Consider the following 72089-nt stretch of genomic DNA (forward strand, 5'->3'; position numbering starts at 1 on the left):
AGAGTCACTGTCTCATTAATTCTAGAAGTCTGGCTCTGTGTCTCATCTTTTTCCTCCTCCCCGTCTTCCATCCAGTCGGAGCTGTAAAAGATAGAGGACGGGGGAATCGCTGTGCACTCAGGAACCATTGGGTTTGCTTAGCTGGAAAAGGCGAGTAAATTGGGGACAGGCATGACATAAAGAGCAGCCTTCACTGTTTTAATCATAATGCCATTTTGTTCTCTAAAGTGATTATTATTGTTCGAACATCTATTTGAAACAGACCTCGCAGACGGCACATCAATTACTTCAAAGCCCCTGAATTCTCGCCCCCTAGCTAAGCTGATCATGGAACTGGTGATTGAGAACAACTGAGACATGTGGATTACCAGAATGGAGAGAGGAGAGAAAACATTATTGGAAAAGCAGAGGTCAGCTATAAATTGCCTTGCTGGAGTGTTTTTGGATTTTTGGAAGGGAAACAGTGCTTTAGGAAGGTCATCGTCAGTGACGACAGTGTGAAGAATGAGTCCGGGGGAGCCGGTGAATAATGGCACCTGACCAGGATGTGGTTAGAGCAAGAACAGCAAGGAGGGGCTGGCTGTTGCCTTTCATTACCTCCCTGTCCCTTCCCAACATCTGCACGTGAAATGAAACAGGAAGAGTTTGGATTTATATGGGAGACTTATAGTGTGCAGTTGGTGCGTTGTGACTCTTCCACAAATAGTGTTCCTCAAGTGTCTAGCTAACCCCCTAAAATAAGATAACCAGGATCTAGCTCCACGTTCTTCTCTTCCGCTTCCATGGCTGCCTGCACATTTCTTCAGTTGTGAAGTAAGGTAATTAAGTTGGGTAGCCTCCAAGGTCCTGACAGTTTTGACAGCTTGAGGCTCTGCCTTTGAGAAGCCAGAGGTTTTGTGATTTCTTACCCAGTTTAAATATCGAGTGACATCTATACAGTGTGTGGTGATATTACAGGTAATTCCTGAACCTTCATATATTTTACTTATGCTAGAAACTTCCAGATGCTCAACATCAGACTCCATTTTCTCCAGGTGGATTGTGAACACCTTCAAGCCTTTTGCCTGGCCATGCAGTGCTTGGCATCATTTTAATGCCAGCGAAGTCAAGAGGAAGACGATGCTTGTGGCTCGGCTTATTAGGCCAGTCCAGTTACAGGCACAGTGGGGTTGGCTAAACTAAAGCCATGCTTACTGACTGATGGTCAAGTCACACAGCACAGTGTCATTAACTCTGCTCACCTCTCAGCTTTGATACTGATTGCTTTGAAGTGTGTCAGTCTATCCAAAGGCCAAAGCAACAGTCTTGGGAGCAGAATTATACATATCAAGCATCATTAACATATCTGCCCAGAATAAATGTGTGGATGTGGCACAGTGAAAAGGAACTTGTACTAAAGTTGGTGTTCTTAGGAGTTTATCGTTTATTTGCTAGGAATCCTTAAGGAAGTCAGTAACCTCAATTTTCTAATTAATCTTAATGCTATTTGTAAGCATTTGCCATGTAATTGTACTGTTTTAAAAGTTTCTCCATCATTTTAATGTTTTTGTTCATTGGCTCATTAAATCCCTAGAACAGGATCATGGTCAAAAGTTTTTGGAGGCTGGAAACTATGTAATGCAGTCCTCACCACCTCCGTCCTGCACCTTGATTACTAGAGTTAAGTATGGTACTCGGGCTGTGAACAAGCATCCTTCAAGGCCAAAGAGCCCCCTTGCTCCTTCCGAGTAAGGGGGGAAGGGAAGAATTTATTATATTGGTACTTCTGTATCTATCACATTTCAGGAATAGTAAATTGACTTTTACTGTCTTGTGTTGGACAGGTGTTGACAGTGATAGTTCTCTGACCTAACATTGACATCATTTCTACTGAAAGAAAGATCCGTTTTCATTGGTGAGGCCTGAAATTTACGTTGTTGGTATTTGCTCACAACTAAGCAAAAACTAAAATTTTCCCTGCAAGAATTATCTTCTAGTTAAAATAGAGACAAATTATATCCAACGTATAAACACGTATCAGCCAATTCCTGCAATTTGATCTGGTAAGAAGTAGAAAGGGAGGCAAGAAATTCCCACAGAAGATTTTTCTCAAGAAATTACATCCGGCAATCAGAATCAGAATAAGCTTGCCAACTCGAAAGGGAATTGAGGTCATGCGTGTGAGCCGGCAGTTCTGCAGCCCAAACACATACATGGGCTAGTGAGAGCACATATCAGAAGCAAAGTCTTTCCCGTGCTCTATTTACCAGAAAGCCTTTTCAGCAGTTTCTGTAAATCCTTACCTTGTTGCCAACCACTGATCTGAGGTTCAAAAGCAACCAGAGAATAGAGCTATTATTTCTGTGACTTTTCATTAATTCTGGGCCTATGGTGACTGAACATCTTTCTTTCCAAAAACTCGGAGGCATTGTTTGCTGAGCTGCTATGCTAATTTGTACTTTGGAGCAAGGCTTGAGCTAGGGCCCACTGCAGAGATGATGCAAAGGGACTGGGGAGAGGCTATGGCACCCAGATGCTGGAGTTGGAGATGGCTAAGCAGGATTTAACCGTTACTCTGTGTTTCATTGCTCTGAATTCTGATGATATGAAAGTACCACACATGCCTTCTTCATCTTAAATTCAACAGGTCACGTATGAATTCGCTAGCACCCCCACCCCAACTTGATATTCTTTGGGTATTTTATTCCTTGATCTTTCAAAATACTTTTTTTTACTCCTTGAAAGTTCTGTACATTTAAACAAACGTATATTGATCATATCTGCCCACCACCATCTCTCCCTTAAGCTCCCAGCACCCCCACCTCCATTAATCATTCACTAGTCATGTAGAAATCCAAGCTAGAAACCACTCTGTTCCTCTTGATTCTTCTTTTCGTCCGGCATTTATACTCAATGAAATTCTCCTGACCATCCGTTCCACCCCTAAAATGCCTTTAAATCTGCTCGTTCCTCTAACCACTATCCTCATTTTCTCTCTCCTGGATCTTTGTCAGAGCCTAATGGGTCTGCCTGTCTCCAGGGCAACCACTTTCTATTCCACCCACTGATCTGTGCCAGGGTGTGCTTTCTGAATAGCAAATCTGATCTTGTCACTCACACAGTTAAAATCCTCCAGTGGATCCCAGCCACTTACAGCATGGAAATTTAGACTCCTGAGCTCAGCCTACAAAGGCTGCTTTTAATTTGGCTCCCGCGCCTTCCACCTGCAACCCAAGCCACCCTCTCTAAAATTTTCAGTTTGGCATCTTATATGCGCTCTTAAGGCTCCATGTCATTGCATGTGCAGTGGCCACGCCTGAAACAGCTTTCCTAGCCTGCGTCCCCCGAACACCTACTCATTCCTTCTAGATGGAATTCTAGCGACACCTGTTCAGAGCAGCTCAGATTCCTCGTGCCTCCTGTGTGCGTAGTCTCAGGAACAATCTCACATGCAGGCGTGTTTTTGGATGCCTTTCCCCCATCTTTCTTTGAATTCATTTGAGCATTGTCTTTGTGTTCTCAGCCTCCAGCCAAGCGCCTGGCAGAGGAGAGGAACCCACTCCGTGTTTGCTGAATATGAATGAACACCCCGAGGCAGCTGGTTTCAGTGACAGCAGAGCCACTCTGGGCAAGCAACTTAAAGTCCTTTGAGACTTTGTCCTCATTTGCAAAATCAGGGACAAAACCAGACTATCTTCCTGTGCTGTTCTAAGTAGTAGAGAAGACACTGGCGTGCTCTGGGAACTGATGTTCTGGTATAAGAAAGTGTAATTATTGTGACTCATTACACAACATATATTTATTTTTAGGTTTTTTTCCTGTGTGTATGGGTATGTGTATATGTGTTTGTGTAGGTGTGTGCATATGAATGCAAGTGATCTCAGAGGTCAAAAGAGGTCAGCCAGACATGGGTGCAAGAGACCAAACAGGGGTCTACTGGAAAAGTAGCCAGTGCCCTTAATAGCTGAGCCATCATTCCAGTGCCCTCCAACATATTTTAAACCTTATTTACAGATACGCATAACAAGGATACATCACTAAATAGATTTGTAATTTACCTTGCCTCTATTGGGCTCCTGGCAAATTTACCTGGCAAAGTCTGGCCCACTAGTCTTTCCGAGCTGCTTCTGTCCTAGACCAGGCCAAGCTTAGCAGGCTTTATCTCGCTGCACATAAACTTGGTAGTGCCTGCTTCTCTGGTAAATCACACTGGGCCATTTCACATAGTCATCTTTTCTGTATTCGTTTGTTTTATCCTCAAGGACAAAACGAGTCAGATTTCCAGACCAAATTGAGGACAGTGTAGACAGAATATCCACATACTGACCATTCTTCGGACTGCTCTGCTTCTGGTTGAGGAGTGGTCCAACAGGTGCCCCTGGGCTTGTGAATCCTCCTCCAAAGTTTCCCTTGATGGCCATTTGACTTTGCCTGGCGATCTAGAGTGTGGGGGAGATTCCCCAGGTCACTGCCATCTCTGTCATTTACTTCAAAGCTCTTAGTGGGCACAGCATTCTTGGTTTCTCAGCATCAAGTCTGTGAGACTTGGCATAGCATTCTTGCTATTCAGGTGCATATTATCTAGATAAAAACCAGTGTCTTTCTGGGACCTTCCACCCTTCCTCCTTCCTGAGCTGCTGACCTACTCACAATCCTATTACTGGCAATATTTTTAAAGGATGGTTAATATTCCCTGGTGATTTGTCCAGTGTTTTGCCTTGTGCTATACACAACACATACGGCCAGTCACATTTTCCTTGTATAAAATCTTCGAGGAGCTATTATAATACCCATCTTTGAAGAGCAAAAGACACAGCAAGGAGTAGAGAAACACGCCTTGGGTGACGTGTCAAAAGGCTTGAATCTGCTCATGAGCAGGGTGAGATTCTGCCCCTGAAACATTCAGATACTACCGCTCTTCTCCGCATCTGTACCTTTGCCTTCCTCTGAGGCCTTTACCCTTCCTCCACATAGCTGAATCTACATATCTTTGACTCAAGATGAATTTGCCAACTCTCGACTGTGGTAAATCACAATCACAGCCACTGTGTGACCTCCAGCTGTCTCAGTCCTTACGTTTCTCTGGTACCATGCCAGGTTTCCTTCAACCTTTGAAGTGGAGCAGAAAGGCAAAAACTGATGGCTCCTTCTTCTGTATATTCCTACATTCCATCACAGGCTAGCCTCAGCCAAACCAGTTAGGCAAATACGTTAATGATCTTTATTGACATAAAAAGCAAAAGGAATGAATGAGTATAATACTGTTACAGTTCTGCTCTGTCTGAGTCGGGCTCTCAGGTAGCTGAGGTAGGTTTTCAGCTTCTGATAATTGTCCTCCTGCTTTCTCCTCTGGAATTTCAAAACTACCACACTTAGGTTATGGGATTTGAGGGGCTGAACGTGGGGACTTTGTACTTGCTGAAAAAACGCTATATCGGATAAGCTGAATCTGCATCCCTGCTCCCCCCACACACTTTTCCTGCATGAAAACTGAACCAGGGCCTCACACATGCTACGCAAAGCACTCAACCACTGAGCTACATCCTAGTCCAAAATTCTGAACTATCATTTGTCTCATACAGCAATTTTAGTTTGTTAATTTATAGTATATTAAATAAATATCCCAAATCCAACTGTTCATGATAGTCTTATTCATTTTGATTGAATTAAGGCAATGTATTTATTCATAAATGTAGAAAACTAATTTTTGTTTTGTTTTCTGTTTTTTTGAGGCATGTTTTCTCTGTGTACTCCTGCTTGTTCTGGAACTCTCTCTGTAGACCAGGCTGGCCTCAAACTCTGCCTGCCTGTTTTCTGGGTACTGGGATTAAAGGCATGTACCACCACTGCTCAGTGAGAAAACAATTTTGATAGGTAGAAATAGAGCGCAAGTTTGAGACCAGCCAATGACTGCAGAGTGGAAGCTTGTCTCAAAGAAAAAAAACCTAAGCTAGGCAGTGGTGTCACACTCCTTTAATCCCAGCAGAGGCAGGCAGTTTTCTGGGTCTATAGACCAGCCTGGTCTACAGAGCAAGAAGCAGAACATACAGGGCTACACAGAGAAGTCCTGTCTCAAAAACTAAATGAACAGAGTAGGAAAAGAGAGCCTTCTCTAACATCTAGCAAGATAAGTGATGGAACTAGAAAAGAACATACTGAGTGAGGTAACCCAGACCCAGAAAGTCAAATATTTTATGTTTTCTCTCATCTGAGTTTCCTAGCTCCAAATCTTCAGATATAAGTATAGACTCCACCTTTTATCAAGGAAGCTTCTCCGTGCAATTGGTAGGGAGCATCAGTAAATCACAACAGATGAATTTTCAGACCTGTGAAGACCAGCTCCAGTGGATTCACCTGCAATCCAACTCCTGCACCTAAATCTCAGGGATCATTCCCAAAGAGGGGCAGAAAGATTGCAAGAGCCAAAGGAATATCGAGTTTGCCGTGAAACTGTGTCTCCTAGAAACTTCAGACACTGCATCTATGAAGCTTCATGAGCATGGTTGCCTGAACAGGAGCTGAACAAGGAAAACAGCAATAGATATGCTAATAGGAATGGTGAGGAGCTCATAAGGCCTCAACCTATCAAAAAATTACTGGCAACCAAGAAATGCTAAAAGTGGGAAAGATCATCTTCCCCAAGAAGAGCACACCTTTAGGTTATCCAATACCAAATGGCCAAATGGTCAGGCTTGAAATCATAAACATATAAATAACAGTAAATAGAATTAATAGGTTGTATTTATGTATTTAGGAATACACATACCACCACCACCATCTACCATCATCTCTACTACCACCAAAAGAAAAAAGGGACCACGAGTTTGAAAGAAACCAGGGTAGGGAGTTATGGGTGGTATATGGGAAGGGTTGAAGGGAACAAGGAAAAGGGGGAAATAATATAATTATATTACAATCTCAAAAAAAAGATAATTTTCAAAAAAAGTAAAAAAAAACTTTAACCCCCATAAAAACATCTCATTGTGCCCTCTTCTCAGTTAATTAACTTGAAGATTTTGTTACTATTAAGAATAATCATTTTGCTTGTAGTTGCTTTTCACTGCATTTCTGGGAGATAGACAAAAACAGGCAAGTACACACTGATTTTTAAAATAAGATGAACCTCATACTGAGCTTACCATTTATGGCTTTTATTAACATCAAATCTCATGGATCTACTTGAGAAAAATTGAAATTAGACAGATGGGAAAGCAAAGTTAACTGAAATAAAACATTTAACTTGCATGTTCTTAAGCTGAATATGTTTTATTTATGTAAAATAACTTAAAACAGAAACCTTATCCCTTAAACTCCTCAACATGGCACAGAAAACAATAAACAAATGTTCTGTATGAGTCAAAAAGGGTATTGTTCTAAATTATACCCTCTAGATCCATGAAATGAAACCTATACACTTCTGTTTGTGGATGTTGTGCTGCTTTCGGCCAATGGCTAAGCCAGGCTGAAAGATATGTATATGTAGAGATAGGGAGAAACCATGTAGCCGCCACAAGAAGGGAACATCTATTGATCTGATAGAATAACAGAACTCTACATAGCAGTTTTGCTTACTCCTGTTCTAGGGACTCTTTGAGTTTACCTGCACAAAAATTAACAGAGTGGAGGTACAAGGTAGTCTCGTTCCATATGATATGTTCTTGGTAACTCATGTGTTTGAAAACTCCCCAGCTGGTGGTGCTGTTTGAGGAGGTTTTGGAGTCTTGAGAACATGTGGCAAGCAGGAGCAGCTCCCTCTACAAGCCTCTGGATCTCCTCTAGCTCTGTTTCCTGGTCTGCTAGAACCCTACCTGCATGATACTCACACCAGCACAGACTAAGACCTTACACAGACTCAACCACTTCTATCACCGGGTCTCCTCTACCACGGTGAATAGAATCCTCTGAAACTTTGTGCCTAAATAAGTTCCTTTTCTTGCAAGGTGTTTCTGCCAGGTATTTTGTCAGAGGATCAAAAATTAAAACAAAAACTAAATTAACATACAAAAAGAAGTTCTGAATAATAAGAACAAAACATTCAGGTGTTTAGGCATGTGCATGTAATCCCAGCACTCAAAAAGTTAACTCAAGATGATTGTCAGGAGTTCAAGGCCAGTTTTGACTGTGTAACAAGCATTAGGCCACCTACATAGGCCCTGTGTAGGCAGAAGTTTCTGTCCTGCCTGGTCCCACAACCATTCAGTCCCAACAAAACACAGAGGCTTCTATTAATTGTAAACTGGTTGGCATATTAACTCAGGATTATTATTAATTAGCTCTTACAACTTAAATTAACCTATAATTCTTGTCTATGTTAGCCACATGGTTTGGTACCTTTTGTCAGTAAGGCATTCTCATTTTGCTTCCTCTATGTCTGTCTGGTGACTGCAGACTGAGCCTTTTCTCTTTCCAAAATTCTCCTAATCTGGTCACCATGCCTATACCTCCTGCCTGGCTACTGGTCAAATAACATTTTATTAAATCAATACAAGTGACAAATCTTTACAGAATACAAGAGCATTATCCCACAGCAACCCTGCCTTACACACAAAAATAAATAAATAAAACAAAGCAAAAATAGCAACAACTTAAAAGGAGAACTGCCACATCAATAAACATTAACAGAACTTTCAGTCTTTAGAGTACAATGAACTGTATGTTTCTCTTATCTACTAAAGAGAGACAGAGACAGAGAGAGACAGAGACAGAGGAAAAAATAGGGAAACAGGCTAATTTCAGATCTTCACTTCTCCCTCCATTTCTCCAAGTCCAATCCCCCAGGTTCACGCCCACCTCTGTAGCAGACCACCTAGGGTGAGCACCCCTTCCTCTCTGCTCCCACCACTAGATCACACAAATATTCCCCTATTGCCTTCCTTCCAGCACTCTTTATGCCAGTCCCCTACTCCATCAAGCATCCAGCTAAGGAAACAGGTAGCCTAAGTGCAGATAGAGCTCCTTACCTCCAAATCGAATCTCTCAGTCTCATCCCTAACTCTTAGTAAACCACCTGTTGCCACTTCCCCTTCCTCTTTGCCTCCTTTTCTGGCAGATCAACCACATCTTCTACAAACTTTCTCCCCTCTCATCCTGTTATCCCATCCCCCCAACCCCAACAGGAATTTTCCAGGAACCCTTCAGCCAAGCCTGCGAGGGAAGAAAGTAGGCTAACAAAGCAGGGAGGCCAGCTTCAGATCTCCACTCTGCCTCCTATCCTCCATAACCAGGACCTCAGTCTCAGCTCTGTTGCAGACTGCCTGTTGTGACCTCTCACTCCAAGGATCTAAACAGATCCATACTTATCACCCTGCACAAAACTCAACTCCAAATGGATCAAAGACCTCAACATAGAACCAGATGCACTGAATACTATAGGAAAGAAAGTGGAAATGGTTTTGAAATCATTAGAATTGGAAAAGGCTTTCTGAATAGAATGCTGTTAACACAGGCACTAAGACTGATAATTAGTAAATGGGACCTCGTGAAACTGAAAACCTGTTACATGACAAAGGACACCATCATTCAGACAAAGTGGTAGCCTACAGAATGGGAAAAGATATTTACCAACTCCACATCTGATAGAGGGCTGATATGAAAAATATATAAATAACTCCAAAAACTAGATATCAGAACAACAACAAATAATACAATTTTTAAAACGAGGTATAGTTATAAAGAGAGAATTACAAAAAAAAAAAAACCTCAAATGGCTGTGAAACACTTAAATATTCAACAACCTTAGTCATTAGGAAGATGGGTACCAATTTACCTCAAAACCCAGCTATATCACTCTTGGACATATTCCCAAAGTATGGCTCATCTCACCACAGAGACACTTGCTCAGCCATGACTGTTGCTGCTCTATTCATAATAGCCAGGAATTGGAAACAAGCTAAATGTTTCTCAACAGACAATCGCATAAAGAAAATGTGGCACATTTATACAATAGAGTATTACTTCACTGTTAAAAAAAAAAAAGAAAGCATAAAATCCACAGAAAAATGTATGGAAATAGAAAAAAAAAATCCTAAGTGAGGTATTCCAGACCCAGAAAGTCAAATACAATATTTATTTACTTATATGTGGGTATTAGGTATGTCAGTGATTACCAAGGTTCAATACATGGAACTGCAGAGGTTAGGTATCAAAGACAGATCTCCTTAGGAAAGAGAAATAGAATAGACAATTGTGGGTGGATGGGGGTGGAGGGGACTGGGAATGGGAGGGTCAAGTGGAGAGTGTTGTCAGAATTTCTTTTTGGGACCACCAGCTCCCAAATAATGACATGGAGACTTTGTATTGATTATGAGAGCTTGGCCTTAGCTTAGGGTTATTCACAGCTAGCTCTTATAACTTAAATTCATCAATTATATTAACCTATATTCTGTCATGTGGCTCTTTACCTTTCCTCCATAATGTATGTCAGCCTTCCTCTACATCTCTGTCAAAATCTGCCTCTCTTCTCTCTATTTCTGCTCAGAAGTCCCACCTAACCTCTCCTGCTATTGGTCAGACAGCTCTTTATTAAACCAATCAAGTGCCTTAGGCAGGCAAGGTAAAACAGCAACACATCTTTACAGCTTGCTCAAATATCCTCCAATGGGGAGGGATACGAGAGAGGAGGATAAAGAAGTGAATACAGGGCAAATAAAATTAAGGGCCATTTGAGGGCTAGTACGGAAACACATTACAATAGTTGTTTCCTAAAACAAATACATATATGAAGATGATCTAAATGAAATCGCCAAATAATGGGGGAGATAGATCCCCAACTGGCCACCACTTTTTACCAAATGAAGCTTCTAGTATCAAGACTGGGTTACATCCTATTGAGTTATTGGCCAAAGGGGTCCCATGGGAACTCTCAACCCAGGCTGCTGCCAAAACAAAAGGTTGCTCTCAGCAAACTGACAGCAAGGTCCTATTGCTGAAGACAACACCAATACAATTCCTTTGAACATGGAGAGGGTGATCTGGTACTTACACTGAACCTTCACCCCTGTGTTCTAGTATGTTTGTTATGGGAAAGAACTCTCCAGGTTTCCAAAAGAGAAATGTAGGCACGAATCCAGCCAAAACCAAACAAATATTTTGTAACCTTTGTTTTATAATCTGTCAAACCTGCAAAATATGCTAGGGCAATTGTGGCACAAAACTTGTGGGAATGGCCAACCAATGTCTGATTTGACTTAAGTCCCACTTCACGAGATAGAACCCATACCAGATACTGTTTGTGTGACCAACAACCGGAGACTAGATAAGCCATGGACCTAGGATAAAGCAAAATACTACAGTTCTTTAAAAAAAATGTAACAATAATTTTTTTTTTGCTAATAAAAATTCTGCTAATGTGTTGGGGACTGTGGACTCCCAAACCCTGAATTTCCTGTGACCACCCCCTCTGCCTGCTGGAGTAAACAACTTGTTTTTTTATGCTTGATGCTGCTCTGAGCAAACAACTTGTTTTGCAGCTGCTCTGGGCACAAGACCCTCAGGAGTTCCTGATGGCAGGGAAGTGGTTTCTGGTGGGCTTGCAGCTGAGAGTTAGGGCATAGCCATTAATCAAGGAGACCCTATATAAGCTGGCCTAGAACACAATAAAGAGGGAATTCTTGGGGAATTCTTGGAATTACCCATCTCTCTCTCTCTCTCTCTCTCTCTCTCTCTCTCTCTCTCTTTCTCAGTGTGTGTGTGTTTTAATCTCCAGGCCCTTGCCCAACTTGCAAACTGTACTGTAGCGCATAGAACAGGTGTTGTGCTAATGTTCCTAATGATATTCTGCTGTACTGTAGATCAGGGCCTTATTCAGTGGCCATCAGGAGCGTTGCTTCCTGCAGCAGATGGGAACTACTGCAGAGACCCATTGACAGATGTTATGCAGAGAGATAAAAGACCTTGGAACATTCAGCCCTAAATGGGCTGTCTCCCTCAAATCCTGCCCTCCTCTGAAGGGGAGGCAAAAGAATATAAGAACCACAAGGGATGGAGGACATCAAGAAAACAAGATTCTCTAAATATTAGTATCACCATACATATGTATGTACTCATAGATACTGAGGCAGTGTGCACAGGTTTGTACCAGATAGGGACCTAGAGCTGAAAGAAGAAGGGGACACATGTACCCATCCCTAATCCAGAAGCAATCTCCAATTGATAACCACTTGCAAATGAAATTTTAGTTTCCTCCAAAAGAATCTCATTGGGGAAGCAAACTCTTAGAGGCTGCATGCTCAGCAGTAGGTGGCCAATGACAACAAACTCACCGGCATCCCTGGAGTTTCCTTATGTTATAATGTCAGGGACTTTCCATTTCTTTTTTCTTTTTAAAAATTTTATGCTATTCTTTATTTCAGTGTGTGTGTGTGTGTGTGTGTGTGTGTGTGTGTGTGTGTGTGATGTTCTTTCTTTTTACTTTGCAGGAAGAAGGGAGGAGAGGGAGATGCCAAGGGTTGGAGAGCAAGCAGGATGGGCACTGCAGAGACGAGATAATAAAGCCTTGAGGCAGAAAGTAAGTTAATAGAAATGGGTTAATTTAAGTTATAAGAGCTAGTTAGAAATAAGCCTAAGCTATTGGCTGAGCTTTCGTAATAAATACGTTTCCATGTCCTGATTTAGGAGATCACAGGTGGGATAGAGAAAGATTTACTATATTAAATCAAAGCCATTTACATTAACACTGTAAAATGGCTCTTTGGTTTATTTTGCTTGTTTAAGCTTTGAGTTATCTGCCTAAGGACTGTTTCTTGCTTGGGTTATTTGTAATGGCTAACAGTACTACCTGAATATTCAGCAGCAGTGGAGCCCGGAATGCCTTCTTAGGAACCTGGCCAGTGTGCATATCTGAATCTCACATCTGAAACAAGGTACAATATGCTCTTCACCATTACTGTATGTCTCTAAGTGTCTGTGTCATTTGCATTTGTTATAAAATATGATCTGTGACCCGCCTCACAGAATTATTGAGGATTAAGATTTAAACGTGCCCGAGAGCACAGCACACACTGAAGCCTCACTCGTTTAAGTCTGTTTCCCTCTCCCACATTTGCTTATTTTAAAAAATGAGCGAGAAAATGGTGCAGGGAAAACAGAGAGCCCACAGAACAGCATGACCAGATCCTCTTAGAGATAAATGCTATGAACATCTTATGGAATATTTTCTGTACACTTTTAAATTATTAAAACTTTTAAAGATGTGTGGTGTAGGAGGTCCTTCTGTCTATGTGTTGCTTTCATTGGTTAATGAATAAAAAAACTGCCTTCGCCTTTTGATAGGGCAGAACTTAGGTAGTCAGAGAAGACAGAACTGAATTCTGGGAGAAAGAAAGCAGAGACAGAGAGCCACCCTGGAGCTGCCAGGTCAGATATGCTGAATCTTTCCTGGTAAGCCATGACCTCATAGTGACATACAGATTATTAGAAATGGGTTGAACCAAGATGTGAGAGTTAGCCAATAAGAGGTTAGAACTAAAGGACCAGGCAGTGTTTAAATGAATACAGTTACTATGATTATTTCGGGTATAAGCTAGTCTTTGGGCAGCCGAGATAAACAAGGGGCTCTGCTCTCTGTAACAGATGTGCAATATTATAAATGTAGTATTCTCAGATAGTTTTGATTTTTTTATGAAAGGAGATCATGCCATGTATGTTTCATATAATTAATTTAAACAACCATTTGACAAACACTTATTTGTCTCCAAGTTTTCGTTAGTCAGCAGTGAAAAAAATACACACACAAAAAGCAAGCTTGGATTAAAGAGCAGTCATGGCTGTAAATAGGGACAAAAATACTAAACATGGGTAAGGAGTACTAACTGTGTAATTGCTGATACCTCAGCAAGCCCTGTATTTATTGCTCGAACTGCTTTTTCACGTGGGTCTGACTTCCTTTGCTTCAAATGATCTTGGAATTACTTTATTTAACTGGGTTGTTTCTGTGGCCAAGCCATACACCGCTAGGGATAGGAAAACACGGTGATACATATGAAGAATGGGCATCATGAAGGCTGTGACTGTAACCTTAAGAGAACTCGGGATGGGGAGCCTGGAGAGGCCTAGTGTTGAGACAGAAAGGGGCCTACTCTAGTTTATTTTCCTGGTGTAATGAAAGTACCTTTGGATGAGGGAAGGACTGTTAGGTAGGTTAAGAAGTATCAGGGAATCAGGTAGGATCCTTCCTGGACATGGTTAAGCATGAGTTTGTAGGACAGAAATAATGAGTAGCCCCTCAAAAGGAATGGGGTGCTACCTGACCTACAGGAACTCCCCTTTGGGGGAGGGGGTTAAGCCTTTTGTATTAAAAAGTTCCAAACACATGCTGCCTACATTAATATTCTGAAAATGAAAGGGGGAAACGGATGAGTTGCTGCTGTATTTATGAACTCGGGTGACTGAAAAAAGGACATGGATAGTTCCTCACAGCTGCACTGAAGCTCTTGAGCAAACCTCACATAACTGAGAGGCATGGCCCAGAGGAGCTGCCATGTCTGGAGTGGCTTGGTCCTGCTGGCACATTTACTGAGTCCCCAAGGAACTATGCAGAACGTTTGTCCACAGACTACTGTGCCCTCGTGCAAAACTAGCTTTGTTTCTATTCCTGTAAAGAAATATGTTTGGAAAGTGTCTGGTATCTTTTGAAAACTTGCCTCTCTGATGACATGTCTGGTTGACTGACATTTAGGCCACAGTGGCACGAGAAAATGGCCAGCGATTGGTGCAATGGATACACACGCCTACCTGATTCATCCACTGGGCTCAGCTTGGTACCAGTGTTTTTTGTTTCCCATTCATTAAAATTCCTATCAGGGCACAAAATGCTGAACATCACTGAAAACAAAACCAACAATGCAGCCAACCCCCAAAGTTCCCCCCAAAAAAGCTTAGGCGCCAAGGCAGCAAAGTTGTTCGATAAAGAAACAAAGCAAATCATTTATATATTGCTTTTTCTTCCTTCTTAAACGCTTTGTGGGATTTTTAAGCTTGAGATTTTGTGACATCTGTAAAACCATGAGCACTGAGGTTTTGTTTCTTTTATTTCTTCTCTGCTTTTCAAAGAAAAGCTAAACAGTGTAAAGGATAACAGATATTCTTCCAGACTCTTTCTCCGTCGGTCTTTCAGGCTCTTTCTACACATTCAAAAGTAACACAAAAGATTGGTTTTGTGTCAAGTTAAGTATTTTCTTTTTTAAAGTGTTGCTTTTCTCTTGACTAGTTGGAAAAGCATGGAAGGGTTAAAACAGGTATCTCAATAAATACAATGAATCTACGTCAAGCAAATGCTACACGAATATACAAATATTTGGGTCTCTATTTTCAAAATCTGCACATGCAAATTGATTCCAATTTCAGGAAATGCAATTATATCTTAAGGAAAAACCGTGAACTATTCTGAGACAGGGTTGTCATCTGATATATGCTATTGGCTTTTATTTTATTCTTTATTGAATGCATATGGACCCACTGGTTTTACTTTTTCTTGCATTAGGGAAAGAGGTAGAGATTGAATAGGCTGTATACACTGCATTATTTTAAACAGACATTTGCTACAGTAGAGAAAGAATCATTTTCAGTGAGTGTAACAGAGGCTTCTGGTTGTCTCCGCAGGGCTCGTTATCATTTTCTTCTATGATAACAGAGAGTTTGATTTGGGGTTTGGCACAGTGCCACCAGCTCAAGACCATATTTCCCAAACTCCCTTGCAAGGTGTGGCCTTGCAACAAGCTCTACATGTGTGCTCAGCTTCCTAGCACACATGCTTCTCCTCCTTCTTCCTTCCCTCCTTCCCTTAGCTTAGCATGAAGCATGGTGGCGGCCTGTCATCCTGAACTATGTGAATGAATGGGAAAGCATTCTGCTGATGGTAGCACAGAAATGCAGAGGCAATTCATTTCCCAGGTTGACAGGTGATGAATATGCCTTTCTATAACTACCCCAGTTCAGACTTCCATGCAAAAAGAAATGAGAGTTCATCATATCTACGCTTTAGTTACAAAGAACATATATCATGAGAAGACATATCAAAATTCAATTAATAAGTTATTTGGTGCCTAGAAGTGGTCATTGGTAGTGATAATGATTAAATCATGGGTTCTACTTAGGTAATATAAGGTCCAGGTGAAAAACTTTTTGGTACGCTGTGTTATATGTAGGGTAACCATCTGTTACCATGATGTCAGGGCAGGATACATACTTTGATTACTGATTAAGAAATTTCAGGAATGAGTCAGCATATTGTCTTATACTGGTTACTTTTTGGTATTTTAGATGAATCTGCAAAAAGAATGAACTCAAACATTGGTACCTGAATGTGCTTACAGCAAATGTTGGCAAGAATCTACCAATTTCAGTTATGTATGGGCAGTTATTTCCACCCAAATGTGCATACAATGTGCCACATACCATTTTAGTATTTTGTGTACTTAAAAAAAACACAATTCTTAGGCAAAACAATGAAGTAAATACTATTTTAATTGCATTTTACACGAGGAGCAGAAAAGTGAAGAAGTTGTCAGTTGCATAGTGAATACACGGTATGTTTGACTTGAGCTAGACAGTCTGGTTCTAGAGTACATTACTGATGTGGGATCTGTAGGCTGTGAATACCATTGGTTAATAAAGAATCTGTTTTGGCCAGTGGCTTAGCAGAACAGAGCTAGATGGGGAAAACTAAACACAATGCTGGGAGAAAGTAGGTGGAGTCAGTGAGAAGCCATGTGGCCTCGATGGACACAGACACCAGAACTTTACCTGGTAAGCCACAGCCTGTGGTGATACACAGATCAGTGGAGATGGGTTAATTTAAGATATGAGTTAGTAAGAAATATGCTTAAGTTATTGGCCAAACAGTTTTGCAAATAATATGGTTTCTTTGTGATTATTTCAGGGCTGAGCAGCCAGGAACAAACAACCTTTTACAACATGTAATCTTATATTCAAGTAAATAATTATTGATGGAATTACTATAATTGGTCTTATGGAACTACATCCCAGAGTGAAGCAACTGTAAGTAAAAACTGCAAAAGTTCATGGATAATAAATAAGCACATTTCCCAATATCTTCCATCTTAGCAGCCAGTTGTGGTAAAGATGAGAAGGGTGGTGGGGCCCCACTCCAACTGTGCCTGTCAAATTGTTTTGAGAAGGCCCATCTAAAGCAGGAGAGAAGGGAGAACGAGTTCAGAGGCTATAACTAAGAGACTCCAGTTTTAAAACATGTGGTACTACAAGGCTTTTATCTATGGTTACCGATATATAGGATGGCCTAGAAACAAATGCAGTGGAAGCCTTCCAGGTCCTTGAAGAAACTATGTATCTAGCAAACCAAATCCTACTGAATCCCCCAAATAATCCTAATGGTTTTAAGCCATTACAGGCAAAAGAAAGGTTATTTGAGTTAGGCCGAACTGCGCATGGTCTTAATTGCTTCAGAGGCTCTGTGGAGGATAAAAGCAGAGGGATCCCTGGAAGCACACCACAGTAACAGAAGCACTTGCTGTTCACCTAGGGAGTCGCCATTATTCCTGTTCAACCAGATGCAGCTTTCAAGAGAGTGCCACTGTCCAGGGAAGCTATGTTTAGATACCTTATGCTTTGGTGTTTGGGAACAGATAGCTGAAACACAAAGAGTCTTACTCGTAAGATGATGATGATCCAACAACTAAGAGATCTGAGACTCAAGTTTTAGATATTTTGCTCTTGAGGCAAGACAGAGTAGCAGAGGTTTATGAAGAAACATGCAAGCAGGTATTAAAATTGACAGATGGTAACAGACATTGCTAGCAGCCCTAAAATGCCCACTCTCCCTTCCTCCTAACAAAACTGAGATTATGATTTTTTTTTAAAAAAAAGACCTTAGTTTCCAACATAACTCACAGCTAAATATGGACATGTAACTGACCTCTGACTGTTGGAATGTAAACAAGGTTTTATACTGGGTAAAAAATCCATTGCAATTGGCTGAAAAAATAAACTTTTCCATGTCCCTCTTCTGCCCAGTATTCATATGCTGGCCCTGGAACCTGTGAGTGTCACTTTATATGGAACACAAGAACTTCATAGGTGGGATTAAATAAAGCATGTTTAGAAAAAAGATTGTATTGCATTATTCAGAGTGCCTATTCTTGCCTATGTTCTATTTCTTTAATAGAATATCACAATTGGGTAAATTAGAACAACAGAAGTTGATGTGGATTGCAGTTACGAAGATTGGGAATTCCAAGACCATGACACTGTCTAGGTCTTCCATGCAAAACCATTCCATGCTGGAAGACAAAGAAGCACGCAAGCATTCTAGACATATGCCCACTCTCACATCACTGTCTTCCAAGACAATGGATGTGATCCCTTCATAAGGGTGGCGTCTCTGTAACTGAACCATTTCTTAAATCAGTTCCTGGTCTTGGTGTTGTCTCAACGGCATTTAAAATTCACCATGAGTTTGGAGAGGGCATTCAAACCATAGACGACCCTAAATATAACCACATGTGTTCTTATGAGAGGGAGCTCTAGCACAGACAGAAGAGCAAAGCAGACATAGAAAGTGTGTCTGCTAGGTAAGGCAGGCTCATAGGATCAATAGCTATAAGTGTTATAACACTCATTTTCTCCAGAAGCTTTCGGGGAAGGCACTCTTCTTGTCTCAGTCCCAGTGAAACTTACAGCAGGTTTCTGTCTCTTGAAGTAGGGAAAAATAAATCGCTGTTGCTTTAATCCAGTACGTTTGTGGCATTTGTCACAGCAGCTCTAAGGCACAGACTCACGGGAAAGGTAGGAGGAAGGGAAACATGGTTAAGTCTCCAGGTGACTGTGGAGGCGCCTTCACAGCCTTGAACTTCCTTCATCGTGTTTTTCATTGTGAGAACCTGATAAGCTGCTGACTTCTCTCAGGCACAAAAATTTGCAGTTTCTGTTGTAAGTAGCCAAACCTAAGAACAGCCGGGAATTATGTCATTTAACCTCTGTCTCCAAGCCAACATATAACTAAGTCATACAGAACAAATAGATGTCTACCCTAGTAATAAAATTTAGTATCACTTTTTCCATACTGTCATAGGAAGTAGGTAGGTAGGGAACGCTTTTCATCTCGGCTTGGCGCCACTCGCTTGTTTCCATGACTGGAACACCAGATACATAGAAATAATATTTTTATTGCTAAAGGCTTTATAAGTCAGAGAAATGTTTTCAGTGGTGTGAAAGTAAGCACGATACTATTCACTACATCTTTTATGGAAAATAGAAATGCAGAGAGTTCTTGAATACCTTGAAAAGTAATCGAAAATCATTTAGTCTTTGTCTGATACCTTTTTTTTTCTGTTGGTTGAGGATAATCTCATTGCCAATTGTCCATTCTGTTTATTTGTATGGAATTTCCTTTTATTTCAGACCCAAGGTTCACCATCTGGAGAAAGTTACATAACCTCTCTAGGTTTCTGTGTCCTTGTCAGTGAAGCAAGGTTTCTTCCTAATGTCCCCATCAGGGTGAGGAGGTTACATAGCTTGTCTGCCACAGGGTTCAGTCACCTGAAACTAACACTAGCTACAGTCATTCAGATGAGACTGGTGAAAAAGAAAAAAAGAAAAGAAAAGAAAAGAAGCAAGAAATATGAGTTTGTAATTAGCAGATGACAGTTTGAAAAGTCAGGTTTAAATTTTTGCAGGCCCCGGACTGTGATCAGATTCAGGTGAATTTCAACAGCTTAGTCAGAAGGTTCAGAACGACATTTAAATGAGTCAAAGAAGGGGAATGTAGGAGAGAAAACTATGTAACAGATTTTGTTGTTTGGTAGTTATTTTGTTCTAAACATCATGTCTCATTTATGCCATAGACAATAACTCCTATCATACTCTTCTGTGTTATAAGAGGAATATGAAATAAATGACCCATCCAATATCAAATAATTATTTATATCTTAATTATTATAATTACCGTGTAGGTTACATTAAATTCGGTATGCCTTCCATTATATTATATCAACAATATACCATTCTAGCCGATATTCTTCATTCCTGAAGTATTTTTTACCTTTGTATGTAAAGGATATTTGTATCTTTTGGTAAGTTTTCAAAAATATAAAGACAATTGAGAAGCTTCCCTTCAATAGTGTCTGGTTCTCTGTGCTCTAATATCTATCTCCCCTGGGTTTCTGTGTAGATATTTTGGTGCTGACAAGTTGGCTCAGAACATATTGGTAGTGGTCATGCAGGCCTGCCAACTGACCTTAGAGTTTGATCCCTGGAACCCACGTAAAGGTGGAAGGAGGGAACTAACTCCTCGAAGTTGTGTGTTTAGCTTCATATGTGAATAGATATACACAGAAAAGAAGAAAAAAATTCTAAAGGATTTTTGTACATTTACTTTCTCTATGAGTGACATTCTACAGCCACACTGTAGAATAATGTTAATTGCCAAGTAGGCAGCAGATTTTGGTAAGGATAAAAATCACCAGGTAAGTTCTGTGAAGATTAAGAATCATGTATCTTCAGTTTGCCAAAGATGAATATTCCAGAATAAAGAGAAAACTTTTACACAACCCAGGAGAAGAAAATAAAGACATGGTATGTCCTTTCCAGTCACTTTAGACTGTGTAGGAAGAAAATGTAGTCATTGAAGAAGCAGTTGACTTGTCTATTAGAAACGTTGTTATTGAGTTTTCAGCTCTGGTTACTCTGTTTTTGGACCTGAGCAATATCTTTATATCCAAGGAATGGCTTTATTTATTTGATTGCCTAGTGTTCCCAGTGCTGTAAGAAGGTGAAGTGTTACCAATGTAAGGAAGAATCATCTCTAAACAGTAATAATTAGAGATGGAGACTGTGGTAGTTTGATTGAGAATGATCCCCATAGGCTCACATACTTAAATGTTTGGTTGCAAGTAGAAGGCATTTAGGAAGGATTAGAAGGTGTTCCCTTGTTGAAGAAGGTGTCACTGGAGGTGGTCTTCCAAAAGCCCATGCCAGGTCCAGTCAGTTTTTCTTTGCTTTCTGAGCCACAGCCCCAGCACTATGCCTGCCTGATTCCCACAATGACTGTGGACTAATCCTCTGAAACTGTAAGCAAGGCCCTAGTTAAATGTTTTCTTTTGTAAAAGTTGCTTTGGTTGTGGTGTTTCTTCACAGCAATAGAACAGTAAGTAAAAAAGATCCCTGATCTCTACATAGGGTTGTTGAATAGAAATGAGAGTTGGTCATCCCCAAGTGCACAGCCTTGCAGCAGATGGATGAAGTAACAAGAACAGTCTGATGAACTGTTGGATTTACTAGGGGAAGGACATGTCTCAGTTCATGGGTCTCTTCTTATTAACATGTAGTCTCCAATGAGTTAAAAAGATGCCACATGATTTGAAAAAGACAAACAGACTTATTGAAAAGAAAGGGGAAGAGAACTAACGATCTCAGTCTGGGGAGTAGCTTGTATCCATAGCAGGCTGTGTAGTAGATGCTTCTTCTCTGCCTTGGAGCAGGGATATAAACATTGGATTGTTGCTGAGCTGGTGGCAGGTGGTGGTTGTCCTCTGCCAACATGTGTCTTTTTCCTTTGATAATAGTGTTTAGAATTCTTTTTTTTAAATTTATTTATTTATTAAGGATTTCTGCCTCCTCCCCGCAACTGCTTCCCCTTTCCCTCCCCCTCCCCCGGTCAAGTCCCCCTCCCTCATCTGCTCTAAGAGCAATCAGGGTTCCCTGACCTGTGGGAAGCCCAAGGACCGCCCACCTCTATCCAGGTCTCCTGAGGTGAGCATCCAAACTGCCTAGGCTCCCCCAAAGCCAGTACGTGCAGTAGGATCAAAAACCCACTGCGATTGTTCTTGAGTTTTCAGTATTCCTCATTGTCCGCTATGTTCAGCGAGTCCGGATTTATCCCATGCTTTTTCAGACCTAGGCCAGCTGGCCTTGGTGAGTTCCCGATAGAACATCCCCATTGTCTCAGTGTGTGGGTGCACCCCTCGTGGTCCTGAGTTCCTTGCTCGTGCTCCGTCTCCTTCTGCTCCTGATTTGGACCTTGAGATTTCTGTCCGGTGCTCCCATGTGGGTCTCTGTCTCCTTTCATCGCCTGATGAAGGTTAATATTCATGAGGATGCCTATGTGTTTGTCTTTGGATTCACCTTCTTATTTAGCTTCTCTAGGATCTCGAATTATAAGCTCAATGTCCTTTATTTATGGCTAGAAACCAAATATGGGTGAGTACATCCCATGTACCTCTTTTTGGGTCTGGCTTACCTCACTCAGGATAGTGTTTTCTATTTCCATCCATTTGTATGCAAAATTCAAGAAGTCCTTGTTTTTTACTGCTGAGTAATACTCTAATATGTATATATTCCATACTTCATCCATTCTTCCGTTGAAGGGCATCTAGGTTGTTTCCAGGTTCTGGCTATTACAAACAATGCTGCCATGAACATAGTTGAGCATATACTTTTGTTGTATGATAGGGCCTCTCTTGGGTATATTCCCAAGAGTGGTATTGCTGGATCCAGGGGTAGGTTGATCCCGAATTTCCTGAGAAACCGAAACACTGCTTTCCAGAGTGGTTGCACAAGTTTGCATTCCCACCAGCAATGGGTGAGTGTACCCCTTTCTCCACAACCTCTCCAGCAAAGGCTATCATTGGTGTTTTTTATTTTAGCCATTCTGACAGGTGTAAGATGGTATCTTAAAGTGGTCTTGATTTGCATTTCCCTGATCGCTAAGGAAGTTGAGCATGACCTTAAGTGTCTTTTGGCCATTTGAAGTTCTTCTGTTGAGAATTCTCTGTTCAGCTCAATGCCCCATTTTATAATTGGGTTGATTAGCCTTTTACGGTCTAGTTTCTTGATTTCTTTATATATTTTGGAGATCAGACCTTTGTCAGTTGCGGGGTTGGTGAAAATCTTCTCCCAGTAAGTGGGTTGCCTTTTTGTCTTAGTGACAGTGTCCTTTGCTTTACAGAAGCTTCTCAGCCTCAGGAGGTCCCATTTATTCAATGATGCCCTTAGTGTCTGTGCTGCTGGGGTTATACATAGGAAGTGGTCTCCTGTGCCCATGTGCTGTAGAGTACTTCCCACTTTCTCTTCTATCAGGTTCAGTGTGTTCGGACTGATATTGAGGTCTTTAATCCATTTGGATTTGAGTTTTGTGCATGGTGATAGATATGGATCTATTTTCATTCTTCTACAGATTGACATCCAGTTTTGCCAGCACCATTTGTTGAAGATGCTCTCTTTTTTCCATTGTATACTTTTAGCTCCTTTATCGAAGATCAGGTGTTCATAGGTTTGTGGGTTAATGTCAGGGTCTTCTATTCGATTCCATTGGTCGACTTCTCTGTTTTTATGCCAATACCAAGCTGTTTTCAATACTGTAGCTCTGTAATAGAGTTTGAAGTCAGGGATGGTAATGCCTCCAGACAATCCTTTATTGTATAAGATTGTTTTGGCTATCCTGGGTTTTTTGTTTTTCCATATAAAGTTGATTATTGTCTTCTCCAGATCTGTGAAGAATTTTGATGGGATTAGAATTCTTTTTTTTAAAAATATTTATTTATTTATTTATTATGTATACAATATTCTGTCTGTGCAGGCCAGAAGAGGGCACCAGACCCCATTACAGATGGTTGTGAGCCACCATGTGGTTGCTGGGAATTGAACTCAGGACCTTTGGAAGAGCAGGCAATGCTCTTAACCTCTGAGCCATCTTTCCAGCCCGGGATTAGAATTCTTAATGAATACTTGGATAAATGTCCTGGGTTTCTGGGTGCGGACTCAAATCAATAGACTTATGATACTATTGAAAGATAATACCTGCTTCAGTTAATGTAGGTATCTAAGAAAAATGCGACATAATTTTGTACTCATTAAAAAACTTTTTAAAATAAATCCAAACAAAACACATTGGAATTATATTGTTATACTAGATAATGATTTTTAGCCAAGGTCTATTTAACACAATTCAATACTTGTAATGATTTTTAGCCAGATAATTTATACTTAATTAGGCTTGTTTTAACTTCCTCTGCATTGTCTTACATGATTACACCAAGACTTTTTTATTCCAGACTAAAATTATAAAATGCTTTCGGTAATGGAAGTTATGGGATCACAAAAATCAAACATAGTATCTCTGGAAACACAATCATGCAAGCTTTAGTTCAGTGTCAAAATGAGAACGAAAAGTACTTTTAGATGAATTATTTGACATAGATTTTTATACTCCACAAAATTGCCTTTGTCTTTTATATGTGGCAAAATTATATGCATACTAAAGGATCGTTTTACTTTGTGATTTATGTTTGATTTATATATGTATTTAAGTGCATCTGTTTATCAGGGATGTATAAAAAGTACCTGGGTGAAAAAAGTTGCGAGCAAAAGAGGTTTAAGAAGCCCTGGTCGGGAGGACAGCAAAGCAATGATGTTAGTCTTGTAATTGAAGGTGGTGATGATCATCGTCTCATTCTAGTCCCTTTTGCTTTGCAAAGTCTTTGTCATTTACTACTCAAGTCGAGATGTTTTGAGTTGAATATTATGTTATTGGCTTTCCTGTGCTTTGTAGAGTGTATCTCTGCTCTCTACCTTGAGACCAGTCACACTTCCAGTTGTGACCACAGAAAACTGTCCTCAGAGCTTATCAAATGCCTAAGAAGAAGTTGCTGTTTGAGAATTTTTGCTTTTAAAGGCATCAGCTTTTGGAGACCAGAAATATTTGAATGGATGATTTGGACAAAGAACTGGCTAAAAGAGACATAGACCAGGAGTTCTATTTTAAATATGCCTGCTATTTGACACACCAAAAAATGGGGAAGAAATGTGAGGATACATGAACACTCTAGTGTTGGGTGTGTTTTAATGAAAATAGAGCTCTGGCTTTTTATTTTGTTTTAACGAAATAATAGTTTTCTCTTTGAAAGCACAGCTCTCATTTTTTTCTAGGGAAAAGGCATCATTGGCAAATTAATAGGTGGAAATAATGAAGATCAACTGGGTTTCAGAAGCATGTATATTGAAGCTATACATGATTAGCTGTTAACACTGCATTCTTCTACAAATTCTGACATTCCCCAGGGAATGTTAATCAGAGGATGCCGTCTAGAACTAACATGGTATTTTACTGAGCATACACACGAACACCAAATACAAATGTACATGCTCAGTATCAACTCTAACATGGCTCTTAAGGAACAGAAAAGCAGGAAGTTGCAAATAATTCAATTTCTGAGACATCTTGAATCTCTGAACTTTAGGAAAAGGGAGTCAGTTACCTTGTATTTTTCCATGACTGATCTACGATCAGTCAAATGGAAATGTCAGTGGCTGTTGACAGAGCAAGAATAATGAGCATACATTTATGGTCTTCGTCAATAGCCCAGGAGATCAATTGCCCTCTTGACCAAGACCAGCTATTTCCTTCATTGAGTGAACTTTGAGAAAAGAGGTTTCCAACCACAATTTATATCCAGGTGTTGTGCTGGCCTGATTTGACACTTCTCAATCGCCTTTCTCCAGGCAAAGGAAATTTGAAAGTCCACAAAGATCACTAAATTTGCTTTCTTCCAGTTAATGTTTACTAAGCAATGAACTGGCAGATGTGTTCACTCTAGTGGCCAGTAAACAATTGGGAAAGGAGGGGCCAGGTTTTTAGGGTGTTTGTCAGTCAACATTTAACTCTTCCATTTATATACTAGTCACATAAGAAATAACTTAAGCTAGTGGATGTTGAGTCTCTTTTATTTGAACATGATGATCTAACTGTTGTGTCTGTAATGGTTTGTTAATGCGGGGTAACACTTGGTAAAATAAGTGGTTGATTTTTTTTAACTTGACGTTATTTTTTTTCAAATGCTACTGATTGATGTCAGAGCCCCATGGTAGATATTTGAACCTGTGAGTTATTCTGTGTTTAGCAATTGGTCCTCTCATACCAACTAAAATGTTTTATGTACTCAGAATTTATTTTATTTCACTTAATTTTCATAAAAGAATGTAGGTATCTAAATTGAAAAACCAGTAAAATTAAAAATTTCAGGAAATATATATTAAAGAAAATGTTTCATTTACAAATATGATAAAATATTTCCCATTGATACATTGATACAAATGCATTAAAACAAAAGCAGGTTATGAATTTTTGCTTATCAAATTAACAGAGATAAAAATGTTAAGATGTATGATACTGGAGATTGTGTATTACTCACAGAAGAAAGAAATATCATATATTCATTGGGAAATAGTCTAACAATATGAAGAAAGTGTCTTTCAAATTCCCAAGTCTAAGACAGATAATACTAAGTCTGGGAATTTACCCAAAGAAAATCATCTTATATGCAGAAAGATTTTATGTCAAAGTTGTTCATTGTCTTTTTATATAGAATAAAGGGAAAGGAGGAAACAGTGTTGATCAATAAAAATAAAATGTAAATAACTTGTGACCTATCCATTCTAGGAATGTACATGTGGGCTTTAAACATACTAATAATTAGAACAATGAAAATCCTTGTGTTATAATATTTAGTAAGGAAAATATAGAAATTGTATAAATTATGCATCCAATTAGTATAAAATAATGCTTATTAAAAAGTCTGCACTATGGGAAAGTAGTGTCTACTATCTTTTTATTATAAGATGAGTAATTTTAAGTCAAATTTTCTAAAAATTGTACATCTGCCTTTATTCTTCTATACTTAAAACAGACTAGTCTCATTTCTAAAAACGTGCACACTTAGAAGTGGTGAGTCTGGAGCACTAATCTTCATGTGTCTAGCTTTTAGACTAGTAGTGTTTTTCTTTCAAATGTGAAACTTCATCATGTCTATGAAGTTACTTTAGCAACGGATCTTAAGCACAACGCTTCCCCAGTTAACCCAACTTTATCTGTCTTTGATAAAAGTAACCAGCCATTTGGGTTGTGGTCAGCTTGTCTTGTAGCTGATTCTGATATTCACATGCCATTGGTCAGTTTAGTTTCCAGGATGTGCTATATCCAGTCTCATCTGTCACAGTCTAATTCTCCAAAATAATCAGCAAATTAAATTTGCACCACTAGTTTTTGCTTCTTTCCTTACATGCTTCCCAGTGTTCTTGCCTTTCAGGTAGAATTTCAAGAAGTATTCATTTCCGTTTGGTAAACAACAACAACAACAACAAAGGAGCAATAGACCATGAACCTCTGCCCAATGGGATAATAGTGCTAGGTCATCATTATGAGAGGAAGCAGCCATACTGGCACCTAGTTGCCTCCGGTGTCCAGTAATCACACAATCACTGTATTATAAACTTATGTATGCACAGGGACAGGGGTCAGGGGACATCTTGGATAGCAGCAAAAATGGAAGGTAGAAACTATGAAGATGGCTAGTACAGACAGTGAGGATTCATGCTTAGGCTATTTTCAGAAGTGCAAAAGTTAAACTCTTAAAATTCACTGGGTCAATAAACATTTAAATGAAAATCACTAAACAGATTAATGAATTGAATAGATAGTTCTCAAAAAATATAACTGGCCAATAATTTGATAAAAACTGCTTGCCATCCATAGTCATCAGGAAAATGCTAATTAATTTTGGGATTGAATCTCATATCAGTCAGAAGGGCTATCATCAAGGAAACAAATGACAAATGCTAGCAAGGATGTGGGAAAAGAGGAATCCTTATACAAAACTGGTAGAAGTATCAACTGTTGTGGATCCTACATAAGTCAGTATGGAGGTTCCCCCAAAAAATAGATAGATAGATAGATAGATAGATAGATAGATAGATAGATAGATAGATGGATAGTAGAACTACTATATGACCCAACTCTTGCTTGGGAGAAATCCAAAGGACCCTAACGGTACCAAAGAGATATCCACATTTATTTCTGTATATCCATGTTTATTGCTGCATTCTTCACAATAGCTAGGAAATGGGATCAGCATAGATATCCACCAATAGATAAACCATAAGGAAAATGTCAGATGTACGCAACAATGTTTCAGTCATAAAGAAAAATAGAATCATGGCATTTTCAGGAAAATGGATAGAAATAGAAATCACTATGCTAAGAGAAACAAGTCAGACACAAAAACACAAACAAAACTTCTTTCCCCTAATACGTAGAATAAAAATTTAAAAGTGCATGCCTGTTTGTAATGGTGGGAGATACACAAAGGGGACCATAAAAGAGAAGAAAGAAGTCTTAACAGAGTGATCAAGTGGGCAAAGGAAGGGTAATGGAGTTCATGTGGCATGAAAACACAGAAGAGGTGGTGTTTTCAGAGAATAGGGCCAGCACGAAACAGATAGACGGCATTAGGGAAGACAACGAAGGGGGATTAATAAAAATAAGTCATAATGATACATGTGTATTCAAAATGCCAAAACAATTCCATCACTTTTTATGCTAACATAAAATTAATTATAAAAATGCTAAAAACATTTAAATTTTTTTTACTTTTATAAACCTTCTTATTGAAAATTTACAAATAAAACACATGACACACCAAAATTAGCCAGACCCAAAGACTCTACTTCTCAGTGAACTCTCCCATTTCTGAAGTCAGAGAGCTTCACATTAGACTCTGCACTCTCATTTTTACGTGGGTTTTCCGTAGTACTTAACTTCAAAGCTTGTGAAGTATGCTCAATGCCTGGGTTCCCATGTTAAAGACCCTAACTTCTGACATGTCAAATATACTAACTTTGAGACATGCTGAAGAAGAAAAGGAGGATGGGGAAGACAAGGCAAGGGAGGCTTCAAAGTCATATGCAAAACAATTTTATAGAGCGTATTTCAAACCCTTGAAGGTAGCCAGGTGCCTTCTAGCTTTGGGAATAATTATTCTATTCTTAATACTTGAAACTAACTTGTTTTCCATTTATTCCCAGAAACATTAGATTTTTTTTCTCCAATCCCATTAAGAGTTTGGGTTTTCTTCCTTCTCTTTTCTAAAGCAGGACTTGCATGTCTCTGGAAGCTGGGTGCTGCGGCAGCAGATATTCATAGATGTTTCTCTAGCCACAACTCCCATAGGATAGTCTTTGTAGATGAGCTTCTTCTATTTCTTTGACGCGACTTCTTCAAAACACTTCAACTTGTAACTAGTCAGATTCATGTGTTTCTTTGAACAACACCTGTTGCAGGTGCTTGGTCTTGTTCACATGTGTACACACACCACAAACACAGACACAGACACACAGAGATACATAGTACACATACACATAGATACAACACAACACTCACACACACTCTCTCTCTCTATAAGGAAACTCTATCATCTGCCCTGCAATCTAAATTCACAAGCGTGTTCCTTAGTTATAATATAAATCTCTACATGGATTTATTAACTGGCAGTTTGCAGCTGTATCAAATGTCCTTTGATCCACATCCTGAGAATGTCCAGAGAAAGAATCTGTAATTGTCATCCTGGATTTGTAAAAGAGCACGCCTGCCAGCCCATCCGTGTATTTCATTTCCATATTTATGTTCTAGAATTCACTATCTATTCTCCAAATTTTAAACTTACTCTTTCATGCACGGGCAGTGTTCCCAGTAAATTATTTATTATGTTGCCCTCATAGAGTGTTTGCAAAGTATTTTCTTATCTTTACCCCATTTGTCTTATTTTTGTGGCTGGGTGGATTTTACTGATAGATAAGGAAAGCAATGTGATTTAAAGGATGTTAATCGCTTCCTTGCAAAACATCTCCCTTACTAGCATGGTACTAGGCTTGTGTTTGAATTACTCTGTCAAATTCCTGAGCTCTGGTCTATTTCCTTAACTCCTGCTCTAGGTTTTTAGCTCCTGAGGGTTGTCTGATAGCCAGTTCTCGTGCATTTTACTCCAGGTTAGTGCATCTTAAGCTTCATCACCATCACCTGTCCACCTGGTTAAAACAAGGGTTTCTGGGTCATCCCAGGCATCCTGACTCAATAGGTCTTGAATGGGGCCAGAGCATTGACATTCTATTAAGCCCACAGGCTATGAGAATCTGCAGATCTGGAAGTGAGATTCAGCATCAATTATTCACTGTCTTAGTTATTTTTCTATTGCTGTGGCAAAACATTATAACCAAGAAATTATTTTTAAAGCAAACATTTAATTCATCTTACAGTTTCAGAGTGTTTGGAGCCCGTGATAGTAGAGCAAAGGCATGGAGGCAGAAAGAGCAGTGTAGTAATAGGAGCGGCGGGGCTGCATTCCCAGCACCCCAGCCGCCTGCTCGACTAGCTTATGCCCTGAAATAATTACACGGACACTGTATCCTTTTAATCACTGCTTGGCCCATTCTCTTCTAGGCTAATTCTCACATATTAATTTAGACCATTTCTAATCATCTGTGTATAGCACCCCAAGGTGCGCTTACCGGGAAGATTCTAGCCTATGTCCATCCTGGGCCGGAGCTTCATCCCGGGAGCAGGGCATGGCGTCTCTCTCAGGCGTCTGCTCCCAAGAGGAGAGCTGTCGAGACTGACCTCACTTCCTCTTCCTCCCAGCGTTCTGTTCTGTTTACTCCTCCCACCTATCCTCTAACCAATAAAATGGGCCAAGGCAGTTCCTTTATTAGCCAATGACCTTCCTCCATCAGAGCAGAGGGTTTGTATCTTGATCCAAAAGCAGGAAGCAGAGAGCACACTGGGAGTGGCTCAAGTCTTGAAACTTCAAAGTCCACCCCGGTGACATACCGCCCAAAAAAGGCCACACCTTCTAATCCTTCACAAAGAGTTCCAACAACTAGGGACCAAGTATTCAAACATATGAGCCTGAGTAGGCAATTCCTATTTAAATCACCACATTTTGCTGCCTGTCCCCCATAGGCTTGGATCCATGTCATAATGCAAAACGGACTTAGTCCAACCTCAAAGGTCTCCATAGTCTTTGATGGTCTCACCACTCTTTCAAAGCTGTGTGAAAATGTGTTAATCTATGGCTATATGTGTTCCTTATACATTTTCCTTTGGCACTTTTCCTTGTCTTTGTTTATCCTAATCTTGATTTTAGGTTATCATGATTATGGTTGATGATGTTTATTTTGGATGCATGTTTGTTTTCTGAGTGTGTATGTGTGTGCATGCGTTTTTGGTGAGTAGGGAAGTGGGGAGGATCTGGAAGGAGTTGGGAAAGGGGAAACTGTAATCAGAATATATGCATATAAAAATCAATTTTCATTAAAAAAGTAAAAAAGTCCAAGTTCAAAATATTTTCTGAAATTCAGTGCACTCTCTAAACTATAACACTTTATAACAATAAAAATCAAATTATTTATTTCCAACATAAAATAATACAGAATACACATTATCATTTCAGAAGGGTGGAACTGGAGCATAATGATGAAATAGTATATCAAAGAAAAATTGGAAGTAAGCAGGGAAAACTATAAATCCTATAGCTCCATGTCTGATGCCCCCCAGTTGGTGGAACTATTCGGAAAGACATAGGAATCGTGACCTTATTAGAGGAAATGCATTGCTGGAGCTGGGGTTTGAGGCTTCAAAAGACTTGGACCATTTCCAATGCGCTCTCTGCTTCCTGTTTGTGGATCCAAATGCAAGCTATCAGATGTTTTTGCCACCATACCTTTACTTCACCATCATAGACTCTGACCCTCTGAAACCATAAGTGAAACTAAACACTTCCTTTTTAAAGTTCCCTTGGTCAGGGCAATAGATAAATAACTAAAGCAGAAAATTGGTACTGGGAGTGGTGCTATTGCTGTGTCAAACTTGACCATGATGTCTTGTTGAGGAATGTAGAAGATTTAGGAACTCTGGGATGGGAAAGCATTTGAAATCTGTAAACAGGGCTTAAAGAGATATCCTAATAGAAACATGGAAGACACTCATGATGAAAGAAATGGAGACTGTGGGGGGCAACTCAAGAGGTTTGGGAGGGGAACAATATCAGAATCTGGGCCAGAGAACCATTCCCTTCAAGTAGATTATGTAATGACTGTAAGTATTGTCACCCTGTCTCGTCTTCCACTGTCCATAAGCAGCAGTCAACTTGTCTCTGAACATGACTTTTTCCATCACTGTTGCTGATGTAAGAATCAGGCATTAACTCACCTGCCTCACTGTTGAGAAGCTAAGACTGAGAGGAGTTAGTTCAGCTGGTCCTGTTGGCTCCACCCATGTTGACATTTAAAGTCCCAGTGCCAAATTCTTTCTCTCTGGCGTCTGCTTGGACTAGACACCCACAGTGCATTATTAGTCAGCCTGTTACAAATGAGCATAGTCATGCTTAAACATACTGCAACCTTCCCTGTCCCCTGCCTGGGACTCTGTGCAGCTTGCCCTTGCTTGAGTCATTCTTGGAAAGCATCTGAGAGGAGTGTATGTGAAATACACCATCACCCTAGACACAAATGTCAACGGGGTGCTTTAGGAATATATCTCTTCAGGAGAAAAGTGGGGCCTTTGGAGGGGAGATGACTCATTCAATGCTGGGATTTCTGTGCAAGCATGAAGACCTGAGTTCAATCCTCAACATCCTTGTTAAAAGAAAACAAACTGGACTCAGTGACAAGGGCTTTCAATTCCAGAACTGGAGAGGTAGAGACAGGTAGGTCTCTGAAACTGGTTGACCATATAGCCTAGTTTGCCCGGCAAACGTGGTGATTTGGATAAGCAATGTCCACCATAGGCTCATAGATTTGAATGCTTAGTTCCTAGTTGGTGCTGCTCTTAGGGGAGCTTTACGAGGTGTGGCATTTTTGGAGGAAGTATGTCACTCTAGCTGGGCTTTGAAAATTTAAAAAGTAGCCATTTCTACTCTCTTTCTCTCTCTCTGTCTCTGTCTCTCTCTGTCTCTGTCTCTCTTTCTCTCTCTCTGCTTCATGCTGTGGTTAAAGATGTAAACTCTCAGATGGCTACTCCAGCTGTATGCCTGCCATTTGCAGCCATGCCTTCCAGCCACAATGGCCTCACCCCTCTGAAACCATAAATCCAAAGAAACTCTTCCTTCTGTAAGTTTACACTCAGGAAAGTAACTGAAAAAAGCAAGCTTTTATGCCACTGAGACCCTGTCTCAGTAAACAAGGTGGAAAGTGACTGGTAAACAGCACCCAGAGTTGACTTCTAGACTCCAAAAAACTGTAACCTCCCCTGCCCGCCCCCTCCACACGACATATGCACACTTTGCACGCACAGAGCAAGAGGCCGGCTGCTTTTCTACAACTTGCTTTAGGATATCTCGCATGGACTGTAGTGTCAAGTCCCCTTTTTTGGTAAAAATAAACTAAACATTTGTATTTTGTTTTACCATGTACAAAGACTGGCAACTGAGAAGAGGTTCTGTAGATGTTCATCTATCAGCAGTTAAATTCAAAAGTTTTATGCTACATCAGAAAAGAGGAAGCAATTTAATAACAAATTCCTTTAGTCAAAAAGTATTCTTATACTATTATTTAAAAATAAATAAGTTACAATGAATTGGAAATTATACATTTAATACCCTATCTGATGGCAAAGTAATACTTTAAAATTAAGCACTTTGTTTAATAAAAAAGCACAATTTTGAAAACAAGTTTGGCAATGGCACTGGCAGTTAAATGCAAAGAATGTTCTTGAAAGTGGCAGGAATAACATTAAAATACTCTATTTTGTCTTTAATAGATATTTGATTACATTATTAACACATGAAGTAAATTTTAATCAAAACATACACATTTCAAAGTAAGAAAGAGAAAACAAACAAACCCCTATAATATATGTGTAATCCAGAACACCTCCGAAGTTGCTTTAGAAAATGCTCTGGTTTTCGGAAGGTGTTAAGTAGTCTTCTATTTTGGACAACAGTCTGGAGGTTTGGGGAAGTGCTCCCACCTGCAGCTTGAGTTGCTATGAAAGGTATCTGGGAAACCTTGACAATGGGTGAAAGATCTTCAGGTTCTTCTTCCCAGAAGTAAGTAATTCTAGGAGCTACATTAGTAAATTCATGGAAATTAAGGTATCTGCTGTGGCCCTGAACTTCCAACAGCAGCACCTGGATGGCTAAAAGCGCTCACTCAGGACCTTGAGAATATAGGGAAGACAGGGAAGGTGTGTAGGAAGCTGGTATCATCTGTCTAAAAGCCACATGGGGCCAAAGAGACCCCGCAAGGCTATGAACTTGTCCCCTCTGCTCTCTCCTCCCATAGCTCCCCTGGCTACATACCAGGAGGAAGACTCTATAATATATACAGTATTATAAACTGAACATTCCCACGCCTTTGTTTTCATACAAGAAAGGAGTTTATACTGCTTCAGGAAGTTTAAAAGCTCAACTTGGAGCCAATACATCAGGAAACTTGCCAGGTATGGACTGGCAACATGGCCAGAAGGTAAAACACTTGCCACATAGTCCTGATGACCTGAGTTTGATCCTGTGGACCCACATAAAGGTGGAAGCAGCAAACTGTGTCTTCAAAGTCTAGACTGGCCTTGAACTCCAGATCCACCTGCCTCTGCCTCCTTCAGCAAATCCTACAGGTCTGCGCCACCAGAACTGGCAAGAAAAAAAAAAAAAACAAACTTATCAAGCAGGACCCAAAGATTCAAATAAACTCTTACCTCTTCTGTTATGGCATTCCTTATGCCAAGCCTCTTCCCTGATGTGGAATGCCCCAGCTCACTCATGAGCTTATAGATTTGTATCTACGTATTGATGTCCCACCTACAGCTGAGTTCCACAAAGATGAGGACTGGGTCTCAGTCACCTTTCTATACTGTGAAATGCCCACAAAGTACTTATTACCGAATGACAAACTGAGTAGATGGGTGGCGGTTGGGAAGTCAGCAGTCTGGGTGGGCCCTGAGGGAGACATTGGCTGGAGTGTGTGAAGATTGCACTGCCTGGGTCAGGAGGTGGGTTTTAACCTGCAGGGAGAAACAGAATGAACAAATCTCATGGAGAGACCTCCTGTTGGGACTATGTCAAGGAGTTCTCACTGAGTTTTACTGAGGATCAGAATCTGCTAGAAGAAGCAGAAGGAAGCTGTGACCAAGCATTATTCACAAACTTTATTTTCATAGCTGGAGAATTCTGTCTGTCCACAATCAATGTCTTGCTAGACATTTAATGGAAAATCCCCTGGAGCTGCAAGTCTCACACTCCTGTGAGTTGGGCTTCTGCTGAGATACAGAACCACTGAGCACAGCAGCACAGCAGTTTAGATTCGGGTAGGCAATGGAATTTTTATCACAAATGTAAACTGATATTAAATAGTGTGTTATTAGAAGCATTCAAAGGAGACTTATTTAAAATGCATTTTTTCAATCTGTTAATTTTTTTTTTCTAATTTTCAATTGTGATTTATTTATTTATTTATTTATTTAGAATGGTCTTACCCAGTCCATTCTGGCCTCAAAATTCAGTATGCAGTCAAGAATGATCTTGAATTTGTAACCCTCCTTGCCTCTACTTGAGTACTGGAATTCCTTATGGCAGGAGCAATTCTTTGTGCCGCATGTGCTACAGAGTCGGGATTACTGGAATTTGATGTCTGTGGAGTAGAATATAATGGTCACAGAGCCGGATTTGTTTCCCTTAACATTAAAAACAAGGTTACAAGATGCTGTTCTCAAATACCATATGTCTTCCTTTCAATTGTTAAGAGTGATTTCTAAAGATCTAACACAAGAGCAGATGATCCACACTGGCTGGATTTGGAAGTAATTGGATTTTCTTTTCTCTTCACAGAAATTATGCATGCATGGAAAGACCGGTAAGAATGAACGTCAACCCATGCCTACTAATTACCATCAGCTAGGGCCTGGCTTTTGAAATCTTATTTAAGAAGAAAAAAAAATGAAATAAAACCACAGGCTTGGCTGATAGAAAACTGTATAACGTTTAAACAATGATGAGGAAAGCCCGTCTTAAAGCAGACTAGACTTTGGACCAAACCCAACCAATGTTTCTCATCCATGTTTATTTTGTTACTTGACATGATTCAACTCATTAAGGATTTCAAAGGTCCAAGGGAAAGTACTTTTACTTTGCCAAGGCATCCTTAGTTAGAATGCCATTCTCTCCCATGATCCAAGACAGGGGTTTCCTCCTACTCAGTTCTGAGTAATTATGTGTAAGCAAAGCCTCACTGTTCTCCTGGAGTGACTGTATGGAGTTGATGGTTCACCATGAATCATTCATGTGGGGGGATCTTCAATGGGAGGGTAGGGGCGACTGACGTTGATTTGCAGTATTTAGATGAAGAATGACTTTCCCATTCTTTTCGTTTGCTTCATCAGACTTGATGCCTATCCCTGTAAACCATACCCCCTCCTAAAATGATTACAAGAAGAGAAGGGAAACAAGCATATTCAATTAAGCCTCCCTGCTCTAGCAAGTCTAATTTATCATGTGCTTTAGGAAATACAGCTCCTTCTTTACAAAAAATTGGGAATGACTGTTCTTGATATGTGTCTCTCCCTTTTCTCTGCTTCATCCCCCCACCTCTAGCCTGTTTTTTTCCAACCTTCCTCTTTCCTCCCCATCTCCTCTCCTTCCTCTTACCTCTCTCCTTTTTGTATTCAACTTCTGTCCTAACCAGAAAGACAAAATGACTAGAAGTTAGAAAGAACAGCCACTGCCAGTATTTGCTAGTTTAGATCCTTTTGTAAACCATCAAAGGTAAAGACCTGAGGTATAAATTCTCTCACTCCCACTTCACTTTCTCCCTTCTCAATGTCTGATTCTTCTAAGTTTCTGGCAAGAAGGCCTCTTTAGTACAGAACTGAATTGTGATGTTTCCCTATATATCCTAATAACTTAAGAAACTAAAAGCCAACACCTCCACCTCACCTCAAGCCAAAGGCAAGTGCAAGGGACACAGGCAAGTTATTTCCAGGCAGATAGCTCAGTCTCTGTTATGTCTTATTGCCCACACCAAAGGCCTTGCAGCTACTGCTGTAGCCTGCTTACCATCACATCTTTTATGTGCAGCTTTCAGAAACCAGAATTTAATCTCCAATTTATCGGTCATCTTATAGGTATCCCTTTCCTCACCTCCTCAGAGTTCCCAGTCTCCAGGACTGTAGTAAATTATTTCTCTTGTTTAACCCACCTAACTGATTGCTTGTTATAGCAGCTAATTAAAATACTTCTGTAGTTCCCACTGAATCAAAGTCAATGGCAGTCTAGAATATCCAATGTTGATATCTCTCTACTGTCATTTGTTATCTCGCCTGTCGTCTATCATGTTTGTGATATTTGTCTTTCTGCTTTTCAAACATCCTCCATTTTTTCCTTCTGAAGGTTTTTGCACTTGATATTTGAGTTGCTTAGAATGACTTTCTATAAACCTCCTCAAGTCGGACAGTATTCATTTTCTAGGGTTAACTCAAAAGATTCCACATCAGCAATGCCTTCTGATGCACAGTAGCTTCTAGCTATTGTTCATCTCATTAGTCACTGTTTTGTTGCTTTCTGAACTTGCCGTGTTTAGTTATTTGTTTTCTACTCCCCTGCCCCACACACTTTACCAGAGCAGTAGCTTCCTGAGCAAACCGGTCTTTTCTTTTTGCCATCCTTTTCTTCAGCACTTAGAACAAGCCTTGGCAAATAAACGCTTCTTGAATGGATGGATGGATGGATGGATGGTTGGATGGATGGAAACAAAAGTGAGAACTGTTGGAAGTAAATGAATGAAATGAGAAAACTAATATTTTTGCAGAAGAAATGGGTAGTAGGAAGAAAAATAAAGGGAAAAGGTAACATGGAAGAAGATTCTGTGGTAGGTTTTAATAGGTTTGGGCTATCTCATTTTGCTCATGCTCTGTTATTCGTCATGAAATTTGAGGGTGATCTGGGGAGACTCTGGAGCTTTTTGAAGAACCTCTTATCATTGCTTAGGTTCGTGAATTCATTCCAGTGCACGAGTTTCTAGAGAGTGATTTGTGACAGCTTTCTTTCCCAATAGAGCACATGTCATTTGGCTTCCGCCTGTCATATACACTTTGACCCTTCTTCCCTGCCTCAAACTCTCTCTTGAGATGCACAGAAACTGGAGAGCATAGTTGGTGCCATGTTGGCCTCAATAATCTTAGATTGGGTAAAGCTGTGCCGGAAAAATTATGAAGCAAAACTTTATCTTAAGCATTTAACCTCTTGTAAGCCATAGTAGCACCCATATTCACTGGCAAGGGTGCACGAGGAAGGTACAGACTCCAGTCAGTGTGGCCTTCACAATGACCCTTGTTTCAAAAACAAAACAAATTAAAAAAAATCTATAATAGCCTGCCAGGAATTGACTTCAAATATACTGACCTTGTTGGGCCTTAACTTAGTGGCACTTAAAAGAGTATTATTTCAATGGTCCAGAATCCACATTTCTTTATAGTTTCCAGACTGAAATAAATTATCGTAAAACTCTGTGGATACAAAAGTTTTAAAATGAACCCATGCACCACATAAAATTTTTCTGTTGGAGTAGTTCAAAGGAGAAGGAAATGTCCTGGACCAGTTCCTCTTGTGTGCATCAACTACACACACAACTTGTAGGACTCCGGGAAGCCGCCCAGCCTTTACCTGCTCTATTGCCCTGAAGTGGGGACACACATTTTCAATGAAAAATTTACCTTAGAAATAGCTTATCTGAGTTTCTCGAGGGAATTGAAATCACCTTATCACTATGTCCTGAGAAATCTGCCATGTGCAAGGTCTGTGATCAGTGCACTGAAACCCTAACCATCTTTATCCAGAACTGCGGTATCCCAGTGCCTGTACATGGGAGGAGTAAAGAGATTTCTCCAGTCTTGCGTATCAGGAGTCTCATCACATGATCTTTCTGTTTCGACTGAAGTCTTTGTACCAGTCTCAGGCTATTCTGTCCAGTTGGTTTACATCATGTTAGTGAAGGGTCTTGATATTCACAGACTTCTCTCCTCACCCCTAATAGCTTGAATGCTTTGATTCTGGTTTGTTTTTAACAGGAAGGAGAATTGGTATCTGCAGAAAAGCTTTAGAGGTTTAGAATCAGGGAGCTGTGGAATTAATGATAATAAATAAAATGTCAGGAAGTAATAACACATCAGACAATAATGAAGTGGATCAGTGGTGTGTGACTGTAGAAGCCAGTTGCAACCATGCTTGGAATCCAGCCTGTTGGAATCAAGGAAACGGTCCTATGAAGTAAGACAGATATGCCTGCCTCCAGCTACCAGAGGGGTACAAAGAAGGATGGCTTTGCTTACTGAAAACTGGCGTTTGTACTGGTCATTCTCAGTATTTGAGTTGTGTGATGGATGGAGAAGTGAACTTGAAACAACTTACAGATCTTGATTCCCCTCCTCAAGGTCATTTCATCTGTATTATAAGAAGGCTGTTAGGATTTCAAATACATTAAGAGAATTTCCCTTTAAGTTCCTTAAATATCCTAAGGATGTTAATCAGCTTCAGAAGAAGTCCCCCAATTAATCCCTTTGCACCATCAAAGACTTCTATCTGCCATATTCCACATTTCATTATTTTCAAAAAATGGCTTTTCTTGCTAGGGAAGCATACTTTACTATTCCTTTCTTATATGAACAGAACCCTCTCTAAGAAAATGTTTGTTTGCTTGTTTGTTTTCCCCTTCTCAGAGTCAAACAGACCAAGTTGAACCATTGTGATTTACCGAATAGATTTCATTTCAGGGTCACATTGGCCAGGGAACGTTAATTCAGATTCACTGAGTGCTGAAAATGACTCAACTCCAGGTAAACTAAACATTCTTCCTAAAATCAAGCGAGCTCAGCTTCTCAAGGCTTGCTTCTCTCACTTCTCCCTCCCTCCTCTCCTTGCCAGATTGTCTGAGAGTGAGCTGGGCTCAGGGATGGTCACCAGGGACAGCGCCAGCTCATTAGCTTGCAGGAAAGGCTTCCAGCTCAGAAGCATCATGCTTCTCTCCATATCCTCACGGAGGGTGCACTCGAGGTTTGAGCGTGGGGTGGAAATGGAGGCGTTTCCGTGCTATTTTGGTTTATTCTACTGACTGGCTGCTCAGCTGTTCATGAGTCACCCTAACCTCAAAATCTGTCATTAGAACAGAAATAATGACACCTATTTTCTGTGCCTGCCTGAATTGCTTGCAGCATTATTCATATTTCTGAAATCCATGTGAAAATTAGTCAAGGTTAGATGTAAGGAAAAATTCAATGCAATTGCTCTTAAGTTATGATTCGTGTTTATCTTTTAGACTTTGAGAATTCTCTGTAGTGAGAAGTTAAGAATGAAATGAGATCTTAGGATGAAATTTGATATGTTTGTTTGACAAAATGGTTCAAGACTATATATAAATAAACAAATATATATTAAATTACTTAGAGATTTTTCACAATTTCTTTTTTTTTAAAGATACAACACCATGTTTTAGTCTCATGACACTCAATTCTGAAAGGACAGTCAGTGGAGGGGCAGCCAATTTTCTTTAGACCCAGACTTAGTTTTGATTCTGAGACATGTAACCATAGACACAGGTTAACACAGCAAGATCTCTGTGAGCTACGACAGAGCCATAAAGTAAGAAGCTGCCATCGGACTCTGGAATGTAACAGTCAGGTAAGGTTCAGAAAGGTGAGCTTGGGGCTGTATTGAGTAAGAGGGTGGTAGAACATTCCAGGCCTCTGCAGAGACTGAAAATGCATGGGCCGTTTCCTTTTGATTCTAGGATAGGATCTTGCTGAGAATTCATGGTAATCCTTCTACCTCAGCTTCAGAACTTATTCATTCAAATATTCACTTAATGACAAGTTCTCAACTGGCCTGGTGCTGACTTGGATGCTAGGGAATCACTGTGATGAAAAACACTTGCTGAAGGAGACCACACGTTAGAAACAAGCATGGTGCCGAGCTGGACACTCGGGATGTGATGGAAAACACTTGCCAAAAGAGACCATGTGTTGAAGAAGATGTTAATGGAATATGGGAACAGTGTATCTGTCATGATATTCAGGGGTTTTTCACTTAAATATCACACGTAGATGGTTCCTAAGGCAGCCATTAAGCCCTTCAAGGAGATAAAAAATTCAACTTAATAAGGAGGAAAATGTTCACCTTTATCTTAAATACTTTTTTTCTACAGCATGTCTTGTTTTACCTTAGTTGGTCTTTTTAATTTGTGGGTTTATTTTATAGAGGTTTATATTCATTTATATTTAGAAAAAAAATCACTGGAGGAAATGGCTTTGTTTCTGGATTCCACTTTATCTACAGTTGATATATTTATTTACAAATTGAGACTGTTAGCATTATACAATATTTACTGAATAATTTGTTAGGTGATCATTTACAAACATCTAAATAACAACTCATGTACCATTTAACTTTTTAATGTCAGCATCCAGCTACCTTATATAAGCAGGTTTGTGTGTATAGCATGTACACATAGAGTATATGTGTGTATTCTTTATCATATTGAGTTCTCTATACAGACTGTTGCATGGCAGACCTTTCTACTAGGAGTATTTTTGCAGGGGTTCTGCTTGTTTCTTCCTGCTCCACCCATTCATGGTTTCTGTCAAATTAAGCTGTTTTTATTACTGCTTCTCACAAGTATACTTCTGCAAGTCAGAACAATGTTTGTGAAAAAGCCCTTGCAAATGACAAAAAAAAAAAAATGAAGTAAAATCAAATACCCGTCCTTCACTTTCCCATCCAAATTCCAAGAGTGCATATTCTTAAGAACTGGCTTTCCTCTACCTAGAGGAAAGGACTCAGATATACAGCTCCTCCCATGCCCACATTAAAAGACATGGAATAGTAGCACTGAGCCTCTGTGCAGCAACCTCCCAGCCCTGTGACTGGAGTCCCCATCTTGGTCCATGATTTGAATGATAACATCTATCCCAGGCCTTGCTCCTCTACACACAGCTGCCTGGTCACTGGCTTCCATCTCCCAACTTTGGAGCAATAATCTTTTCTCTTGGTGCTGTATTTTATCCTCCAAAGATACAATCAGAGAAAAGTAGAATTCTGACTACTATTCTTACAAATATTCAACTTATTAAGGAGAAATAAGCAAACATACATTTTTATTCTAACAAGTTCATGTGTATATGTATGCAAAACTACTTTTGATTTATGTCATAGTGTCAGTTAAATTCTTGAAGGCGTGCCTTCTCAATCTTGAGCACATATAGTAGAATGTTTTGTTTTCTTCAGAAAAGTGGTCTATGATGATAATTAGTGCAAAATCCATGTATACACTTTGATGCTTTATTTACATCTCTCAAAGTAAGGTGATGATAAACAATTTAGACATATGTATAGAAATTGATATGTTACATTTTTAAAAAATTCAGACAATTATCAACTCTATTTCTAATTTAGATGATTTTCATACTCTCCTGAAAATTTTTTCTCATTATAACTTCTTTGTTCTCACCAGATGCAATGATTCTTGCTAAAAGCATCAACACACTCCTTAATCTATCTATCATTTTTCAACTCTCCATTTAAATCTCATCAAGAGGTTAAACCAAATTATAGAGGATGGAAACAATCCTTTTGTAATTTGAAGAAAATAAAGGAACACTATTTCAGCAGCTCAGATTAATCAGGATGAAATTAACCTTACAAAGCCTTCCTCTGACCTAACATCTGACCTTTCCCCAAGACCAAGTGCCCTCTTCCACTACCAGTTACTGGACACTGGATGCAGTTAGCAATCCTTGAGTGTTTCCCTGGATAAACTACTCACCACTTTCATTTATTCTTTTATCTCCAGATCCTTCCCCTATTCTTTTTAAACATTGGTGTCCTAGTAACTCGCTCGTCTTTAGACCAATGGTTGCTTCTTTTCATCCAGTCAGACAGCCTGATGCTAGCTGGTGTATGTCTAGATATCTGCCTCTCCCCCATTTCATTTTCACCATCATCATGTTCTCTTCGACTCTCCTGAGATACCGTCTCTTCCCTCTTCTAGGACCTCCTGATCCAATGACAAATGTTATTTTAGCTCACAGCATGTTTATCAAATGTCTTTAACATTCACCTGACATTTAAATACTACTTCTGAGAGAATACACCCGAAACATACTCAAAAGTACATTTGAAAACAAAACAAAACCACGCAAGTCACAGATGTTCAGATGTCTATTTATGATAGAAAAGTTACTTTAAAAATACGTGCAGCAGTATTTAAATAAAGAATTCTAAATCGTTTTGTAGACTTTAATGGAAAAAGAAAGCTCTGTAGTTAGTGAAAACATCTCTACACTCCAATGTAATTTTAAACAAGTATTTACTTTATGACATGTAATAGTAACCTGTACATTGCTTATTGAGCTTGATTAAAGAAGTCAAAGGTAAACAAAGTAGTTAAAATGTGAATGGGTAACTGTCATGAAAAGAGCCAAAGACTTTACTTGGGTTTCTGAGGGTTCTCTGAGTATTGGTTTTGTAGATAACCTCTTACATGCTCCTCTATTTATGACTTGCAGTTCACACCTGGATGGAATCTCCTCAGAGATGGATCTGTTTCTAGCCAAGAGCCTATAGCCCTGGTGGTGAAATTTGCCTGCAGAGTCCTTACAGAACAGGGAGACTTCCGCTCCACAGGCAGATTTCCTTCTTGTCTTCTCAGCTCCATGCTTTTGTGGCAGGTGTCCACATGCTCTCTAAGTATCTGTGGGTAAACTGAGGGCAGATGCTAGTCGACAGCCATTGAGGACTAGAGACTTCAGCCCAACAAGCTCTGAGGAAACCAATGCTGTTTAGTACAGTGAGCTTGAAAATGGATCGTTCTCCTATCAGATGGCACTGCGTTCTTTCATAGAGCTTTGTGGAAGATCATCAAGTAGAAAAGCAAACCAAATTGTTCCTGGATTTCTGACCCTCAGAAACCATGAGATAATAAAAATGCTATTGGTGCTTGATGTAAAACATTAGGCTGCAACAACCAGCTAACACATGAAGGCTTGCTTTGTTGAATAAAAGGAGTCAAGATCAATTTGAAATGCTCAAGGATTTTGTAAACATATCCTGAAATTTGACTGTTAATATCTTATACCTTGCTTGGAAAAAGAGAACAAAGGAAAGAGAGCAGGTGCCTTCACTGCACGGGACAGAATTGCACAAGTTTGCAGAAGAATAATATCTTGAATGCTTTGGTACTTAAGATTTTTATCCTTCTGCTATTGCAGAACGTAGAGTCATCTGAATAGTACAGTGTTCATCCCTGCATTAACAACCTGCCATAAATGTACCTGTAAGAGGTCTTTACCCCATCATAGGGTTTTGCTGATAGGAAAGGGGAAAATGAAATTCTGGATCACCAAGGACCGATTCCTCCCCCAGGAAGAGCTGATAGGGTGAACAGCTCTGATTATGACCGTGTGGTTTTATTGGGGATGCAGAAGGACTCCATGTCCTGGGGATGGAGGGGAACTCTTCATCCTGAGGATAAAGAAGGACTCAGAGAAGTGGTTGTGTAAATCCACACAAGGAAAAGTGGGAGTTTGAGCGTTGGAGCCTTTCAGTCAGAGTGGGGCCTTTCTCCCCTCTACCTGAGGAGTCTTACCGATGGGATTGGCTGGAGGCTGGGTTTAAAGAACCCCAGACTATGAAGCAATGAGTAAAGAATTGTTCATCCTTAACCATTGACTCCTTCTCTAAGCACCTTACCAGAAGGGGAGAAAAAAGTAAAGTTGAGGAAGAGGGTTAAAAAAATGGCATCCAAGTAGGTAATATGTAATTTTCTATAACAGGATTTTCCAAGGCTAAGTGTTGAATGCGTACATGTATTTGGCTGAATCAGCCTGTGGCTCTTGGGAATGGAGGGGAACTCTTCATCCTGAGGATAAAGAAGGACTCAGAGAAGTGGTTGTGTAGATCCACACAAGGAAAAGTAGGAGGCCCTTCTTTTCTTGTGTACTGATTCTTCAAGTTCTTTCTCTGACCCGTGGTTCCACTTCATCTAAGTGTCCTGTCAGTTTAATGCTTGTCCTTGGGGCTAAAGTCACTTGGTAGTGAATAATGTAGTCACATTCATACTGTCCTTTAAGTATGGTTCTTGAAGCATAGCCCCATGACACTTTTGGTAGGAGAGATTAGCTAATGTAGCTTTTTACGAAGACACAGTTTCAGTTCTGGGAGGCACATTGTGTTCTAATACATAAGATAGATGGGGTACAACACACACACATTATTAGTGAGCCTTCCTGAGTCACCAACATTTATAATGCCTCATCAGTTGTCACCATGAAAAGAATGCATCACCCTGTGTGAGCGAATGGAGGGCAAGTAGTCAGAGATTAACAACTAGACAGTCAGAACCCAGTCATGGATGAAAACCAAATGCCATAGACACAAGCTCATTGATAGATGCATTTGCTTATAAATACCATGTTTATGCCTTGCTAAATGAGCTCTGCATTAGTCAGCACATACGAGCATAATAAAGTCTCATAGATAAGGCAGTTTAAAGAGAAAAAACTTACTTCTCAAATTCTTGAGATGAGAACTACGAGGTGAGGTGCTAGCATGGTTGAGTTCCGGTGAGGGCTCTCTGACTCTGCATAGTCTACCCATGATGCCCTCCCATGGCATAGAGAGAACATGAGAGAGGGAACACATACATGTTAAAGAGATCTCCACTGTCAGTGTGTGTGTGTGTGTGTGTACATATGTATGTGCATACACACATGATGTGGGAGGTTCTCTGTCTATGTGTTGCTTTTATTGGTTAATTAATAAAGAAACTGGCTTGGTCTGATAGGGTAGAACAGATCTAGGCAGGAAAAACTAAATTAAATGATTAAACGCTGGGAGAAAGAAGGGCAGAGTTAGGGAGAAGTCATGGAGCTGCTGCTGGAGACAGACATGCTAAAACTTTGCTGGTAAGCTATGACCTCATGGTAATGCACAGATTAATGGAGATGGGTTAAATTAAGATATAAGAGTTAGCCAATAAAAAGTTAGAGCTAATGGGCTAAGCAGTAATTTAAATAATATTTATTATTTTCTGTGTGATTATTTAGGGGCTAAGTGGCCGGGAAGTAACTAGTGGCCTTACCAACACACACGCATACACGTGTGCAGGGAGAGCCCAGGAAATGACATTGTTTTTTTGAGACAAGTTTTCTCACTGAACTTGGGGGTCTCTGGTTCCATTAAGGTGGTTGACCTATAGATGTAGTGATCTACCTGCCTCTTCTCAAGAGATGAGGGAACCACAACCACCACCATCTGATTCTTGGTATTACAGGTGTGTACCATCACACCTGGCTTTTAACATGGATGTGGAACTATGGAATTAGGTTCTCATACTTGAAAGACAAGCACTTGACCAATTGAGCCATTATCCACCCCTGTGATCTGGTTTCAGAAAATTGCAATCCCATCATAAAGTCCTTCATGAGCTCATATAATTATCATCACTTCTTCAAATTCTAGTATTTGACTTTGCACCCAGGGTCCACTCATGAATTTTTGAAGGACACAGATGCTCAGTTTATAACACGCTTATTGCCTCATAATACTTTTTCACATTCAACTTTACTTTTCTCTAGAGCAATGTTCAAGCTATTCCTTATGGGGTATCTTCTATCTGCCAAGGAATTTTGGCACTCGGTGTCTGTTTCTGATTATTATAATTACATTCAAACCTTTAGCTTATAGGGGCAAGGCAGCAATCAAAGAAAAAAAATAAGTCATGCTTTACCATTCCATCTTTAAAAGTACATTCTATTTTTACATAATTGTGGCAACCAGTGTTGCAGCACAGATGAGAAGATGGATTCAAATGCCATATTAAGGGTGAGAAAATGTTTTCACACAGCGAGGTCAAACCATGAAGCGCTGCCTCTGATTATAAATCCCAGTTACCTTATACACAAAAACTTATGCCCAATGGCCTGAAATAAGGTCATTCTATACTGTGCCTGCACCACCTTCCCCCTTGCTCTGTAACAAGTGCTCACTATTATGGAAAGAATGGTGGCCTTTTCTTCACTGCTCTGTAGAGCTTGGCGGAAGTGGAGTTTAATCACACTCTCCTCTTCTTGCTTGCACTTCTGACTTCTCGAAGTTGGCAACAGAATTTTAAGTTCATCTCTGAGATAGCATCGCTTTTTAACCTTGGACGGTTTAAAAGTCTCTACCAGGACCTTTCTGGGTGTTTTATTGCTTCATTCCTTTATTCTCATGTCAAGGACAAGTTGACTTGAGCCAAAAACCAAAATTAGAACAGAGGCCTTACTCTATTTCCAGATCCGTTAAACCAATTAATACAATTTAATTAGAACTTATTTTCTTTCTCTTCTGCAGAGGGTCTCGGGTGCAGCTGTTGTGACTGGATTTTCAGTATGCAGCTCTAACTTTATTTAACTCTTCCTGGGGATTTTAAAAGTTAGGCACACAGCATGTGACCCTACTGTATTGATCTAAAATTTCCTAAGTGGTTCTCTCTAGTAAATCGCCGCTTGTGTTTTCTTCTATTTGAAAGGGGAAAGTTGATTTATTTTCTTTTTGTCTGAGGAAGCACTTCTTCTGAGTGACATGTCCTTTCAGTAATCTATGTTAGTACATGTCAATTCATTTGAACAGATGCAAGTATTTCTGATGATACCGGAAATGTCCTCCAATTGTGTCAAAATATGTACTTCTACATTGCAGTTATTTTAAATAAAGATTCACAGTAGAGACACTTGCCTTTTCCACCTGCAATGTTCCATTGGGCATTTCTGTGACTTATACATGCAATATTGACTAAGTAATCTGTAGGTTATACATTTACACACACACACATACATACGTATACACACATAAGTTGTACATATATTATTGGCTAAGAAACCCTATCGTTTATACATTCACACACACACACACACACACACACACACACACACACACAGAGCAAAATAATCTTGTAAATTATATATACAGTATTCACAAAATTATTCACACACAAGAAAAACCCAGTGAGAAACCTTCCTTCTTCTCCTGATCTCTATTGTATTTTGACTTCCTTAAGGCTTCCTTTGATTCAGCCTTCTGTGGAAATAGAAAAGACTTCTTCCAGTCTACACAGCCATGATTTCCTTCTCTGTACTCATCGTCTCTACTTGGCCCTTCCTGAGTCTGTAAAATTCTTATTGAAACAAGAGGGCGGGAAGAGTTGCTCTAACTATCTCAAAGCTGTGAAATTTGCAAGTGACAGAAAGTTACCCCAACAGCTCAGATAACTCGTGTTGAATTGGAGAGACAGGCAGGTATGGCTGATGTGGCAACTGAGGGAACTGCATGAGACCCTGTGTGTCCCTTGCCAGGTTGACTAGCAGACAGCTTTAGAAATGCATTCACCATGGTCCAGGCCAGAAATGATGAAAGGCGAGAGGAAGCCGAACATGCTGCAGCAGAGGAGTCTGAGCTGTTTTGGAAGATTTTCCAGGGAGTCCTGTCTGGTGATTCCTGCACACCTATCTAGATCCAGCTGTGGGCAAGAGCTCTTGGAGGTTAAATAGGTTTCTTTCTTGACATCATTATTCATTTAAATGAAAGTGGATGTTCCTAGAGTTTAAACATTTGCAAAACATATTTGGTTGGCAACTAACTCTTACCTGCCATAGCCTCTCCCTCAATCTACATAATATCTGTGCACACATTCATTTTACGATTTTACTCCTTAGCAAATATTGTAAAGTACATGAGACATTTTGATTTGTCATGGTGATTGAGGGTAATGCCAGTGTCATTTAGAGTATAGGGCCTAGTAAAGTTGATGGTTCTTTGACATGCAATATTCTAGAATAACAAGTTACTACTCCATCACTGAATATGAAGGTAGAGTACACCTTCAAGGTGGCATGTGACTTAAGTCTCAAGGATTGCTTTAGTAGTTGAATAGTCACTGGCAAGTGTTCTGTCCTGTGACCTATGTTTTTCTGGGTAAACCATATGGATCTTTCGAAAGATACCAAGTTTCTGGGCTATTTGCTCTGTATAATAATAGGTAACAATCCCTTTGGTGTTGAGAGTAGGTTTCTGTCCAGCCATTCTGTCTGCCGAAATAAACATACACACAGAGGTCTACATCAATCGTAAACTGGTTGACCTATTAGTTCACGCTTCTTATTAACTCTTACACTCGACATTAGCCCACAATTCTTGTCTGTGTTAGCCACATGGCTTGGTACCTCTTATCAGCAAAACATTTTCATCTTGATCTTGTGCATCAGGGTGACGACTGCAGACTAACCCTTTCCTCTTCCCAGAATTCTGTCCTGGTCGCCCTGCCTATACTTCTACCTGGCTACTGGCCAAACAGCATTTTATTAAACCAGTACAACTGACAAACCATTACAGGATATGACACCATTGTCCCACAGCACTTCCCTCCCCCCTTTTTTCAAAACAAGAAATGTGAATCTAATCTCCTTTGTTTATTTTTTTTCCTGACCATTATCCATAACTGATGTGTGATTCCCCTCTGTATGTGGTGAGTACCATTGGTTAATAAAGAAACTGCTTTGAGCCTATAACAGAGCAGAACAGAGGTAGGTGGGGAAAACTAAATTGAATTCTGGGAGAAAGAAGGGGGAGTCAAAGAGAAGCCATGGAGGTGTCACCAGAGACATACATGCTGAAACTTTGCTGGTAAGCCACAGCCACATGATGATACACAGATGAATAGAAATGGGTTAAATTAATATGTAAGAGTTAGCAAATAAGAAGCTAGAACTAATGGACCAATCAGTGATTTAATTAATATAGTTTCTGTGTGATTATTTGGGGGCTGAGCAGACAGGAACAGGCAAGAGACTTCCGACAACAAATTGGCACACCAATGTGGGTAACTACATCCACATAAGAACCTGAGAAAGCTTAAAAAAGAAACAAAAGAACATAGTTAAGCATGGCTTAATGTCATAACTCTTTAAAAAAAGTTTTCCTGATTCAGCAGTAGCAGAAAAAACTCCTTGTGTTTTTGAAAAGGCAGCTTTTGGGGCCCTGCTGCCAGTATGAACTCTGACTCTTTCAGGAGGCCAAGCATTTAAATTGGGTTTTTGAGCAGAGTGCTACAACTTGCTTAATGACAACATAGACTTGCTGTGTGCCTGAAAACTGGGACTGTAAACATGGCTCACACTAAACAGACCTCTGCCTCACCATGTAGGATTGGGCAGAGCCAAAAGGAGAGAAGGCAGAATCAGAGAGATGCCATGTAGCCACCAGAGGGGAAAGACTTGAGTTGCCAGTTGGAACCTTGCCGGTAGGTCACAAGCCTCATGATAAAATATAAAATAATGGAAATAGGTTAAAACTAGATATAAGAGCAAGCTAGTAATAAGCTTAAGTAAACTGGCCAAGTAGTGATTTAAATAATATAGTTTCTGTGTGATTATTTGGGGACTGAACAGCTGGGAATGAACTAGCAGCCTTCACCAACATTTGTGGACTAAGATTTATATATTAAAATATTTCATTTATCTACTACAAAATAACCACTTTGCTAATCTCCTTGTAGTCAGTGTCTTGAGATAATTACAAATAAATAACATGGTAAAATAAACATATAATGTGGAGTTTTTCTCCAATGACTGATACCTGTATGTGGCATGAATATTTGATGGGCTTATAGGAAAAGCCCAAGTAACTGTGTAACCACTGTCTATTGTAAATTGTCCACTATTTAGGACAGATTAGCTGTCCTAAAAAAATACTGTTAACCTGATAAACCTCACAAGGTTCAAACTATATGAGGTTCACTCATTATTGGTATAGCAATCGTGAGCAATAATAATAATAATAATAATAATAATAAATACTTTGTGTTTTATAATATCCAACTTTAAATTATAGTACAGAGCCATAGTGACAAAACTAGCATTAGAGTCTTACAAAACCAGACTTTCAGATCTGTGTAATTGAATAAAAGGAACAGAAATCGTCACAGTTATAACTATTTAATTTTTGACAAAGAAGTCCAAAACATACATTAAAGAAAAAACAACCTCTTCAACAAAACTAGAAAACTGGATAACCGCTTGCAGAAATTAGAGCCTTACCTCTTGCTCTGCATAAAAATTAAGTGGAGCAATGACTTTAACATAAAACTTGAAAGGCCAAAACCTTGAAGAGAAAAACAACGGAAAACACTTTAAAATATGGGGATAAGCAGGAAAGTTGACAAAGGATTCAAACAGCACTGACAATGACCCCCAGAAATGACAAACGGGATTACACTAAATAAAAATGTTTTCTCACAGTAAGGGAAGCCATCAGCAGAGAAGACAGACAGACAACAGGATGGCAAAAACTTTCACTAGCTGTACTTCAAACAGAAGAGTTAATATTTAGAAAATACAAAGAACTGCCAAATTTAAACAAACACACACACTCATGAAACCTGTCAATCATTAATCAGCATAATGAATTGAATTTACAGTTCTCAAAAGAAGAAACAGCAATGGCCTATAATTATTTTTAAAGTGTTTAACATCTTTAGCGTCAAAGAAATGCCAACTGGAACCACTTTGAGATTTCAACTTTCCCCAGTCAGACTATGACCAAGAAAACAAATGCTGGCAAGAACTTGGCAAAGAAGAAATTTTCTTCACTGCTGGTGGAAATGTGAACTGTGCAGGTACTGTGAAGCCAGTATGGAGGCTTCACAAAACACCAAACCAGAACTATTGTATGATTCAGTTATATCACCCTTGAATATACCCAAAGAACTCAGGACTCCTACAGAGATGTTGCACTGTTCATAAGAGTTGAGGAATGAGAATAACTTGGATGTTCTTCAAGAGAGGGGTGATATACACACATATAAATCATATCATATACATTTATACATAAATATCTATGTATGTGTATGTATATCATATGGATATATATGAATACATATCATATATAGACACATGGAAATATAGAAATGCCACAATTAAATTTCCATAAATATATAAATATCATAAATAAATATGTGGATAGATGTATATGGGTATATATATACATCTTATATGGGTACATATATAATATATGGACATATGTGGAAATTCCATAATTAAATGCATTATTTATAATCTAATTTTTAAAATAAAAATAAACTGCTGCCTCATGCATTAAAAAAATGGTTGTTCTATCTCTATTTTCATTATTAAGATAACTCCTAAGACATTGCTAGTCATTTTGGTTTTAATTTTCATAATTGTAAAATGAGTGTAATAAGATGTAAATCAAATCATACACACTTGCTTCTGTACCTATCTCTTAAAATTGTTCTCCTTTTGGAAGACAAGTGAAATCTAGAGTAAATTCCCTCTTTTCTAGTCCAGTCTTGCCTTATGCCTCTTCTAGAGACACCACGGGCTAGCTTCTTCATTTCTTTGGATTCTAAATCCCTAAAGTGCATCTGAATGTCTCATGATGCAGTCTGGAGTCTTAACAAAGAAAACACCTTTCAATTTAATGTTCAGCATTTCTTTCCATTAAACCCTCCAAACATTCTTTGACATACTCTTGCTCCTAGTTATCAAATTTTGCAGTGCCTTAACTTCCAGTTGTGTTTCTCAATCTTGTCTTCAACACCTCCATTTCTTACTCCATCCTGTATTTATTTCGGATTTTCTTTTAGACTCGGAGAAATTAGTTCTTCATTTATTTTACAACAGACCCTGGCCTTTCGCCGGTTATAGTGAAGGATACTTGCTTTTAAAAACAGGAGTGTGATATATCTGAAGATTGCAATATAAAGCTTTTGGTTGACTTTCCAAAACTACCAGTACAAATGATTATATAATTATTCTGCAAGGGCGCACCAGGTATACACATGTGCATGTATGTACACCTAGGCAAACATTTATACCTATAAAATAAGTAAATCTAAAGAGAATAAGATTTTGCTACATCTTGCTACATGCATCAATGACAAGAATATAATTTTCTCAAACTTTATATGCCTTAGTCTATAAACCAATGAGTATTACTTCGCAGAGTTTCAACAAATGTTTCTTAAATAAATAATGAATAAATAATTGAATGATGAAAAGTTGAAATTCACTAGTACTACTTCAGTTACTTGATTCTAATTTAAATATGTGTCCACACACACACACATACACACACACAATAAATTTTGTTCTTTTCCAAAGTTCAAGACACTTTATGATTACTGGAGTCAGGAAGAAACTATTTCCCAGATTTAAATATTTATTTGTTCATTAAAGTTTTTTTTTAAATAATATTCTAAAATTATTTGGGTTTTTTGTCTGATGCTGGTTTAGCCATAAGGGGAATCTAGCAACATGAAGCTATTATTAAACAACCATTGGGTTTAAGAATAGAAACAGTAAGAAAAATGTATTCCAGAAATACACACCTCTAAAACATAGTGTTCTTTGGTGTACCACAACAAACCTGTTCCTATAGTGTATTTTGTAAGGCAAACATATTAGGTTAACTCGTGTGTTTATTGATTTAATCTCTTTATCTGTCTTAATTTTTTATAATCCATGCCATTATACTCCAAATTTGACTTTGTTTTATTTGATCTGTCCTCAAAATATCACCTTGAATATGGAGGGAATAGGTATTACAAGGGTGACAATGGATGATGGAATGGAACAGAACTGCCAATCAGGATTCAAATATACACTTGAGACTCTTGTGACCCTTACAGATGTATGTGCCCATATGCTTGCAGTCACTTTTGTGCTTAGCTAAGCTACTGCTTAGTAGCCTGGTTTAGTAACACTACTTCTGCTCCTAAGCTGGTTCACCCCGAGGAGGAGGGGCATGACAGCCACAGCATATCACTTATCTGTTTCTAACTAAATGAATCACTGCCCAAGAAAGGTTGGCATGCTCGCCAATGGCTTGGTGAGGTGACTCATATAGTTGAGTGAGACCTGCACATCAGCCTCTTTACTGGAGTTGGAAAGTGTACTCTGGTAACCATCGTAAGAGGGGAGTCGGTGGTTCAACATTTAAAACCAATCTGAAAGTGAGCCACCTAGTCAAGTGTGCAGTCACTCTGCCTGTGAGGGCCTAAAAGAGGACAAATTACTTGCTCTTTTATGTCTTATATTACCTTTTATTTCTTTACCAATGAAGGTATTAATTGTTACTCTTGCTTATGTCAATGTCTGGTTTTCTATTGTTATTTTCTTTATTAAATTATAGATTCAAGAGCGTACAAATGGTAAAAAACAAACAAACAAACAAACAAACCATGTCACAGTAATAGGAGCCATGAAGAAAATGTAAAGCTGAAAGAAGCTGATCTTAAGGGTAGAAGAAGCTTGGCTATAGCTAATAAAGTTAAGTGGGGGAGGGGATAGGTGATACTTCTTCAACAGTTGTACTGAGAACACTAAAAATGCTTGTGCTTCAGGAGAGTATCACCATTTCTATCTATTGCACACTGATTAAAAGAAAAGCACGTAGCAGGGAAGAGGTTAGTGCAGGCTTGGATGGAGTCACAGGCAGTGGGAACAAGGCGCCCTTTGTCTGGAGAATATTGCACCTGCATTAAATTTACTGCTGACATCTCTTCATAGAAATTTGATTTTTCTCTACTTTGCCCCCACCTTTCATTGTTTTCGACACAGAAGAATGTCAGGCATGCCACTTGTCCTTCTGGTCGCTGTGGCGTTTCTGTCTGCAGCTGTGAGCGGGAGCAGGGCTTCCTCCCTGCCCTTGCCATCAACACGTCATCTGGGCAATGCACCTGCACGGTAACACTATACTCTACCCTGAAGAGCCTCATACCTCTGTGACACACTCAGGAGATCAATTTCCTGTGGGTCTGGGCCGTGGAGATGGGGCCCTGTCCTGACAAGGAAGGGTGCTTTCAAATAACCCTGATGACTGAGGGTGGCTCAAATACACCCAGAACCTTTCGAAGGGCTGTTATACCAACACTGCTGGGTAAGGAGGCACTTTAGGGAGAGGACCCTCCGTGAGTTCAGTATCTGCAGTGAGTCAACTCTGGTGAGGTTTAGATAAATGAATGAATGAATAAATAAATAAATAAATAAATAAGACTCCAGCTATCTTCTACCATTGCAGATAATCAGAGGATAGTAGATGGTACATCATATGCAATCTTTCCCAAAAATCATTCTACCCACTCTGTATATATGTATTATTGAAGATGTGTTCTGCTTTAGTGACTATTTTAGGCCTTTGAAGCTCTCTTTGAGGCACCAGGATGGCCGAGTTTATCCCATTCTCTGCCTTGTGCTTTCCTCTGTTATCGCACCAGCGATCCTGTTTGGTGTTCACTTCTTTATCAAGCTGTCACCTGAGTTTCTTACAGCAGAGCTGGCTTCTGGTCTCTGAACCCCAGTGCCTAACCCCACGTTGGCATCTCAGTAAATGACTCCCGAATGCTTGGATTTTGCATGAATGAATAAATGAGCCATCAGTCAAACGAGTCACCTGCTACAGGCCCTGAAAGTACATTTTTTAATAACTAATTTTTATTGTTTGAGTTTATAATATAATTATATCACCTTTGAGTGATGCACATTTCTTCTTGGGGCAGAGATTATTGTGATGGTAAAATAGGCATGAAGCAAGCACTATTGACCAGGTAGAGTAGAAGAAGCAGTAACAAACCCCTCTTCCAGGAGAGTGGTTCATATACTGAAGAAATCAAGTCTTTGAAGCAGAGATTGAACTGGTTGGATCCAGTTATTTATGCCTCTCATACCAGTAGTTCAGGATGATTCTTTCCTGTTGTAAAGGATATTTTTAAATGAGTGTTTCACACCTCATAGACTCCTGTGCATCTAACAGACATTTTAGATTGTTAAATCATTTAAAGACATGCTTTATCTGTATGAAGTATCATTTATTCATGAGCCAGACAAGATGTGGAATCTGAACCCCTAGATTTAGAGTGTGACAAGATCAACTTTCTACCATGGAAACACTGCTTTAAGTGACAGGACAGGACAGGGAGTGGACTAGGAAGCAACTGGAGACAGAGTTACTAGCAACTTCAGAGTCAAGGCATGCTAGAGGAAGGGCCTCACCTGTAGCAAGAAGGAAAAAAGAAGATGGGAGGAAACCAAGAAATAAGATGACTAGTAAGAAAAACGAACAATGGTATATAATGACTTAGCAAAAACTTTTGCGAATTTGGAAGCAAAGAAAAGAGAAATAGGATGGAAAGTTGAGTAGTGAATGTGGTAAATAAGAGAAAAAATGTGAGCCAATAAGAGGCAACCAATATTTTAGGGGGTAGATAACTTACTAAGACTACTCAATTTCCATAAACTTTCCTAGAACCTCATGTTAATCTTCGTTGTTAACCTGACTGCATTTAGAATCACCATGGAAATGGACGTGTATATTGTGAGGAGGGAAGACTTCCTGTGAATTTGGGTGCCAATGTCTCATGGCTAGGGTCTGGACTGAAGAGTACCAGCGTTCATCTCCCTGCTTCCTAACTGAGGACACCGTGTGATCAGCCATCTCTCGCTCCCCCGTCAAGCCTTTCCTACTTTTTTAAACTGCCTCCCCTAGAACTTAAGCTAAATAAACCATTTTACCATCAAGGAAATACAAATCGAAGGTATTCTGAGATTCCATCTTACACCTGTCAGAATGCCTAAGATCAATAACACAAGTGACAACTTATGCTTTGAGGATATGGAGCAAGATGAACACTCCTCCACTGCTGGTGGGAGTGCAAACTTGTTCAGCCACTATGGAAATCAATATGGTGTTTCCTGAGAGAGTTGGAAATCGATCTACCTCAGCACCCAGCTATATCACTCTTAGGCATACACCCAAATATGTTCCACCCCACTACAGGGACACTTTTTCCATCACGATCATTATGGCTTTATTCATAATTTCCAGAAACTAGAAACAACCTAGATGTCCTCAACTGATGAATGTATAAAGAAAATATGGCACATTTACAGAATTAATATTACTCAGTGGTTTAGAAAAATGACATCATAAAATTTGCAGGCAAATGGATGGAACTAGAAAACATCATTCCTTTTGGCGCAACCCATGCCCAGAAAGATAAATATGGTATGAATTTGCTTATGAGTGGATTTTAGCCATTAAATAAATGATAGCCAAGCTAAAATACACAAACCCAGAGAGGTTAGATATAAAGAAAGGGACTAGGCAGGACACATGGATCTTCCTACAAGGGGGACATAGGTTTATGTATGGTCTTGACCTGTGAATGGGCAAATCAGATGGGAAGGAAAGAGGGATATGAATTGAAGGAGTGATTTTAGAAGAGACAGCTAAAATTGGAAGGCATTTGAGGGGTGGTATGGAAACCTAGTGCAGTGGAAACTTCATAAAATATATGAAGGTGCTCCTACCAAAGTCTCCAAATAATGAGGGAGACACAGTCCCAACTGGGCATCTCTTGCTACCAAATGAAGCTTCCAGTACCAGGACTGAGTTATATCCTAGTGAGTGCTTGGCCCAAGGGGTCCCTTTGGAAATGGAAACCTCCAAACAACACAGGCTGTTGCCAAGACAATAGGTCGCCTCAGCACTGACAGCAAGACCCCATTGCTAAAGACAACACCAGCACAGCCCAACTGGAGAGGGTGAGCTGATGCCTATATAAAGCCTTCATCCCTACATTCTAGTGTCTTTATTATAGGATGGTACTCTTCAGGCTTCCAAAAGAGACATGTAAACATCAAAACCAGTCACAAAACCTTTACAAACTGTCCTGCCTACGAGAACATGCTAGGGCCATGGTGGCACAAAGTTTGTGGGAATAACCAACCAATTTGCCTTAAGGTCCACTCCATGAGATGTCTGATACTGCTGGGGTGACCAAAAACCTGAGACTAGATAAGAGAGTCCAAATACCTAGTGTTCAACCAAATACTACAAATCCAAAAGCAAACAAAAAGCAATAAAATAATTCCTAATGTTATTCTGCTGTACTCAGATCAGTGCCCTGTTCACTCAACATCAGAGAAGCGTTTTCCTGCAGCAGATTGGAAAAAAAAAATACACAGACCCACAGCCAGACATTAAACAAAGAGTGAGATCTTGGAACACACAGATCTAAATGGGTTGTCTCCATCAAATCTTTCCCCCTCAGAGCTCAGAGTACATCCCTACCCTCACGAGGAGGCAGAAAGAGTGTAAAAACCAGAGAGATAGAGGGCTTCAACAGAACATTACCCTCTAAATCAACTGAGCAAAGCTCATATGAACTTACAGAGACTGAAGCAGCATGAAAAACAGGTCTACACCAGGACTTCTGTGTGTGTGTGTGTGTGTGTGTGTGTGTGTGTGTGTGTGTGTGTACAATAGCTTTCAGTTTAGTGGGTATGTTTGTTTTTTCCTTGCTGGGGAGACTTCTGATTGAGTGGATGAGTCTTGTACCTTTTCTTGGAACTCATTGAATTCTTTTGGTTTGCCTTGTCCAACTTCATTGTGACCATTTTTGTTTGATCTTGTTATATTTTACTTTTTTAGAAAAATAAATTTTAAAAACCCAACCATTTACATTTATGTTGCTTTTGTTAAGTGTTTGACCACAGAAAGAAGAAAAGAAACTGTTTTTAAGAAAGATTTCAGTCACTAGAAACCTACATCACCAATTTTAAATATTATTAGCTCCTGACACAAACACTACACACTTCTAGTACTTTTACTTTTTCCTGAAGAAATTATCTGGAAGTAGTTCCCTTCTTTAGCTATAGTATGTTTCTAGGAATTGAGATACATTCAGCTAGTCATAAATATGTAGAATTGAAAATTGCCAATCTCTGTTGACATGGCTTGAACATTGTCACTAGTAAATACTCATGAAGAAACCCACCTACAAGCGTCAGTCTAGACCAGGAAGCACATTTGTTCATTCATTCAGGAAATACTCAGTATGTTCTACTTGCATGTATAGTACTCAACTCAAGATTCTGGGAATGTCGTGGAGGATAAGATCTCAAGGAAGGAGAAAGTAATCAATATATTTTATTTTCAAAAACTTATTATCAATAATAAAGGAAATAATAAACATTTAATCCATTTTCAAATAACACATTGAAAAGGATTGTTCTCAATATCTGTAAATACTGTGCCCAAAATAAAACAGGGCAGATAAGACTGGACTCACATGGGCTCTGAATGTGTCTCAGCTGACGTGTGAATAGTATCTGAAGAGCTCCCCACAGACTTGAGACCTGGCAGAGGAAACCTGGTACCTAGAAAGAGCTCTGTGAACGGGGTGGGGATGGGGGGGATAAACTAGGCAGAGGAGAACCATGAACATTCTCCAAAATCAGGAGCCGGAGTTCATGAGATTGAGCTACAAGTCTTGTAGTTACTAGTGCTTTGGTCTTCGTTCCTTTACCTTTCCCCACTTCCATTTCTTACCTGTCAAGCAGGAGAAGAAGGGGAGTAAGTGTAGAGCACACTTAGAGTGCTTCTTTGGTTTGATGTATAAATACCTGCACTAGACAGTGACTAGTGAAAGGTGGAATTATATGACCCCATCGAGTTTTTAGGTTTGGAGCAAGAAGTTGCTAGTTACGGGGAAAGGGTTTTTGGAACATTGATTAGAAACAGCTGAAGTTGCTTGGGTACCTTCAGGTAACTTAGAAGAGACAGGAGAAGAGGGAAGCTCATGAGAAACAACCCCAAAACTAACCACTTAAGACAGTAATTCATTATCAGCTCACAAATCTGGAGGGTTGATGAGTCAAACTCTACAGTAAGAAGGTGCCTGGATTTTGACACCCCTCAAGATTTTTTCTGTTGTATTTTCATTCCCAAGGTGGAATGGTTTGAGCAATCAGAGGCTAGGTAAGCATCTCTCTCTCTCTCTCTCTCTCTCTCTCTCTCTCTCTCTCTCTCTCCATGCTGATTCTTAGCATCACTAGTTTGGGTTCTCTCATAAAATACAGGTTGTGTTTAGTCAGAATTTTTTCCCTGTGGCTTCTCTTAGAATGCATGCTCTCCTGGCTGTGGATGGCATAAATGAGTTCAGATTCAAAGATAGCACAAAAATCCAGGCTTGAATGAAGAAGGGTCAAACAATGTGGAGGGTTTAATATGTTCAAGGAATTTTAAAAGGTGGGGTTCCAGAGGGAAGTAAGGTGCCTTACAACAGTCTACCAGATATCATGTAGTCAAATTAATACTTTATTTGAATCAACTTCGATTTCTCTTTGAGAATTACTTATTTTTTATTTTATGTGTATGAGTGTTTGCCTGCATATATGCATACGTGCCTTGTGTATGCCTAGAGCTTGAGGAGGCCAGAGGATGGCATCATGCCCACCGGACAATTTTGTGAACAAAATCCCACCTGTGTGTGGAACCACTGAGTTAAATGGAAGAATTCTCATGTGTCTGTCTCCAGCAAAATAGGGTAAATGTGTAATATGAATAACATTGCTTTCTTCTCACAGTTAAAAATTAGTTGTGTTAGCCGGGCACGGTAGAACACTCCTTTAATCCCAGTACTTGAGAGGCATAGACAGATGAATCTCTGTGAGTTTGAGACAAGCCTGTTCAACATAGTGAATTCCAAGCCAGTCATGGCTGCATAAAGAGACCTTGTCTCAAAAAAAAAAAAAAAAAAAAAAAGGGAAGAAAGAAAAAAATTAGTCATGCAACTCAAAACAGTATCCTTCTTTCTCATCATTTTTGAAAGGTTAGGACTAACTTATAACTATAACTAATCTTTTCATCATTACTGCCTAGGAGATGTGAACTGTTATCATTATTCCCAGTTTCACTAATGAAAAAGATCAAAGTCAGAAGCACATCTGACAAATGACAGATCTGGGGTTCGAACCCATGCAACTGAATCCAGAGTTTGTATTCTGAAGCACAACCCATAGCTGCTTTTATTTCCCCATATTGCCACTACTTTAGCCTCTGTTTTAGTTCCCGACTGTATGATTACTTTAAACTTTTTGCAGTCCCAAGTTTCCCTTTTTCTTCTGCCCATCTGCAATATCCAGCATTGTATTTAGTAAATAGAAGGTACTGAGGAAATGGTTTATACACACTCTGTTTATAAGATACGTAAGTGCATTTGAGCACTCTGATCTATTTGCGATAGGACTGTAGTGACAGCAATACCACGTTTTTTGAGTGTGTAGAGGGAGCTGGAGTTAGGTTCTTATATGTACCAGGCTTTTTCATTTAGGCTACCAACCAGCTCCCAAATCATGACATGGAGACTTATTATTAGTCATGAATACTCAGCCTAGCTTAGGCTCCTTTCTGGCTAGCTCTTCTAACTTAAATTGACCCATTTCTCTTTCATCTACCTTTTGTCTTGAGGCTTTTTTCTTTTGTTTCCTGCTGTGTATCTTTCACAGCTTCTCATGACTGGCTGACTGACTGCTGCCTGCTTTCTTGCCCCAGTCATGTCTCTCTCTTTCTCCTCATTCTCTTCTCCTTATTTTTTCTTCTCTCAAGCCTAGATTCTTTCCTCCTATCTATTCTCTCTGCCTGCCAGCCCCACCTATCCTTTCCCTGCCTACCTACTGGCCATTCAGCTTTTCATTAGACCAATCAGATACTTTAGGCAGGTAAGGTGAAACAAATGTATTACATCTTTACAAAATTAAATACACATCCTTACATCATTAAACAAATGCAGCATAAACAAATTTAACACTTCATTGCATAATTAAAAGAATATTACACAACACTCATATCACCCAGGTTGGTCTGGAATTTGCTCTGCAATTGAGCATGACTCTATCATGAAAGTACATCCCTTGCACCTATAATCAATCAAGTCACAATATTTTGACTTTGCATCGCCTTGGGCTTTCTTATGAATATCTAAGCCTTTATATTTTATTGCTTCTAAAGAAAAGTGAAGTCTAGAAAACTAAATTTTAAGAAGCTATTAGTTGATAAGGATTACTCAAGCAGTGACATTATACATGAATCAGAAGGTCACCAAGCATTTCTGGACCAAATAGCTCTTATAGTAATGATAATTATTTAAATGGTGTCTTGACAAGGTTGTCCACTCTCTCCATATCTATTCAATATAGTTCTTGAGGTTCTAACTAGAGCAGTAAGACAACAAAAGGAGATCAAGGGGGTACAAATCAGAAAAGAAGAAGTCAAACTCCCACAATTTGCTGATAATATGATAGCTTACATATGCAATCCCCAAAATTCTACCAAGAAACTTCTATAACTCATAAACAGGATATAAGATTAACTCAAAAAAAATATTAGCCCTTCTTTTAACAGATGATAAATGGGTTGAGAAAGAAATCAGTATCACCCTTCACAATAGCCACAAAAAGCATAAAATATCTCAGAGTAACTCTAACCAAACAAATGGAAGACTTGTATGACAAGAACTTTGAATATTTGAAAAAAAAATTGAAGAAGACACCATAAAGTGGAAAGATCTCCCATGCTCTTGGGTAGAAAATTAACACAGTAAAAATGGCAGTCTTACCAAAAGCAATCTACAGATTTAATGCAATGCCATCAAAATCCCAGCAAAGTTCTTCACACACCTCAAAAGAATGGTACTCAACTTCATATGGAAAAGTAAAAAAGCCAGGATAGCATAAACAATCCTGTACAATAAATGGTGTCTTGAATGTTAATGATTTTTAGTTCTTTTATGAGATCATGGCTAATAATCTCTATAAGCTCTAAAATACGAAGCTGTACAATCTTTTTAAGGGCACTATTGACAAATGTCTGTGTTATAGGAAGTCACTGAGCAAATATCATCACTTATCAAATTAGTCTAGGCATTTAGAATGGGTAGATGTCAATAAATGTTCATTTTATTTATTTACTTTATGGGTTAGCACCATCTACAGTGCCTACAAATTTTATGATTCAAAAATCTATAGTTTAATCGTAAAACTGCATACGTTCAGTTTATATATATTGGAAAGGAACTTTTGAGACAAGTTTTTTTTTTTTCTAACTGTACTCTGCAGCAAAGGGCAGCCTTGAACTTGTCAATAACTAACTCACTTCCCTGCTACCCAACTCTGAGGGTTTCCAGACTTAAGGCAAGCCTGCAGCCATGCAAAGGGCAGAATATAGTTGTGACTGTTTCTAAATTTACTTTTATTAACTTTCCCGAAATTGCCAGGCTGGGGCAAGAACTTATTCACAACATAACAAACTGGAAGAGATAATGAAGATCACCAAATCAGTCTCTTCTACAGTTTCACATTTAAAAAAAAAATGAGGCTGAGAATTATTCTTGAATTCCCACAGATATTTGAGATCTAATTCACACCAAAGTACAACATAAAGTACCAAATCCCCAACGTAATCATTTGGTTCACATGCATATAGTAAGGAGATGGCTATAAAAAATATAAAGAAGGCAGGGAAATGTTATCTGTATAAGAGAAATAGATTTACAGACATCCTACTTGATCATTTCAACGATACTTATAGTAGTAACTCAAATTTTAAAATGCTTTTAGCATGAGATTTCAATGACTGTTTCTGTTACTAAATCATGACTGTAGTTTCTTCAGTGAATGGTCAAATAAACTGAAGTCTCCAGAGGCAGAATGACTCGTTCAAGGGCATGCCGTGAGTTGTCAAGCAGACAGAATTGCCAGGCAACCGAATCCTAGTCTGTAACTTCCTCCTACACCATCCCTGCTTGCTCATCCTCATTCTCGAGAAACGATGTGCTTTAGGGACAGGCAGGAGAAGCAGACTACATTTCAATATCTTAAAGATCATGACTGGGAAAAGGGGTAAATTTTTCCTTGCTCTAATAGCCAGCAGGGCTCAGCAGTTTAGGCGAGGACAGACTGAGGGGAACTCTTCCAGAGCTTAGGGTTTACAGCTGTTGACGGTGCATTATTGAGGACACTGACTGATGCAAGCTTGTTTTGCCAATAGGCCATGCATGAAGCATGCATTTCACACTGCATGAAGCCCAAAGGTTGTTTTGGAAGTCATTTCTGCTTGTTAGATTTCAGGATATGAGACAGCATGTGCAAGGGAAGTAAAGCGAGAAAGGTTTGTATCACTGTGTCAAAGGGAAAAAATAGTGAAGGCTTCTTTATTCAAATAACATCTGAGTCAGGATCCATAAACTCATTTCTCTTAGTTTAGAGCAAAAAAAAAAAAAAAAAAAAAAAAAAAGAAAGAAAGAAAGAAAAAAAAGAAAGAAAGAAAAAAAATGGAACATTTTTTAACCCAGTGGCAAAATGTGACATGAAATAGCAGAATGAGTTTAATCACTCACTGAAGGAGAATCAGGATCAGCCCGGTGCAAAGGGCACTGTTACAGACAAGGAACTTGAAGGGTCTGGTTGCTGTCTGCACGGAATTAATCACAAGAAGCCCATGCTACCGCATTGGAGAATTTTAGCCTTCTGAGAACTACAATGATACAACCAGGACACGCAAACCCATTACAGTCTTTACTATTCTGTGGCCCTGAAGTGAGTACCAGAAGCCCTGTGAGTTTACAGCCGTCTGTGTTAACTTAGTGTTTCAGTACATCTTGCCACCATTGATATTGGCACATACTGTTTCTGCCTGAGGCATTCGATGTCTAATTTGATCAATTTCAGACCCTATAATTTGAATTCAAGCCAAACCACAATCAAATCATAAAATTTCTATAGCTGCCACCATCTTGGAAATGGCATACGTGGGTAGTGAAGCAAGAAATAGCTATACAAGAAATAAACGCAGCCCACTTTAATTAATTCTGCATCTGATCATTTTGTGAGGCCACCAATCTATCAGCTGCAATTTACACATCTTGATTAACCTTTCATTACTTTATATGTCTGCCAGAGAAAAATATTCTTTCTCCGTGTTGCCGTACATACCAAAGTGTCCTACACTTAGCGTTTCAGAGTGCTGAATGCAGTGTTCTGTGGCCCCTAGAAGGTATCTAAAGTATGCAGAGAAGCACAAAAAGTTACCTGAGAGGAAGGGATGCTTTCACACGTGCAGAAAGTAAAGCTGTTAGAAGTATAGCCTGCTTTGGCAATCACTGTCAGGCCAACTTGTGTATGAGGAACTGTATGCTTGATTCTAAATCCTTTTGGAAATTTCCAGTTTGATAGAATAACATTGCAGGAAACCACTCAAATTGAACATGTTTGTTGTTTTATGTTCTGCCAGGCAAATGTCAGAACAATGCCAGGAGACCAGAGTAATTTAGAATTAGAACTAGCAGGAGGGGAGGGGAGGAGTGGGATCCAGAAGGAAAACAGACAATGAGAACAGGATGGAAAGTCACTGTAGTGAGGGAGTTTTATAGTAGAAAATGAACACTTGGTTTTGAGACTTAGACGCAAACTAGATTGTGTCTTCTAAGTTGTTTTGTGGTCAATAGGATGGCATGTAATGTGAAAATTGTGTTGTAGAATTTTATTACTGTGGTCAAAACTTTTCTGTTAAATCTCTATCCATTGGTTAATGATGTTGGAAGCAATGACTATTAAATAGATGGCTCACTTGGAGAATGTGCTGGTAGAGAGACTCGTTGTTACAGTTTTATGATCTTCTTTGTGTTCAACCTTTTACTACCGAATTATTTTCCCTTTGCATTTTTCAGTTATATAGCATGTTCAACAAATCATTTCAATGATTCAGAATAATTTACCCTAATTGTTTTTTCCTTCTCATGTAGGAAGACACAGTGAGACACAGCCCCACCCAACCTAATTTTTCTAATTTTCCTGGGGCTGATTGTATATTAGAACTTACTGGTTGAAATATCAAATTGTCTGGCAGGAATTTATCTTGCCAGAAAGATCCATATTGGAGAAAGCTGCATGAATGACCTTGCCAGCTTAGCCTTGGCTTCATTTTGTTTTAGTGGCTACTCATTAGTAACTTGATCCTTTCTTCCAGCCTATGGGTTATTTACTAATAAACACAAAGGTTGCTTTTTTTATTTGTTTACTAACCTTTGAGGATCAACCCCAATAGCACTTCCCGCCTTAGTGACCATGCTTGTCTTAGAATTGTAGGCATAGAACATAGGCTAAGGTTATCAATAAGACCTCTTGCCCTTCACTGAAATACTAAACCCAGCACTGAATACGTGCTTTATAACTTGATGCATTATTAGTGCATCTAAACAAATTTCAGGCTAACTAAAATTAAATGCTATTGGTCTGTTTTATTATCCATATTAGGTAAAACAAAATAAAACTAAAAATCCTGTAGTTTCCTTTCAAAAAATAATGTAAATACACTTTGGTAGAAGCCAAATGATGAAAAGTATCATATTTTCAAACAAGTAGCATCACACTCAATAATTTTTCTCACATCAGTGGTGTGGGAGAATTGTCTGTGTTCTGTCAATCATGTTATAAATAAACGCTGATTGGCCAGGCAGGAAATACAGGTGGGAAAACAAGACAGGAAATAGAAATGATGTAATGAGAACAGGAGAATTCTGGGAAGAAGGAAGTTATTCCTCCTACTCCTGCCCAGACCACCAAAGCAACAGGATGTGATCTGTCCCACTGAAAAAAGGTACTGAGCCACATGGCTAACATAGATCAGAAAAATGGGTTAATCAAGATGTGAGAGATAGCCAGTGAAAGACTAGAGCTAATGGGCCAGTCAGCTTTATATCTTACAGAGATCATTGTGTGATTTTCTTTGGGGCTAAACAGTTGTGGGATACCCGGGGCAGGACGGAAATCCAAACAAACAGGGCAGGCCCCCCTCATGTTACAATCAGAATACGGGCACATAAATTATTTCTTAGGCAATAATGTTTACTCTTTGTGGTGGTTTGGATAAAATGGCTCCTATAGGCCCAGAGGGAGTGACACTATTAGAATGTATGGGCTTGGAGAAGGTGTGAGTTTGTTGAAGAAGGTGTGTCACTAGAGGTTGGGGTTTGAGATCTCAGATGCTCAAGCCATGACCAGTCTACAAATACTATCTGAGGTGCTAGACTTAGAACCTGATGTTCACTTCCTCGAGTGCTAGAAACCAGAACCTCAGCATGTATTTTGGTAGAACCTGTTTCAACTTACAACATCAGAAAAAAAAAATCTCAAAATTAATCTCCTTCCACAGATTTGCATGAAATCAGACAACCGAAATTTACCTTTTGAAACATAGTAACCTTTCCTGTGATACAAAAACATTTTAGGTCTTGGTGTGAAATGCAATTCTTGGTTCACAAATTCAAAGGCAAGGTTTTGTTCATACTTGTTTTCCATGCATAAGCAGGCCTTCAGTAGTCTCCTAGTGGATGCCATAGCATGGGAACACCATGATGTCATATTATTTTCAGCGTCTGAGCAATGTTTGTGCCACCGTGAAATATTTTCTTTAGTTTATCTGGTTCTTCATTCATTGTAACAGATTTAGATATTAGATCAGATCTCTTTAAGTTAGTGGTGCAAAGGAATTCACCAACTAATTACTTACATGAGACCTTAGTTCTAGTGCCCGTACGTTTTTACAGAGTACATATTCTTCTTAGTCTATAAAAGAATAATTTGTCATTTTCTTTTTCTGTACCTGTTAAAAGTTGGGTCCAAGTGGACTCTGAACTTTTGGCCTAAATAATACAATAATATAAACTTAGTATATCTTGGACAATCCTTGGTTGTCCATAACTACCTCTTATACTGGCACTGGGTTCACAATGTCACATATAAGTTAACTTTTAAGTTCCAAGTAGTTTACAACTATTTTTTTTAAAGTACAATTTTAACCTCAAGCCTCTAAGCATCTTACTTTTTACAAACCTTACAATGTCAAGGATTTCTTAGGGAACACCACAGAAGAGGGAACAGAGAGGATTGGTGAGCTGGAAAAGGAGAGGAGCTGTGAAATGCTGACTTCTGAATGCAACGTAGCTGCTGCAAATATCAATTTGCAGTACCTGTAGCTAACTGCCCAAGACCTGCACAAAGTCACACTCGTCAACATCCCAACATCGAAAGGGGATGGACTACCAAAGTCCCACCCTTAGCAAAGAACTGTTGGCAATAGATGTTTGCTAAGGGAGGGTGAGTCAATCTCCTTTGGGGACCTGGATGCTAGTGAGTTACCCATGTCTCCGTGGACAGCCTTACACGCAAGGGCATATGGACAGTTCCAGATGGACTCAGGGGTCTCTCAATAACAAAAACCAAAAGCAAAATGGAGGACATGAAGTTGGGAGGGAGATGAGTTGAGGTTTGAATTGAAGAAAAATGATGATGGATGGATACAATCAGAATATTGTATTAATGTACAAAAATTTCAAAGAATAACAAAAATATTGTGAAAGTGTTAAAGGTTTCTTTCATATACTTACTTCTGTGTTTCCTCTCCCTCTCTTCTTACCTTCATCCATCTCTCTCTTGCTCTATCTCACACACACACAGAAACACAGAGACACAGAGACACAGAGATGTAGATACACACAGATAGATATACACACATAGACACACACATACACACCTCCATCTCTCTAAATGGTTTGCAGAGAAAGAACTTCTGGTATGGAAATACATTCAGATAGACACAAATTTAGAATACTGGAAATTCAGGAGGATGATATATCACTAAGAAGACATTGCAATATGTTGCTTTTTTAATAGGAGTGACCTGGCTGAAGTATAACACAATACAGTTTCAATTCACCCTATGTGCCTGCCCACTGTACTCCTCATCATTTTCTTTTTAATTTAAAATCCTGAAAGTTTGAGAGTTGAGCTGTCCTTCCATCTGTGTCCTTGACTTTGGACTGTCTCTAATTCTCTCAGTCTGTGTTGACATCTCAGATACCATTCAATGTTGTGGTTGGATTGAGTGGCCAGTCTGTTTTGGTTATCCCATGAGTTGTATTTTTTTGTTTATCTTTTGGTCATTTCTGCCAGAAATAACATTTTGTCTTTTAGAGAGCAATGAGTTTGCCTGAGCAACATGGTGGTGCTTATAAAGGAAGATGAAGCAGCTATGGCTCATGAAGTCAGGAGTGGCCACCAACAGTTACCTTCAGTTCTTCGAGTGAATCATGGTGGTACTCTAATATTGGCTCAGGAACACTCCTTCTGTAATAAACACTGCCTGTGATGAATAGGATAAAGTCCATTCAAAACAAACATCAGTCTCTTGAGTCCCTGCAGCAGCCCTTCCTTCCCATTCACTGGACTCGTCCTTACTGTCTTGATCTTCTCTTGTCCTTTTACTTTAAATTCTCCATGTGTATTAATCCCTTGTCTGTCACATATCAAGTGTGATATATAGCTGTCTACATAGATGTGCTTCTGCACATTCTAGCGGCTACCACTTGGTACACTTGGGAATTGCAGTTTATCCATTTTCTAATTGTTGATTTATTGTAGCTGCCTTGTTTGGGTTGATTTCTTTACCTGTATCACATTATGGCTTCTTCTATTTGGTATTCTTTTTAACCCAATGTGCTTTTTAAATTCAGATAAAGTTTGTTAATTCTTTCTTTAATGTTCTTAGTTCTTACAATCAGTAGGGAATCTTGTATTTATTATTATAACCCAAATAATTGTAGTAGACTGACTCCCATATGAATACCATCATACTAACCTCAACTCTTCCTGGAAGACTAATAAAAATTTCCCAGAATTCCCCCAAGTCCTTTCTCCATCCTCATGGTGTACTTGTGATAGCAGTGCTTTGTTTGACTTGTTATCTATGAAGACCTATCCCCGACTGAGCATTCTGCTCCTGGGGAAAATAACTAACACAGCTGGACTCTCTTTGCCAAGCTTGCTTAATGTTTAATGGCACCACAAAGACTTCACCATGATTAACACAACTCTATTAAGAATTTCACAAGGAACTTTCACAAGCCTGTGATCATGTCTTGGAGTCTGTGTTCACGTTATGTCTTTGCTTCCTTCTGGACCTAAGACTGAAGCAAGGTCTGGTCTTTACTACACAGTGCATGTCACTTATCTCCCTATGCTATGGGATCTAAGACAAGGGCTCTGGTTCCCAGAAAGAAGAAAATTGTAATCTCAAATGTATCTATCCCCTGAGTCCCTTTAGGGCTTATTTGACTTTCTTCCTGTATTGTTGACCTGAGGACACTCCTGTGTTTAAACAATATTCATTTAAAACTGCTATTCTGAAAAATTAAAAAAAAAAACCCTAGTGACTTCAAACAAGAGCAAAAAATGTTTCCATTATGATGATCTGACCTTCAAAACAGGTCTCAGGGTTTGAAATTAAGTGTTCTTGCTGTTTCTCCTGGGGACTCTAGCAGGGAGTTCACTCCCTTGCCTGTTCTGGCTTTGGGAAACTACCTGCACTTCTTAACCAGACTCTCTGTTCATTTTCAAAAACAACAATGGCTGTGGAGTCCTTTCCATAGTCTAGGACTCCCAAGCTCCTTCTATTGTCATTTTCTCTGACTTTCCTGCCTCTTGTTCCATTGTTTAAAGAATATTTGTGATTTAATGGGGATCATTGACAATCTCCTTGAGTTCATGCTATTAAACCCTCTAAAAAGGAACATAGTTACAGACTGTGTGCATAAAGTCATGGGCATCTCGGGTAGTAGCCATGCAGCTAACCACAGTGACAAAACATCCAGTGACCAGGGTTGTTGTTGTTGTTCTGAAAGGACGTAAGGATGTAATTATTCAGTGTAAGTACGTTGACCAAGTTCCAGATTATCTCTCTTGACTTACTTCGTGTGTGAGACTTCTCCAGCTCTTCCTAAGGTCAACTGCATCAAGTTGATGGGATCTAGGAGCGCCTAAGCAACCGACTGTTGCCTTCCCTATGAAGGGTTGTCTAGATTAGATTGGCTGAGGTGGGAAGACCCACCTTACTAGTTAACACACCATTCCTTGGGCTGGAGTCCCCAGATGAATAAAGGGAGCGGGTCAGCTCAGCAGCCACCACTCTCCGTTTCTCCATCATCGACGTGAGGTCATCATGCTTGTCCCACCGGGATGGACAGCCCCGTGAACTACAAGTCGAAATAAACCTTTTCTGGAAGTTGTCTTGGTCAGGTACTCTGTAGAAGTAATGAAGAAAGTAACTAATAGGAGATCCTAAAATGGAGAGGCGATCATCAGGTCTTTATGCCTCCCCCACTCCAGATTTCAGGGTTTCCTTAACCATTGTGTATGGGCAGTTGATAGGCAAAAGTGAATACATGTACTCCCTAAAATCATGATATAAAAAGTTAATATTAAAAGTGTTAGGAAAGAAACTTGTCTATTGGAAAATAAATTCTTTGAGCCTTCCAATTCCTAACCGCACACTCCATTTTCATTACTAAACTGAGCAACTAGCCCCTCTGTGTGTGCTGTCTTTGGCTTAATACCTTACACCCTGCTCTTCCTATGGATGTGAGTGGGTGCTTTTGTTTGTATGTATCGGAGAATTCCCACTCTCCTTGTAACATATTTTTTAATAGAGCAACAGGAAATCTGTTCCAAATTTAGTTTTGCTTCCATTTTAGAGGTTACAAAGCAACTTAAAACACAAAAGTGATGGCATCTGTCACTTAAAATTTTCTGAGGTCCTGTCTCACAGAGTGCTGGGTACATATTGCTAATCTTACTGCTCGGAGATGAGACATCTAAGTATGAAGAGATTTTCCAAGTCTTTCTAGATTTTCAAGTATTTGCCTTACTTAGTTGTTCTGGGTTTAAGCACTGAAGCTGTTATCTGTCCTTCTATGTTTCATCTTAAATATCTTAAATGAACTTTACAGGTCGTTAGCATAACTTCTGCCCTTCATCTCCTGCAATCCCTGCAAGCCCTTGTCTAAAGTCATCTGAAGTTTACCTAAGTTCTTACAGTGCTTCTCTCCATTTTGAACCTTTGGTCATGCAAATCCGTTTGTTCGTTTAAGGAACTCTTCTTTTCTCTGCCTTGCCCACACAATCATCCTGTCTTAAAGACAATGTCAGGGGCTCTTCCTAATGATCCCAAGAATACATTTAATTTATCATCTGCCTTTTTCTTCCTTCCTCTCACATATTATGAATTGTGAGGAACAGTTTATCATAATCATCTAAAAATACGCATCCTACGGGGGCAAAAACTGTATCCTCCTTACATCCTATAACCTTCCAAAAACTGTGTATAGAAAATGTTGAAGGGCTTAATTAACAAATGAATCAAGGCACTACCATTTCTTTCTTAAATGTCACATATTTTTACTGTGCTAAAAATACTTTCTCTGTGGTCTTGGCATTTTGCGTGTGGCGTGGCATCTGCTTTGAGAGCAACAATAGAATTATAACAGACCTCTCAACTGCTATTTTGAGTAAACTATTTTGTCATCTTAAACTCTTTTGTAAAAATGCAACA

General features: G+C 39.4%; 1 long non-coding RNA gene across 1 annotated transcript; it reads left to right on the forward strand.

The window, feature by feature from the left end:
- The first annotated feature begins 12776 nt into the window (after window positions 1-12776).
- On the forward strand, window positions 12777-39585 carry LOC121456243. Its single transcript, XR_005975624.1, has 4 exons — window positions 12777-12839; window positions 16856-16974; window positions 35598-35622; window positions 39479-39585. It is a non-coding gene; the product is annotated as an uncharacterized LOC121456243 (long non-coding RNA).
- Window positions 39586-72089: the final 32504 nt, after the last annotated feature.

This window comes from Microtus oregoni, unplaced genomic scaffold (assembly GCF_018167655.1).
Source record: "Microtus oregoni isolate MIOR12 unplaced genomic scaffold, Mior012 000001F_ref0000356, whole genome shotgun sequence".
NCBI lineage: Eukaryota > Metazoa > Chordata > Mammalia > Rodentia > Cricetidae > Microtus > Microtus oregoni.